At 37.7% G+C, this 72,089-nt stretch overlaps 1 protein-coding gene and 1 pseudogene across 1 annotated transcript; one reads left to right on the forward strand and one right to left on the reverse strand.

Annotated features, from left to right (window-relative positions):
- Positions 1-22,195: 22,195 nt before the first annotated feature.
- On the forward strand, positions 22,196-26,306 carry LOC137759906 (ubiquitin-conjugating enzyme E2 E3 pseudogene; annotated as a pseudogene).
- A 40,191-nt stretch (positions 26,307-66,497) lies between these two features.
- On the reverse strand, positions 66,498-69,142 carry FOXG1 (forkhead box G1). The gene has a single exon (XM_068534605.1). It carries the CDS (start codon positions 68,849-68,851, stop codon positions 67,400-67,402), a length of 1,452 nt encoding a protein of 483 aa, XP_068390706.1. The 5' UTR covers positions 68,852-69,142; the 3' UTR covers positions 66,498-67,399.
- Between the last annotated feature and the right edge of the window lie 2,947 nt (positions 69,143-72,089).

Below are 72,089 nucleotides of genomic sequence, written 5' to 3' on the forward strand. Positions count from 1 at the left end.
ATACTGACATTCTGAGAATCAAAATATAAAATTTCAACTAATGAAATGTTTAATAAAATAGAATGGGCAGTCTCAAAAATGCAGAAGAGTAACAAAAACATGGACAGAGATTTGAAAGGGGGCGAAGTTGAAATTTTAGAGATAGAGAATATAATTTTGAAGTTACAAACCAAAAGGGCATGTTTAAAGGCAGGTTAGACTAAGCCAAAGTGAAGATAGTGAGTGAGAAGATAGATCTTAAGAAATTATCTAGAATGCAGTACAGAGAACAAAAAGATGAAAAATATGAATGATAGGATCCAAATATAGAGACAGAATTAGACTACATCATATATTTCATTGAAATACTAGAAAAAGAGAGAGAATGGATGAGAGGTACTTTTGCAGAGATAGTATCTGAGACTTCTCCAGAACTGATGAAAATTATGAATCCACCAATGTCCATCAACAGGAGAATAGATAAGTAAATAGCGTTAAGTTCACAATAGAAATTACACAGCAGTGAAAACAAATGAACAACTACAAAAATCACCATAAATGATTTCTAGTAACATAATAAATTTTTTTTAAAAAGGAACAGAATATGATGTACTAATTATTTCATTCTTTTCTATTGAGGTATATTTGATGAATAATATCATAAAAGTTAAAGGTGTACGACATAATGATCCACAATTTTTAAAGATTATATTCCATTTATAGTTATTATAAAATATATAATATTTTGGCTATATTCCCTATGTTGTACAATATATCCTTGTAGCTTATTTATTTTATACAGCATAGTTTGTACCTCTTAATCCCCTACACCTATCTTGCTCCTCCACACTTGCCTCTCCCTACTGGTAGCCACTAGGTTGTTCTTATGCCTGTGAGTCTGTTTCTTTTTTGTTATATTCACTAGTTTGTTTTATTTTTTAGATTCCACGTATAAGTGATATCATATAATATTTGTCTTTTGCTGTCTGACTTATGTCACTTAACATAATACCATCCAAGTCTATCCATGTTGTTGCAAATGGCAAAATTTCATTCTTTGCTATGGCTAAGTGGTATTGCATTGTGTATATATATGCTACACCTTCTTAATCCAATCATTTGTTGATGGGCATTTGGGTTGTTCCCACATCTTGGCTATGGTAAATAGTGCTGCTATGACACTAGGGAGAATGTATCTTTTTAAATTTGTGCTTTGATTTTTTCCAGATATATACTCAGGAGTGGAATTGCTGGATCATATGGTAGTTCCATTTTTAGTTTTTTAAGAAAGCTTCATCCTGTTTTTCATAGTGACTACACCAATTTACATTCCAACAAACAGTGTAGGAGAGTTCCCTTTTCTCCACGTCCTTGCCAACATTTGTTATTTGTGTTCTTTTTAATGATAGCCACTCTCACAGGTGTGAGATGCTATCTCATTGTGTGGGGGTTTTTTTAACATCTTTATTGGAGTATAATTGCTTTACAATGTTGTGTTAGTTTCTGCTGTATAACAAAGTGAATCAGCTATATATATATATACATATATCCCCATATCCCCTCCTTCTGTCTCCCTCCCACCCTCCCTATCCCACCCCTCTAGGTGGTCACAAAGCACTGAGCTGATCTCCCTGTGCTATGCAGCTGCTTCCCACTAGCTATCTATTTTACATTTGGTAGTGTATATATGTCTATGTCACTCTCTCACTTCGTGCCAGCTTATCCTTCCCCCTCCCTGTGTCCTCAAGTCCATTCTCTACGTCTGTGTCTTTATTCCTGTCCTGCCCCTAGGTTCTTCAGAACCATTTTTTTTTAAGATCCCATACAGATGTGTTAGCATACGGTATTTGTTTTTCTCTTTCTGACTTACTTCACTCTGTGTGACAGTCTCTAGGTCCATCCACCTCACTATAAATAACTCAATTTTGTTTCTTTTTATGGCTGAGTAATATTCCATTATTACTCATTACAGTAATATGTGCCACATCTTCTTTATCCATTCGTCTGTTGATGGGCATTTAGGTTACTTCCATGACCTGGCTATTGTAAATAGAGCTGCAATGAACATTATGGTACATGGCTCTTTTTGAATTATGGTTTTCTCAGGGTATATGCCCAGTAGTGGGATTGCTGGGTTGTAGGGTAGTTCTAGTTTTAGTTTTTTAAGGAACCTCCATAGTGTTCTCCATAGTGGCTGTATCAATTTACATTCTCACCAACAGTATAGAAGGGTTCCTTTTTCTCCACACCCTCTCCAGCATTTATTGTTTCTAGATTTTTTGATGATGACCATTCTGACTGGTGTGAGGTGATACCTCATTGTAGTTGTGATTTGCATTTCTCTAATGATTAGTGATGTTGAGCATCCTTGCATGTGTTTGCTGGCAATCTGTATATCTTCTTCAGAGAAATGTCTATTCAGGTCTTCTGCCCATTTTAAGTGGTGTTGTTTGTATTTTTGATGTTGAGTTGTGTGAGCTGTTTATATATTTTGGATATTAACCCCTTATAAGTCATATCATTTGCAAATATTTTCTCCCATTCAGTAGGTCATCTTTTCATCTTGTTGATGGTTTCCTTTGCAAAAGCTTTTAAGTTTAATTAGTTTCCATTTGTTTATTTATGCTTTTGTTTATTTTACCTTAGGATACTGATCCAAGAAAAATATTGCTACAATTTATGTGGAAGAGTGTTCTGCCTATGTTCTCTTCTAGGTGTTTTATGGTTTTGGGTGTTACATTTAGGTATTTAACGCTCCAGACCTCACTCAAAGTTGGCGGCGTTTTGTGTCACCCAGTATATACACCAGAGAAGTACACCTATATGTGGAATTTATTGCCTACAGAACCGAAGAAAAATACTAGGTGATGTGCTTCCTACTTTGTGGTAAGGGGGGCAAGATTAAGGAATTTTTCTCCTTGGAGGGGAATTGTGGCTTTCCCCTGGCCACTGTATACCTGAAATCTTCACTGGCACGGTTCCTGAATCTTCATGGGGTTTATATCTCACCCTCTGGAACATAAGTGTCTTACCAAAGTCTCATGTTATTAGCCATCTCCTGTTTGTCTGGACCAATCAGCATGATGTCATTGATGTAATTTATCAGCATGATGTTCTGTGAGATGTCAATATAATCCAGATATTTTGGGACTATATGATGACAGTGAGTGGAAGAATTAATGTAACACTGAGGTAACACTGTAACTCAATACTGTTGTCCATAATGTGTGAATGCAAACTATGTATGATTTTCTTTGCAAATTAGAAGAGCAAAGAATGCATTTGCTAAATTTTTAACCACATACCATATATTGAGGCATTGTTAATCTGTTCTAACAATGAGACCAACTCCAGCACAGTATCTGCAATCATCTTCAGTCATTCTCTAGTACCCATCCAGTTTCTATAAGGGCCAACCTGACTAATTAAATAGACTTATAGGGACAACCACACCTGCATCTTTTAGGTCTTTAAATGTTGCATTAATCTCTACCATATCCCACAGAGTATGATATTGTTTTTAATTTACTATCTTGGTGGGGAGAACTGGAGGGCATGGAATGTTTCAGAGGTTTTCACTTGGCCTTCTCCACTGGGACAGCACTTGCCCCACAGGCCAAAGAACAAATACGTTGATTACTCCAACTGCAAGTATATTAATTCAAATTATACATTCAGAGACTCAGAAAATGAGTACTGGATGGATCCACAAACATAGTGGAAACACTGTGAGTTGACCTCTAAGCCAGGATTCCATTTATTACATACTCCTCTTAAGTCTCCATTCTAAAAGGGGAAACTTGCTGAAAGTTCAAGTTTCCACATATTTATGTCAACACAAACTCTGGGTCTAACATTACTCAAAATTAGGAATAAGAGGTCTGCATATTCCCCTTTCTTCTCTTTACAGTCATTCATGTAAACTGCTAGAGTTCCCTCTTCAGTGGAAGACAACAGAATCCAGTTTCTACAACATATCAGCCACAATGTGGAACATTGTTATTTTAAAAAAATAGTAGATGTTTTGTAAATGACTGAAAGTGAACAACAAAACTAGTCAACAGAACTAGAGTACAAGGTGAATCAAACACTGGAATCAGTAAACAATTTTGAAGCAGCTATTTTTAATTGGTTCAAGAATTTAAAGGAAAATTTGATCATAAGTGAGTGGATGAAGAATCTCAGCTGAAAAATAGAAACTACAAGAAATGGGAATTCTGGGACTTCCCTGGTGGCACAGTGGTTAAGAATCCGCCTGCCAATGCAGGGGACACGGGTTCGATACCTGGTCTGGGAAGATTCCACATGCCACAGAGCAACTAAGCCCATGCACCACAACTACTGAGCCTGTGATCTAGAGCCCACGAGCCACAACTACTGAGCCCTTGTGCTACAACTGCTGAAGCCCGCACACCTAGAGCCCACGCACTGCAATAAAAGAAGCCACCACAATGAGAAGCTCATGCACCGCAATGAACAGTAGCTCCCGCTCACCGCAACTAGAGAGAAAGCCTGTGTGCAGCAACAAAGACCCAACACAGCCAAAAAATAAATTAAAAAAAAAAAAAAGAGAAATGGGAATTCTAAAACTGAACAGTACAGAGTCTGAAATTAAAAATCCCCTGTATGGGGTCAAAGATTGTAGATGTCAAGAGACAGTTTCACTGAACTTCAAGATAGAGCAATAGTAATTACTTCAATCTTAATTGGTGCTAGTGTCCTAAAAGATATTTTCCTCCATCACATAAACTTTGAATCCAATAGAGATGTCCTATTGAAAATAAAAATAGAAGCCGTTGTTATTTTACAAATGCTTACATAAACACACACACGTGCAAACCTACACTAAAAGGGTAAAAATATGTGTTATTATTATTAAAATTAAAACTTACTTAGGTCTATTGACTTCATTCTATTTCTGTTTATTTTATCTAAATAAGAACATCTTATAATGTCAAAAATATTTTTTCGGATTTCCCTGGTGGCGCAGTGGTTAAGAATCCACCTGCCAATGCAGGGGACACGGGTTCGATCCCTGGTCCAGGAAGATCCCACATGACATGGAGCATCTAAGCCCGTGTGCCGCAACTAATGAGCCTGTGCTCTAGAGCCCGCAAGCCACAATTACTGAGCCCGCGTGCCACAACTACTGAAGCCCACGTGCCTAGAGCCCATGCTCCACCAGAGACGCCACCGCAATGAGAAGCCCACACACCTCAATGAAGAGTAGCCCCCACTTACCGCAACTAGAGAAAGCCCATGCACAGCAACAAAGACCCAATGCAGCCAAAAAGAAAAAATAATAATAATAATAATAATAATAAATTTTTCAATGTAGATACACAAAAAATACAGAAAAATAAAGAGAAGAAAATAAATATCACCAAAAGGCAATGTCAATTAGCATATTACATTTTGATAGATTTATTTCTACTCTTTTGTCTAAACAAAAATAAATATATTATTTTTATTAAAGTAGGATCTTTGTGTAAATAATGTTATTGACTGATTTTTCATTTAACATTTTTTCATGATCATTTTCCTATGTCATTAAGCATTCTTTTAAAATGTAATTTTAATTGCTTTATATATCTATATCAGAAATTATAAACCTGTCCCTCTATTGTTGAACAAATGAGTTGATTTCGTTTTTCAGTATTGCAAATATCATTGTAGTAGATTTTGTTGCACACAAATCTGCCTGAATTCCTTCTTTTATTTATTTAGAAAACTTAGAATTGGGATTAGTTATATAATTGTATTAGTTTGCTAGGACTGCTATAACAAAATAATACAGATTGGGTTTCTTAAACAACATAAATGTATTATCTCATAGTTTGGGATGCTGAAAGTCTGATATCAAATTGTAAGCAGGGTTGCTCCTTCTGAGGGCCATGAGAGAAGGATCTGTCCTAGGCCTCTCTCCTTGGATTGTTGATAGAATGCCATCTTCTCCCTGTATCTTCACATTGTCCTCTCCCTGTGTCTGTGTCCAAATTTCTTCTTCTTATAAGGACACCATTCGTATTGGATTGGGGCCCACTTTAATTACTTCATTTTAACTTAAACCCTCTTTAAAAATTCTATCTCCAAATACAGTCACATTCTGAGGTACTGGAAGTTAAAACATCAACTTTTGAATTTTTGAGAGTACACAGTTCACTCTGTAACAAATGACACTGAACATTTTTAAAGGTGTGAATACATTTAACCAAACAGGCCTCTATAAACTGCACGTCTATCCAGACTCAGGACTGGAAGACTCACATCAAGCAAAGTTACGCCTATGGTATTGATATTTCCCTCTAAATGAATACATGGAAAGTAATTCCTTTGGAAAATGGAGAAGAGGTCTATATCAGGCAGCTTCTCAATGTTTGGAGCATATTGAGAGTTTACTTATTATACATGTAATTTAGTAAGAGCTCTTGCAGAAATACCACCTGGATTACTTCTCTGTTCTGAGATACATGGATTATAATCACATTATCCGAATGTTTAATATTAGTTTGTCTTAAAATAATATATAGATACACAATATACTTTACCAGTATGTTATGGCTTTTTACAGAAGAGACATTTTAGATCAACTTCTCAAATGTTTCTTCCATATTTTGAAATGCTACTTGCAATCAGGCAATAAACTGAAAGGCAACTAAAGAAGTCCAACACAGCTGCTGGAATAATCTTCCATAAATGTTGTTTGGATAACATCATTCCCTCTCTTAGAAAGCTACAGTGGCTTTCAACTTCTTTTTGTTCCAAATATGAACTTCTAAATATTTGCTACAAGGTTTGGAAAAATTCAAAACCACCTACCAAGACTAGTGTTTTCTTTGTCTGATGATTCACAATCAGTTCCCATTCTATCAAACAACAGCTACTTAACTTCCAGGGCATGTGTATCTTACTCTCATGGTTGACTTTCATGGGGCTACTCTTCATTGCAGTGCACGGGGTTCTCATTGTGGTGGCTTCTCTTGTTGCCGAGCACTGGCTCTAGGCATGCGGGCTTCAGTAGTTGTGGCACACGGGCTCAGTAGTTGTGGTTTGCGGGCTCTAGAGCACAGGCTCAGTAGTTGTGGCTCACGGGCTTAGATGCTCCATGTCATGCGGGATCTTCCCGGACCAGGGATCGAACCCGTGTCCCCTGCATTGGCAGGCGGATTTTTAACCACTGCGCCTCCAGGGAAGTCCCTATAGAGCATTTTTTGACCAGCTAAACTGCACAGCCCAAGATCAGGAAAACTTTTTCTCTGCTGAAGCAGAAGAAGTAAAAATATTCTCAGGAAATCATCTCACATGGCAGCAATTGAGGCTCCCGGAAGCACCAACAAAACTAAAAGTGAATGTAGTCTTTCTAACATTGATAGAATAAGGTCAAATACAGACAAATAGAACAGAGAACAAAAGACATTCCTGAGCAATAGAAGTTGGCTGGGGCACGCAGGACCTTTAAAGAGGCCCTGAGAATATTAGGCACTGAAAAGAGAGGGAGGGGAGTCAGACCAGTTTCACCAGACCTACAAAGCACCAGGCAGAGACTTCCCCAGCCAGATGCCTCCCGCCGGCGATTCTGAAAGCTTATAGTCATGTGCACTATTACCCCTATGGTATACTGCGTAAGTCTCATGACACCATCATGTTTAAAGCAAAAGAATGACTATGACTGTGACTATGTTTAAAGCAAATTCACATCCTCTTCTTTTTTGTAGAAAACAGTCTCTGTACACGTATGTAAATATTAAAGGGAGAAATCTGTTCAGATATGCTTCCTGAAGAATACAGAGTACCAAAAGCATTAATATGTTTTTGAAATAATATATCCTATAATTTGAGTAACTTGAATTTTTAATCATTTTTTTTCTTTTAACACTTTAAATGTTAAACACTTAAAAGACCAACTTTTGGGGGGACAGTTTAATGGTATATTAAAAAACTTCAAAGAATTTACATATCATATAATTTGATAAAATTTTAATCATCTATATTTTTTCTTTGAACACTTTTAAGGATAAATAATGGATAAAGTCATTTGGGGGCAAATAGTTTAAAAAGAAACTTCAAATGTAGCCACAAAAAATTCATGGTTGAGGGAGGAAGGGGATCTGGTATGGAGCTTTATTTAAGTGGATATTCACAGCAGTTCTGGATAACCTGTGTATGTCAACAAAAGGCATATTATCTCTTAGAAAGATAAACTATCACTCTTCATCTCTAACTCACATACCCATTAGTCTTTGCTTTACAAATTTTAAACTAGCTTTTTCATGCTCCATGTAATTACCTGTTTCTCTATCTCTCCTCTACATCTCCTCTCTCCATTTTCTCTGGCCCCATTCTTTGTATTTCCTTTCCCTGGAGGATTTCTCTGCATATGCTCCAGGAAAAGTAGTGCCTCATCACATAAATGGAAACGCAAAAATTGGCTTCAACCTAACTCAGTTAATCAAAAGGACAAAAGAGTTCATGGTACTTATCCTAGAATTTTGGAAGAAGAAAAAAAACTCATGAGGCGAGAAGGCAGGAAAGAAGGGATATTCTTAGAATATATTTTGTCTATCGACTATCAGTATCCACTAAAATGATTTCTTTCTTTGGAGAAAGATGGAGGGAATAGAAAATTATATGACCATATTTTCCCAGAGTGCTAAATAAAAGCACACCGAAAAAAAAAAAAAAGAGAGAGAGAAAGTAAAAAGAAACAGTACCTCGGTGTTTTCTTTTTCAGCTCAGCACCTTGCTCTTGTGCTTGTTTTAGAGATTTTTGGAAAGCTAATGGTTAGAGCATTTTTAAGTAAAAATGTGTTGGGAAAGTGAGACATCAATAGACAACTGTTCTGAATTGTCTTTAGCTAACAAGAACCTATATAAACTTCTTTTGGAAAAATCTTAAAAATGTTTATCACTTTAAAAAGGCAAGAAAAGAAATATTGAGATGTCAAAGTTTCACATGGTATGTACCATCAATGTTTTTTGTGTTAAAAGATAACATTACACTGATTTATGTGAACATACCATTGTAGCAACAGACTGTGGCATCAGTTGGAAGCAAAAAGAAGACAAAGTGGTTAATGTTCTGAATACCTACAGTGTAATTAAGTGAATGGTTTAATTTTGAATACACTTCAGGTGGGCACATGCCCAGTCAATTGAATATCTTTTTCTTTTTTTCAGATGCTCGTGTTTATCTCATTCACCAGCATGATCAGTGTCCCAACTTCAGATTCTGCTGAGTGAGTGACGTTGAAATTTTCTTGACCTTCCTCATCCTATACATTCATATTCCAAGGGGTAAATATTATCATCCAATGAAAGTTTATATATAAACTGTTTCCACTCGTTTCTGAATCTGATACTGATAAGGCCGTGGGCTTTTGATCCATAAAATAATGTTATGTTAATTTTATCAACACTTTCTAAATTAAACCAAAAAAATTTTATTCCCCTAATTGAGGTTTCAAACTAGAAATCTGAAGCTTTTGAAGCAAAAGGCCCTACCAGAATTATTACTAAATAAATCCCTTAAGTTATTCCATACATTTTCTTCCTCTACATTCCTGATTCTGATGCTAAAAATAAGCCAAATAATTCATTTCCAATTTATTAATTTTATTAAAGTTTATTAATTTCAGCACCCTATTAGAATTCTCCCAATCTTTCAATAAAGACACATAACAAACAGTAACATATTTAACTTTTATTAAAAGTTTTAAAGTGCAATTAGACATACATGTATATAGTCTTATAGATATGTGGATATATTATAAGAATTCAAAACTTTATATATATAATATTATATGCTATGATATTGTAACACACATTGTTCACTCTACCACAGAGTGCAGTTATATTTATGGAAATGTATTTAGATTACTAAAGTTCTGTTGCTCAAAGTAGAATATTCCAAATGCTGGGGTCAATTCTTTTTTCCCTACATTTCCATCCATTGCTCAAAATCATACTATATTTTATTTTGCTACATATTTAGAAAGTTATTTCTTGCAGAATATTTTTCTTTCCTGGAATTTTCTGGAGGCTGCAATTAATTTTCTTTATTTTTTATATGTCAAAAGAAACATGTCTTTATATTCATTACTAAAATCATCCAGAGCTTTGTAGTTATATTATCTGATATTGTGCATTTGGGGAAGATATTCCTTTCACGTCAATCTGACTTCCAGCTTAGTTTGATTGTTTTATAGGCTTAATACATAGTTTTCAAGCTATTATTCCTTTTTGTTTCATTCCTGGGATAACCCAACTATTTTTTATCTTTATCTTTCTTTTTCTTGCATTCTTTTTTGTTTGTGTGTTTGTTTTGCTGCAGTAAATCCTTCAGTAATCTCCCTGACCCAAAGCCTGTATAGCATTGAGATTTCTAAGTTGTCACCTTTTGGAAAATATTTTTATTTTGACATTTGGTTAGTAGTTTGGCTTTATTTCTTTGCCATGTTCCTTAGCAAAGAGGAAAAACATGGAAGTTCTGGAAACCAATAAACAGTTGCAAGATATGCATTGTTTTAGAGGTAAATTGTAAACAACTAAACCCATGTGGCAGGCCAAATCATGGCACCCCAAAGATGTCAATGCCCTAATCCATACAACCTGCAAATATATTAAATTACATGCAAAAGATTTTTCAGGTGTTGTTAAGGTTACATCTTGAAATAAGGATATTATCCTAGATTATGCCAATGGGCCCAATCTAATCACATGAGTCCTTAAAAGCAGAGAACTTTCTCTGGCTGACATCAGAAGAGCTACAGCAAAAGTCAGACTGTAAGGACTAAATGTGCCCTTGTTAGTTTGAAGATGGAGAAGCAATGTGATGAAAAATGTGGGTGGACTTAAGGAGAGGCTCCCAGTTGACAGCCAGCAGGGAAGCAAATCCTCAGCCCTACACCCATGAAAAACTGAATTCTGCCAACAACCTAAATGAGCTTGGACATGGATTCTTTCTCATAGCTTCCTTGATTTTGATCTTGTGAGACCTAAAGCAAAGAAAATGGTTGAGCCCAGACAGACTTCTGACCTATACAACTGTGAGATAATAAATGTATATTGTTTTAACCCACTAATATTAATGTGATAATTTGTTACGGCAGCAGTCTAAAACTGATTCTTTGGAAACTTCAAGAATCTAGAGTACCAACAAAGAGTTTATAACAACTAAAAAAGAAGGTACAACAGCCAGGAAAATGGAAAACCATTCACAGGAAGATATGCTAAATCTCATTAGCACTCCTCTCTAAGGGCTTGTTGCAAGGTGTTTCTCTGGGAATAAATGAAAATGAGTGCTCAGAAGATTTATTAAGATTTATTAATTGCTCTCAGCGTCCACACTGCAGAAGGAAAGAGAAGGAAGAAGGATTGTGCAGTGAGAGAAAGTGAGCTCTCACACAGTCTAAATGAAGGCCTCAGTCAACCCTGCAGGGGGTTCTGAAGCTGGATGGCCCTTATTCCAAGACAGGATGAATGGTTCAGGTCTTTATATCCATACTTCAAATAGTTACTGGGTGTTGCAGCCCCAGTAAAGATTGTGACCTTGAACAAGGATACTCATTGCACCTGAAATAATCCCTCCATTTAGGTAGCTGACAGCTGAGAGCTTGATGCTAGTAGCACTTATAGCAACAGAAGGAGTAAGGCCTTCATTCCAGAAGAGGGATCTTGGCATCACATCACAGCATCCACTACATGGTTGCTATTACCAAGTCACCTGCAGTTTGTGTTGAAACACAATATACTGTGTCTTATGGTTAAGAGGTTATTTTCAAAACCAAGATCCATGATCTGTTTATGCATAAATTAACTCAATCAACAGATTTTTGTTATTAAGTAACAAAATGTCCCAGGTACTATGCTTACTTACATAGTTACTTATTTACATGCTTTGTAAGATTTTGATTCTTTTCAGTTTATTGAGGCTTTTTTTTTATATCCCAGCAATTGCTCTATCTTGGTGAACATATTCTGTGCAGTTGTATGAATATCAATTAGGTCAAGGCAGTTGATAATATTGTTCAGATCTTCTGGACCTTTATTGATTTTTTTTCTAATTGTTCTATCAATTGCTGAGAGAGGGTTGTTAAAATTTCTAACTATGATTATGGAATTATCTCTTTTTAATTCTGTCAACTTTTGCTTGAGTCTGCCATGGGCATGGATCAGGCAAAGACTTAGGTAAATTTTACAAACAAATTTTGGAGATACCCTTTCTCTGGTTGTCTTCTTTCCAGGATATTTTCCTTATTTTCCAGTGCCTGTGGTTGCCCTGAACTCTGCCCTCCAGTTATTCAAACATGTAAGCTTGTGAGTTTTCTAAAAGTGTTTTCTAAAGGAATTTTTCTAAAGGAATGCTGCTGGTCCAGTTGGAAAAGGCTTGAAGGAAGATGTATATGTATCCTTACGGCAATGATGCAAAATCCTTCCTCAGTGGCACCTGGCTTTCCTTTCAGTCAAGGGCCTTGAGTCTGTGAACTGACATATCTTGAAACTGGGTGAGAGACTGTGGTAACTCAAGTTAGGTTGTTGGATACCAGACTTAGAGTTTTTCCCATCGTATGGATCAAGAAATAATCTGTTAGGCTATCTATTTCATTCCTAGAGACTCTGTGATCAATTAGCAACTTTGAAAGATCTCTATGAGAAAGCGCGTTCTTATCTGGAGTCTTTGCTGACCTTTACTAGTTGACAGAATCACCTTATCTTTGAAAATTAAGTGTGGCAACAGGGGAGGTTGTGGTATATCTTTAGGACAATAAGCATCCCCTTCCAAAGCATCTTTTCAAGTGTGATTATCACCAGTTTTTCAGGCAGAAAAGGCTAGCCTTTTTGAACACCAGAAAGCAAGCTACTTTCCCTGATGAGGGAGTCTCAGAATGGCATGTGGGTTCAAGATTGTCATTTCACTTAGGTCCAACCAGAAGTCCCCATTGCAAGTTTCAGAATTCCATTCTTTTCCACTTTCACATGAGAAACCTAGCAAGAGTGTGAATTTACCTGTCATTGTAATCCAGCAACTCACACAATTACATTTTGCATTTGATTTTCACCAATATCACTCCTGTAACTACAAGAATTAAGATAGTTTGAGGAACATCATAGCAACTCTCTGGTTATGAAGTTATGAGTTAAGTTTAGAAGTAATTGAGTTAAGATTATTATTTTCTCTCTATAACTGCTCAGAGGCACACAAAAGTATTTCATCCCACATTCCAGTCATTATAGAATTCATTATTCCCATCTGGTTAAGTGTAACAGCCACTTGAGTTCCCAAGAAATGTGCTTTAGTTGGCACTTCATTACAATTAACCACAGTTGGTAGCTTAATTAACTGTGATGCCACTACAAGCCATGGATTACTAGCATCTATTTCCCATTGACAAGGAGCTCAGCACTGTGCTAAAGCTCAAGGGCATGGCCAAACAATCTCAAAATCCCATCTTCAAGAGTCTACCTCCTGAGATCTATCCCACTTCTTATACCAATTCTGAATCAATCTGGGTCCAATCAGGAGATAGAAACAGCACAGTGATTCAAACAGGAGAAGTTTAATATAAATAATTACTAAGCTATGATAAAAGGGTAAATCTCCCTAGGGTTATGAGAGAGTACCTAAAGGAAAAAAATACTTGGACTGGAGGCTCTTTCTACAAGAGTGAGGTTCAGATTTCACTGGAGAAGGTACAGCTGAAGAGCAGGTGTTGAAGGGTGAATTTGGAGCTGCGATGCAATAAATTGATATCAGGACATCTCCTATGCTTCTCCTATCCACTGTCTCCTCTTTCCAATCAATTTATTCACTCTTTTATTGGACCAATATTATGGAGCACTTATCACGTCTCAGGTGCTCTTTTCAGTGCTGGAGATAACACACTGGGCAAGACAAAGCCTCTGCCCTCATGTCATTCTATTGGGATAATAAAGCAACAAACAAGTCAAATAATATATTCTCAGATTATGATATAAAAAAGTAAGGCAAATAAAATATCATGTTGCTCAACATTTTTTAAAGAAAAAAAAAGCAGACTAAGAAGGTGACTGTAATTTAAAAGATATAACCTTTTTAGATAGAATGGTCAGCAAACTCTTCTGAAGAGGTAACTTTCGAACAGAGACCTACTACTCACCATTAGTACCTACCAACTAGCACTCTTCCAGTCATCAATCGAAAGTCACAGTTGAATCATGTCATTTTCTTCTCAAAAATCTTTCATAACCCCCTACTTATATGTAGATTAAGCAGATCAAAGATGCATTCAATAATAAAAGTGATCAGGACAAATCTCCAGTCCTAGAAGGCTCATGATATGCTAAGCAAGATATAAAGACAGAATTGTTTGGAATGAGTAAGTCCAAGTAGGGTGAAGAAAACCCATGGGAAGGTGAGCCCATGTTTCACTTGGGCTAGAGCCTCCTATGGGCCATTTCCTTTGCCCACAGATAATACAACTCATAAATGGAAAAACTGCGCTTCTTGAAATGGCCCATCAATACCCGTGACTGGGGTTCAGTGTGTGGACTCATTTGTCATTCACACTAAGCTCTGTCCTCCCACTGATATCCATTAGAAACAAAATGTTTTAATTTCCACCTGGTACTTTCTCACTTGCTCCTTTTTCTTCAGAACCTAGAAAACTAAAAATTGACTGCTGGTCTCCCTCAGAGGCACAAACAGTAGATTGTGAGAGATCAAGTATCTTGCCCAAGATCACATAGGTTTATTGGTGGCAGCCAGGATTCAAATCCTATTTTTTGTGCTACCGTAATTCTCAAAGTTTGTGCATAATAAGTTAGTCTGAGGAGATGCTGAATGAAAAAATGTTTATGATCAAATAAATTTGGTAATCACTACATACTATAGTACCCTTTTAGAAATTTAGATTGTACATTTGCATCCTAAAAGCTCTGAGAAGTCTAAGATTTGAAGGAAGAAAATTTTGTTTAACTTTATTCATTCATTCATTTAACAAATACGTATTGAAACTTTACCAAGTTCAGGGCATTCCAGGCAAAAGAAAGAGTACAAAGGCCCCAAGGCAAGAAAAAAACTGGCTTGTGTGGGGAACTTACAAAAGGCTGATATGACTGAAGTGTAGTGCTGACATGAGAACAGTAAGATACGAGGTTGCAGAAGTTGGCAAGGAGTTAGTGGATGACCAAAAGAAATTTGGATTTTTATTCCCAATAGAATCAGAAGCCACTAAAAGATTTAGCTGAACATTAAACTCATCTGGTCACAATCCTCTTTATTCCATAAAATTTTCATAAACATATGCTTCTTTATACTTTGTTGACCCCCTTTCACTGGTAGAAACTGATTATGACCAAGATAAACTCCTCCAGGCTGAAATCATTTCATAGACACTGTAAACCCTAGCATAGACATAGTAACTACTCAGTAAATGATGTGCGGAATGGATTAAAATCATGAAGGGATGGAAAGCTATGACATTTGATAAATGTCTGAAAGAACTCGAAATGTTTCATCCTGCCATCTGGAAGATTTATGATCACAGAACAAGACACAAACCTTCAAATGTTTGCAGTGATACTAGAAGACAAATTAGACTGACTTTGTAAGGCTCAAGAAGGTGTGCTCCTAGTCAGGAGCAATGAATTGTAATTACAGAGAAGCAGACAATAAAATGGACATGTCATTGAGGCAATAAATCTCTCATCACTTGTTTTCAAACAGAGATCAATGAAATTATAGGGAATAGCATTTATTTATCAATAAAAGCCTGGATTACATACTTTGAAAATCTCTTTCAACCCTAAGATTCTGGGATTCCATTTGGAAAGGATTGGAGGAAGGAAAATGAGTAGATGAAGAAGTAGGTGTGGCTAGAGAAAATTTTAGACAACATTTTTTTTTTTTAATTTTGCAAACCTTTTATCTGATTAAGGCAGAGTAAGGAGAATTACTTAAAAGAATGAAATGAAGGAAAGGAACTTCCAATAAAATGTGTCAGTATAAAGATATTCTTATTATACGCCTCACTCTGACACTAACATTAAACAAAAAAAGAAAAAAACTAGAGAAAAAATGTTCGTCATCAATAAAGTCTCTAACACTCCCAGAATTCCAAGTCAAAACCTGTAAAATCTGTCAAATAAAACTAAAGGAGCCACCTAAAAATTTGTAGAATTCTTGAAATATTTCTGTAATACACAAGAAAGCACTAATAGTAGAAAATTTTAGGGAGTAAGAATTGGGTTTGTGGAAAGATGGGGGAGTAGGGACTTTTAGTTTTCACTTTGTATGTTTCCTACTCTTTGAACATTTTTAGATAAAGATGTATATATTTTACATTTTAAAAACAATTTCAGAAGGATAAAAGTGGTAGAAGTAAATTTGTACTGAATATATGGAAGATGCTTTCAAGGAGACATGTATCTTCAGAGTTATAAATCTGAGTACATGACAACTTAAAATAGTCCTCTGAGAGGAAAGCAAAGGGATAGCCAATATAAAATATACTCTACTTCTAGACCCTACAATCCTACAAAAAACAAGCTCCGTGATACCTGAACTTTTAATTTGATTGGAAGAATTAGATTCACACCACTCTGTAGAAACACCTGGAAGCTAATAAAATATAACATGTACTCATTAATAAAAGTCCAGCCCTCCCATCAACAATAAGCATAAGTCCATGAGCATGGTTGTAGGTATAGACTGAGCAATAGCTGAGAATCTAATTATATCTTCTTCTTAGACACTAAAGTTTAGGTATGTAGTCTATGAGTAGCACCTTAACAGTCAGATTTCAATGGAAAAAAAACACAAGTGAGTGGAGAGATATTTTTCCCAAATTCCAAGGTTCAGGTAGATTTCAGTTGAAAAACACATTTTGTCTTATGCTAAATTTATTGCTTTGGAAATATTATACTGAATGAAATGCCAAGCCATATTTTAAAGGGAAATTTTCTTTTAATGTCACTTACAAGAAATGACCTGGAGCTTTACAGAAGTAATGCCATTGGCCTTTCTTTTTTAAGAAATCTACATTCCACCCCAAGCATCTGTAGGCTACAGAGTATTATCAGACAACTAATACATCCCAATCAGACTGAATTTATTTATAGACAACGTTCTTTTTGCAATGTTAGATGCCTCATTAACTTGATTCAGCTTGTGCATAGCAAAAATATTCCCTCCCTCTTCAGATTTTTGATAGAGTGAATTATAATTTCTTGTCTCACTCATTATAAACCTTTAGCTTGGAGGACATTTCAGAAATGTGTAGTGCCACTTATGTAAATCCTGGATTACTTGGCCTGGATTAATTATGTGCTTTATTTATCTTTATTTGGGAGGAATATGGAGTGGTATAGTGACCATTCTTATTTTTCGCTTCACATGGAAAATAAGTTAAAATTTAATTTTGCTATAAACCTCCTCCTAGGAGAAATGAAATGTAAATTGTGTTTGAGTAGATTCCATTATACACATTATTGTCAAGTTATTGGGGTATGGGTGGGATAGTTGGGGTTTTAAAACTCCTAGAGCCTTAATAACTCGATGTACTTTTTAGATACGTTCATCTGAGAAGAAAACCAAGGAGATACTGTGAAAAATCATCACATATAGCTTCCATATTATGTTACACATATTGAAATTGTGAAATTTCCTTTTGAATATCACTATGCAACTTTGGGTTGTATGCTCTTTTAATTTGGCTTGCACTTCTACAGCGTGGGGGAAAAAATGATTTTTCGTTCCAAATATTCCACTACAACTGTTTCAGACTCATCATTTTTTAAAAACCAGATTTAACAGGTTAAATTGAGCTCGGGAAAAAGATGATGATTAAAAAGCTAACCTCCATTTCTCTTAAATTCAACCTATCATGCTTTCAATGAATTTTCACACAAATAAATAAGAATACCTAATGTTTGATGTAAAGTAGCCACAAATTAGACTTGGAAATATTCCACATTTTGTTTTAAATAAATGGAGTTTTGTGAAGAACAAAGAAACATTTTTCTTAAATTACGGCCTGCAGTGTTTTAAATTTCCTCTGTATGATTTATTAACCTGTTCTATATACTGGAATATACCAGATATGAAATATCCAATATATGTGGTTTTCCTTGTTTGCCAGATGATAGGGAACGTATCAATACTTACAATCTTCTAGCTCTGTTACTATCACAATTAATTTAGCCAAAGTTGATCATATAACAACAACAACAACAACAAAAAGGTGGTTTCATTGCTGAGTCTTCACACTTGAAAACGTGTAGCAGAAATATGAACACCTTAAGCAAGTTTCAGGACTTCTGTATTTAGTCAAAGAAAAATGTAGAAATTCTTTCCCTTCTGCAAAGCCGATCTTGTTTTTTGGTTTTTTTTTTTTCCTTATTATATGTATTCTAAGTAAACTTCTATTCAGAAGAAAGAATTAAAAAGAAATCTCTAAATATGAAATACCCCATGTGATTGGAAAAGAAAAAAAATACCGAAAAAAAATTTTTTTAAAGCATCTCTACCCACTGTTTTGTCATGAAAGACCATGACATTAACTAGAAAAAAATTTCCCCTTCTAGACCACAAATAGTCCTGGATCCACACTGTTTGGTAAAAATTCTGATTCTCGAGAGTTCCCTGGTGGCCAAGTGGTTAGGATTCCAGGCTTTCACTGCCCCGGCCAAGGTTCAACCCCTGGTCGGGGAACTGAAATCCCCTACAAGCTGCACAGCGTGGCCAAAAAAAAAAAAAAAAAAAAATCTGATTCTCATAAGAGATTGGGAATTTATGCAGAACAGTATGACTTACGTTCATCAGATGGAGTGGTTTTCTTTGTGATGGGAATGGGAATGGAGAATTGAAAGCATTTAAAATTAAGATGGAGTTCCTAAACTTATAAAATCGGTCTAGTGTGCCAAATGTATGCCGAATGACATGCAGCATGGTTTAAGCATATATAACTGGCCTGTGGTTGAGCTGTCTTTTTCAGAATACATAAATGAAAAGTTATTTATAAGCTAATGTTTCGGTCCTAGAGAAGTTCCAAGTTTACCTGTTAATCAGGTTTTAAGGCTTCAGGGTACGAAGGGTAAGCCCAAACTAGAGGCCGTCTCTTATTCCAATCACAGTTAAAGTCAGCTGTGGGAGGCTGCCACCCTTGAATGCTTTATAATCAGCTTGAGACACGAAACTGACTCATTTCTGGAAGTGTGGGGGGCTGTTCTTTCACTCTCTTCAGTGCATGAATGCCACCATAAAATAAGATTAAAAGCTCTGGGATTTCCCCCGCTGCTTCCCTTCCCTATTTGTTAGCTTTTCATGGTATGTGGGCTTATACTGTATTTACGTTTTCTCTGCTTCAAATTATCTCACTCACAATTTTGCATTGGACAGCCCGCTTTGCTATACTTCTAAAATAAGACATATTTTCCTATTATGCTCTATTTTATCATGTTATTTTTAAAAGATTAACAGCTTAAATATAAATAGATATAATACTTAAACTCATTAGAGTTACATTATCTTTGTTGGTGCCCCACTCCATTCAATGTCATCTCTTGGGAGATTACTTGTGAGCTTCTTCCCCACTGTCTAAAGGTAGCTGTAAACTTGTCCTCTAAAATACTATTATTCGGGAATCACACTGCAATTATAGACTTTCTTCCTGAAGCTTCTAAACTTCAAGGTATAGTGTTTTATTTCCTTCTTTGAAAAGTGTCTTGGTCTCCTCAATTATGGACACGTATCTTCCAGGATCTTATAGACATTCACCTTACTTAAGTTATTGCTCCCTTGTATTTTGAAAAATCTTACTCAAGTTTTAAAGGAGGAAAGTGCTTAATGTACTCAACCAACTCTCAAATGGGTTAGAAAAATAAACTACATATATATGCGTAGATATATATAGTTTTTACATATAAACTATATATAGAGAGAAAGACAGAGAGAGGCTGAGAGAGTGAAACAGAGGGAGAGACAGACAGAGAGAGGTGATATAGAAAATGTGGTAAGTGTTCATTTAAAAATCAGTAGGGGATTCCCTGGTGGTCCAGTAGTTAGGACTCCACACTTCCACTGCAGGACTGTAGGGGACACGGGTTTGATCCCTGGTCGGGGAACTAAGATCCCACATGCTGTGTGGTCAAAAAAATAAATAAATATATAAATAATAAAATAAAATAAAAATCAGTAAATCTTAGAAAAGAATATCTAGGAGTTTTCTGTACTATTCTTGCAACACTTCTTTAAGTTTGAAGTTATTTCAAAATGAAAAAGTAGGGAATTCCCTGGCAGTCCAGTTTTAGGACTCTGCGCTTTAACTGCTGAGGGCCCAGGTTCGATTCCTTGTGGGAACTAGGATCCCACAAGCCATGCGGTGCAGCCAAAAAAAAAGGAAAAAAGAAAAAAATATATTAGTTTAAGTATGACATTTGCAAGTATGTAGCAAATAATTTAATAGTTAATGTAGCAAATAATACTATGATGACAACAATCATCATTTATAATAAAACTAAACATATAACATAAAGTGAGGCAATGATTGGGGTGTAGGGTACTTACACTAAATCCCTTCTCTTTCATATCAAGAATTTAACAAATTATTGTGTTAGTTTATATCAAAACATAGAATGATAAGTCTGTTTGGTGAGGTTGAGATGAGAAAGATCAGAACAAAGTATTCAGAATTGGTAGAAGTGGGTGTTATGCAGAGAGGTAGGAAGGAGATTGATTTTATTTATATACTTACTTATTTTTACTGAGATAGCACTGGTTTATAACATTAAATAAGTTTCATGTAGATAAAAAATTATATTTCTACTTCTGTATACACTACAGCGTGCTTATCACCAAAAATTTAGTTTCCATCCATCACCATCCAGTTGACACCCTTTTACCCATTTTCCCTCCCTGACCCCTTTTCCCTCTGATTAACACTACTCTATTCTCTGTATCTAAGTGTTTGGTTTTGCTTGGTTTGTTTTGTACATTTATTTTGTTTTTTTGATTTTTTTGATTTTTTTTTTATATTCAGCATATGAATAAAATCATAAGGTATTTGTCTTTCTCCATCTGACTTATTTCACTTGGCATAATATCCTCAAGGTCCATCTATGTTGCCACACATGGTAAGCTCTCATCTTTTTATGACTAGTATTCCACTGTATATACTTATATATACATATGTGTATACATATATGGAATATATATATATCACATCTTTAACCTTCCATCTGTTGATGGGTACTTAGGTTGTTTCCTTATCTTGACTATTGTAAATAATGCTGTGATAAATATAGGGGTGCATATATCTTTTCGAACTACTCTTTTTGTATTCTCTGGATAAATATCCAGAAGTGGAATAGTTGAATCATATGGTAGTTCTATTCTTAATTTTTTGAGGAACCTCCATACTATTTTCCACAGTGGCTACACCGACTTACTTTCCCACCAACAGTGTATGAGGGTTCCCTTTTGAAGGAGACTTACTTTAAATAAATAAGGCATTGGCAATACACATACAAACAATCCTACTTAAGTAGAAAGGGTTTAACCATATGGTTCATTCAAGGTCTGCAAGTAGTCACAATCAGAACTGTAGATGCAGATAATTGTACTTGATCAATGACAAGACAGTAACAAGCAATGAGAAGTTATAAAGCAATCAATGGAGAATAACAGAAAAGACAGGACAGATACATAATACCAGAGAATTTTAAAAAAGAAAACCTGAAGCAATTGATTCTGTCCGCTTAAGTTGCTTTCACATTCCTCTTACCCTGGGTGAGAGTTATTCTGACTGAGCCAGACCTGCAGACTTAGAGGGTTCACTGGAAATAAAAATTAGAAAATTCAGTCTGGCTTGGTAGAATGCAGAAAGGGGATCCAGTAGAGTGTTTAGTAAGGGTTTATCTAAATAAAGTTTTTATTTTGTAATAGTTTTAGATTTACTGAGAAGTTTCAGATGTAGTACAGAGAATCCCATACACCATATACAATTTCTCCTATTATAAACATCTTATATTTGTGTGGTACATTTGTCACAATTAATGAACAAATATTGATACATTATTATTAACTAACGTCCACATTTTATTCAGATATCCTTGGTGTTTACCAAATGCTCTTTTCTCTTCCACAGTCCCATCCAAGATATCACATTAATTTGGTTGTCAATTCTCCTTAAGCTCCTCTTGGCTGTGATAGTTACTCAGACTTTCCTTGTTTTTGGTGACCATGACAGACTGTAGGAGTACTGGTGAGGTATTTTGGTCAATGTCCTTCTATTGAGATTTTTCTGATGTTTTTCTCATGATTACACTGGTGTTGTGTGTTTTGGAGAGAAAGCTCACAGAGGTAAAGTGTCATTCTCATCACATCACATCGAGAATACATATTATCAAGGTGACTTGTCACTGTTGATATTAATCTTGGTCACCTGGTTGAGGTAATGTGTCAGGTTTCTCCACTGTAAAGTTACTCTTTTTTCCCCCTTTCCATTCTATACCCTTTGGAAGGAAGTCCCTATGCATAGCCCACACTTAAGAAGTGAGGAGTTAGGCTCCATCTTCTTGAGTGTGGAGTATCCAAATAAATTATTTAAAATTCTACTGCACAGGAAATGTGTCTGTTCTCTCCCATTTGTTTATTTACTTAATTATTTATATCAGTTTGGACTCATGAATATATATCTTGTACTTTGGGTTATAATTCGATACTATTTTATTTTGTTGCTCAAATCATTCCAGCTCTGTCTATTGGGGGGTCTTTCACTTGGCTTCTGTGTCCCTTTGACATACTCCCATCACTGTGTGTCTGTGTGTGTGTGTGTGTATGTGTTGAGCACTTTCTTTCTTTCTAACACTACAATCTTCTCCCAGATTATCTTGTATATTTCTTGCCCCAGCCTTAGAATCAGCCATTTCTCCAAGGAGCCTTAGTTCCTTTAATTAAAGAATGGTTCTAGAAACCAAGATCTGGGTGCTAAGTGTACTTGTTGCTACTGGGTGTCCTTGCTTCTAGGCTCTCTCAGCTAACAGAATAAGAAAATATGTGGAGGTATGTTAACCTTTGTGTGTGTGTATATGTATATATATATATATACATATACACACACACACACATATATATATATATATATAGAGAGAGAGAGAGAGAGAGAGAGAGAGAAAGAGACAGAGACAGACAGACAGTCACATACCTTGGAGATATTGCAAGTTCAGTTCCAGAACACTGCATTAAAGCACATATCACAATACACTAAGTCACATGAATTTGGGGGTTCCCAATGCACATAAAAGTCATGTTTATACTATTCTATAGTCTATTAAATGTACAATAACATTATGTCTAAAAAACAATAAATATATATCTTAATGGAGTAATACTTTATTGCTAAAATACGTTAACCATCATCTGAGCCTTCAGCGAGTTGTGGTAGTGACATCAAAGACCTCTGATCACAGATTACCATAACAAATATGATAATAATGAAAAAGTTTGAAATACTGTGAAAATTACCAAAATGTGACACAGAGACCTGAAGTGAGCAAATGCTGTTAGAAAAATGGCACTGATAGACTTGCTGGACACAGGGTTGCCACAAACCTTCAATTTGTAAAAAAGCAATATCTGTGAAGCACAGTAGAGTGAAGCACAATAAAACAAGGTATGCCTGCATTTATAACTATTTCTCTATGTTTCTGTCTGAATCTATAGTAAGCTAAAAATGAGCTTATGCTGATATCTCCAACTATATTCTATTACCAAACAAACCTTTTTTTTGTTTGTCTGTATCCTCCAGCTCCAACACTGAGAAACTTGCCTCCCACAATCTGCCATTCATCTACCTCACTATTCAATTCTAGTATATATGCATAGTGGCTTCAGAATTGTTAACCCATAGCCCCATGGGAATCAAAATTAAAGTACACTGCTTATGTGCAGTTTCTTCCCTTGCCTTTAGTCTAATGTCTCCACTCATTTCCAAAACTACTTAAACCAGAAATTTTCTCCCCATTCCTTCAGTGAGGTTGTTTTATAGATGTTATATAATTAGATTGTTTTGTCACAGTATACATTACATTCTGGAATCTACCAACCTTCTAAATGATTTTTTATTTGCATACATTAAAGTTCATTCTTGTGCCATGGATTTTGACAAAGGCAGAGTGTCATGAATCTATCACTCCAGTATCATACATAATACTTATCTCCACAAACCCCTGCCTCAACCCAAACCAACCTGCCCCCAAACACAGTCAGTGCCATGCCCTCAAAAAAATAGTAACTCCTCTGGAAGAAAAATCTTAAGGGGCACAATATCCTCCTACTTTCAATGTTCCACACTCCCCAGCACAAGCCTCCTTGGCTTTTTTTCCCCCTGCTCCTTCCCCTACCCTCCCCCAGCTACCTCCATTACCTTAAAGAAGGGGTTTTTTTTCTCTCTCTCACCCTCACATTGTAGGAGTGCATGAGCAGGCCAGGTGCACAATCACATTTTTCAAGAAATAACTTCACAAGATTTCCAATGATAGGCAAAGATTGAATGATAAGAACCCCAGAACCAGGAGAGGTAGTTCAGTTGCAGACCATAAAGACACTGCTGCTCCAGAGCTTTAAGAACAAGAAAAAACACTCTTTGACATAAATTGTAGCAATGTTTTTTTGGATCTGTCTCCTAAGACAAAGGAGATGAAAGCAAAAATAAACAAATGAGACCTAATTAGACCATTGACAAAATGAACAGACAACCTACCAAATGGGATAAAATATTTGCAAATGATATGACTGATAAGGGGTTAATATCCAACATATATAAATAGCTCTTACAACTCAACATCAAAAAAACAAACAACCGATTAAAAAATGGGCAGAAGAACTGAATAGACATTTTTCCAAAGAGGAAATGCAGATGGCCAACAGACACATGAAAAGATGCTCAATATCGCTAATCATCAGGGAAATGCAAGTCAAAACCACAATGAGATATCACCTCACACCTGCCAGAATGGCTATCATCGAGAAGAACACAGATAACAAACGTTGGTGAGCATGTGGAGAAACGGGAAGTTGGTGGGAATGTAAATTGGTACAGCCACTGTAGAAAACGGTTTGGAGGTTTCTCAAAAAACTAAAATTAGTACTACTATATGATCCAGCAATTCCACTCCTGGATATATATCCAGAAAAAACAAAAACACTAATTCAAAAAGATATGTGCATCCCAATGTTGATAGCAACATTATTCATAGTAGCCAAGATATGGAAGCAACCTAAGTGTCCATCAACAGACGAATGGATAAAGAAGATGTGGCATATATATATATATATATATATATATATATATATATACACATATATATATATATATACACACACACACATACATACATATATATGTATGTGTGTGTATATATATATATATATATATATATATATACACACACACACACAATGGAATACTACTCAGGCATAAAAAAAGAATGAAATTTAGCCATTTGCAACAACATGGATGGACTTGGAAGGCAATATGCTAAGTGAAATGAGTCAAACAGAGAAAGACAAATACTGTATGGTATCACTTATCTGTGGAATATAAAAAATAAAACAAGTGAACAAATATAACAAAACAGAAGCAGACTCATAGATACAGAAAACAAACTATATATGGTTACCTGTGGGGAGAGAAAAGGGGGGAGTGGATTAAGAAGTACAAACTATTAGGTATAAAATAATATACAAGGATATATTGTACAATATGGAGACTATAGCAAATATTTTATAATAACTATAAATGGAGTGAAGCCATAGAATATAAATAATTACATGCATACGTACCCCAAAAACGTGAGAGAGAAAAACCTTTTACCACACAGCAAAAGAAAAAGTCTGAACTCCCCAGCAAAACCACGGCAAATTTTCCACTGCAGTAGTGCAAAAAGAATTCGGAAGGAGCTAGCTGAAATCACCTTTGACCCTCCTCCTAACCGAAGTGCTGGACCTAAAAGAGATAGCACCTATGAACAGAGACTGGCTATACTCGGTCCATCAGGTCCTGTGTATGAAAGTGGTGTATTTTTTCTAAATATCACATGTTCATCCAATTATTCATTTAAGCCACCAAACGTTCCTTTTCACACCACAATCTGTCACTGCAACATCAACAGTCAAGGAGTCATCTGTTTGGGTATCCTTAAAGACAGCTAGAGTCCTGCTTTACTATTTCAAGGATTTTGCGGTCAATTTGTTCCCTTTGACATTGACAGGCTGCAACTCTGTAGATCCTCTGGTTGGAAGCATAGCTGCTTAGTATTTGACCAACAAAGAAGAACATGACAAGAGATAGGCAACACAATTCACATAATTTGTATGCAGTGAGAAAGAGCAGAGGCATCTTCTTACTGCGCTGCAAATCTTTATAGCCTTTACAATATGGACTTCTGTGTATGTGTTATGCTGCTGATTCTACTCTGGGCCTTTATCCTCTGGAAAGTGGGAGACTGCCCCAAAGGGCAAATGCTGTCAAGAATAGAACTTTGTAACTGTAGATAATTTATGTTTAAACACCTACTTGAAAGTCTTGCTTCTTTGGGATATTAAAATGCATTTTGTAATATACTAAAGATACTGGTCTTGATGTCTACCAAATATTATAGTGCATTTTGGCTTAACTCATTATCTGTATGAAGTTATAAAAGTAGCCATATAGGAATTAGATCATTTGTAGTAAACCCATATCAATTTCTGAGTATGTGGTTCACAATGTTGTGAAAAAACGTCTTACGTTTTACTTTCATCAATTTGTAATTAGAGGATTTTTTTTTACCCTTTTGTAGCTCAGAGAGCACCTGATGTATCATCTCAAATACAATAAATATGCTTCTGAAGGCAAAAAAAAAAAAAAATTAAGGGTTTTTACAGCAGCTTTACAAAATATAGGATCTGAAAATTACTTCTTTACATGTTTATACCCTCATGAGAGCTTACCTGTCTTATCATGAATACCCATGCCCAGCACATATCTAGCAATAGTAGGAACCCAATGACCATTTCGGAATAAATATATTAATACCAGTTTATCCTAATTAAAATAACCAATACGTAGTTTTCATTCTGAAATTTTTCTGGTTTTTCAAGTTTTTTAATTGAAAAATATAGAAAGATAACTAAAACTTTGAGATTCAATATCTGTTCTATAGGCATATTTATAATGTAACACATTCACTTAGCTCTATAGAGTCCTAATAACTCAGAGGGGATTCTGCATACCCATAATGAATGTTTCATCATATCTTTGCCTGTGTATTCAAAATGTGAACAATTTTTTAATAGCTTAGATTTCCTCTTTTACAATGCTGCAAGAAATTTTGAATAAGGAAGTTATATATTTTTACATCCAAAACAAAAAATGTTCACAAATTTTATTTTCTACAATTTGGAATATGTTACTCCTATAGGCAAACAAGGTCAAGCTTGTAATTTTCATAAATGTAATTTTGCAAATTTTATAAAAGCCAAAACTCGTTTTACTTAATGTAATGAACAGGTGATGGTGACATGCATAATGCAAGTTTCACAAATGAAGGCAAACGTTAAGTTCATATTTCTGTATTGAAGAAAAATATGAAGTAACTCAATAAAGATGAGCAATATTAACCTTAAGGAGTTAATCATCAGAGTGAATGAGGGAAAATAGTATAATTAGCAATATATGAAGGTAGTCATTAAGGGGAACCAAGGCACATAATATAGTTTGCAACATAATGTAAACAAAAGCCAAAGTTCCCATAGCAACACAAACTTTTCTCCAGTGTACACATACTGTATTTTGGATTACCAGTTAGAGTACTAAATTTGTAGTTTCTTATGCAGGTGAGTAATAAGGGTATGTCAACATGGTTCTGAGAACAATTAAGATTTATATATTCAAATTTAGATGTGTTTAAATTTGCAAGCTTCACATTTAGTTTTCTTTACAGTTGACATCCCCTAAACTTATGGTGGCGTTTCAGGTTAATGCCATGAAATTACATTCATCTCATTTGTGGTAATGTTTGTAAGTACCTTTATTATTTAAGCTTGCATGTGTTAGGATGCATATATTTTGTGGTGTGTTTTAGAAACTTAGATGATTAAATGTAGTGGTGTTAAAATATAAGGAAATATAATAGCTAGCCCTAAATTATTTCACACAGCAGTAAAATAGTAGATACCATAAAATGGTATTCTTTGCTCAACATGGACAATTGTATTGTTACTCTTTCTTCAAGGAAAATTTTTTTCTTCTACAATTCTAGCTCAAATAATCCATTCCATTATAGCTATATCTTTACTTTGTTTTTCTTCTTTATAAAATAAAACAGGACTGTTTAAATTTACATTTACAAAGTTTTTACAGTCACTTGTGTACTAATTCTCATAAAATTTTTGTGAATGTGCCAGTTGGGTGGTAACTACAATTACTTGTATTTTATGTATGGAAAAAGAGACAAAAACCCAAGATCACACAACAAGAGCAAATACTATAGTTACTCAGCATAAACAACTTTAAAATTTACATATTATGTATGCATATATGAATGGAAAGTGGAAATAACTAGGAGAAAAATCGTGTATTTTATTTCATATTTACATATTTTACTCATCTAGATATAAATCCTTATTCATTTTTATTAAGACTCAATAATCAAATGCTTAGAATATTCTGGAGAATCCTAGTGGCTCTTTATTTCAAAGAGAAGTCAACTTTTCAAGGTTTAAATTATTGACAGATTTTGCTCATTGTAAAATGGAAAGAGTTTAAAAGAGGTGTTAGTTTTACCAATCTATCCATCCTCAATTTGAGTGTCCTCAAATATTTGTCTTTTGAATTACATTATGATAGAGACAGAAGGATCAATAATTAAGTGAAGATTAGTGTGAAGTCTCAAAATTAAACCATTTTGGAATTCAAACTCTCTGTGGCACTTAACTGAGGCACATAACGAAGTATCTGACATGTGGGAGATAATACGATTTTTTTACAATTTGAATAGGTAGAATAAAACTATAAAAATTTTACCAAGCTTTCTAGAAAACATAGATTTGCATTTCTTTATTAGCTAAAATATATTTAAATATTTTATTTAAAATTCCTCTTCAATTAAAAATAAAACAAAATAAATAGTAGTAAGAAGGAGTAGGGATGACATCAATATTTTAGCATTTTCTAGGACCTGGAGATGTTCTCATTGTGGTGCAAATATAAATGGTTTCGTTCATGTTGCTATTAAAGTGAAAATACGTGTGTCAGAATACAAATCTTAAAACAATGATGTCCAATTTCAGGGGGAAAAAATCATCCCTTTTGAAGATAATGATAAATATTCAAGTTTTCCTCTATGAAGGTAATATTTTTTGTCTAAGTCAACATACTTTACCATTTTTAAACTTTTCTTATCATATTTTTGACAGCAGTTTTTCCAATTTTGACAGCTCTTTAAAAGTAATTTTAACAGCCGAGTGATTTCTCTTCTAAGCAAAGTCAGATTATGTGAAATGTCAATGTAAAAACTATACACTCTGACACATAATCATTTTTAGTTGAATTTACTTATTAATTTTGCTTGCTATTACTAATAAAACATAAGTGCTTAGCTAATTGTATTGCTTTTTGAAATGTTTTAACGGTATTAAAACTGTATCCTTTTTACCACCAAACGTCTCACTTTATCACAATTAGCTACCCTTCCAAAAATGGAAAGGAGGGAGGAGACGCAGTGCTAGGTAGAGAAAAGGTAATTGAGAGACTCAGCAAAGTGGCTAAAGTGAAAATACAAGCCTACATTGGTTAAACCAGGATGGAGATATATCTGAATTCCCTAGGGGGAAACTCTTGCAAAACACGGGCATCTCCCTTCTCCCCTTCCTCACATAGCCCTATATTCCCAACTCCCATTGCTGGGATTCTGATATATGCCCAGGGCAGGTGGATAGAGAACATTTTTTCACATGCCCACCCTCCCACCTGATTGAAAGCCCCTGGAAACAATTTAAATAAAAACTGACAATTTTTTTGACTGAATTAATCCAGTTAATTTCCTCAGTCCTTTATTTCATGATCAAAGTGTTGAAGGAGGTGAAGTGATTATCTGGTAAATATAAATAAATGGGTTGTCAGTTCAAAAATTATCTTCTCTTTGTAGTATTTGCTCTAGTCACCTGTTTCCTGATCACTACTTTGGTGACTGAAAGCTTGTTTCTCCATAGAATGACTTTGTCATAATTTTAAAGTAAAAAAAGTTTTACAGAAGAGGATTTCATTTTAGTTGATGATCCACCATCTAACCACTATTCTAAATGGAATTAAAATGTCATCTAAGGTGAATCAAAAGAAATTCCAGTAAACTTAGCAAAATTTTAAAAAGTTAGATTAGTCTTATTAGATGAATGCATTGAAGATTATACATTGACTAGATTAATAAATTGAATTCTAAACTATCCTATGTTCCTCATCATTGTAGAAATGTTCCACTTCATGTTGAATGAGTAGACTTGCCTTAGACAAATTAGGAGCATTAATTACATTTTGAAGTCTAAACAAGTAAACAAACAAAAAAAAACCAGTCAAAATTACAAGCAAGATTCAACAACTCAGTAGCAGCATTCAATAGAAAGTGGAAAACAATGGAGAAATAACTTTAAAATTCCAAGGAAAATTATTTCCAACCACACTATCAATCAAGTGTGAAAGTAGAGTGTAGACTTTTTAGATAATTTCTAAAATAATTTACCTTCTAGTTAACCTTTCTTAGGAAGCTATTAAAGATGCACTCCACCAACTCAAAGAAGTAAGCAATGAAATGGAGTCCAGCAATTCAGCAAACAGGAAATCAAACTCAGGAAAGAAACAAAGGTAATTTTCAAGGTGATGAAAAATCTTCCCGGAAAACAACTAGGCAGTAGTCCTAAACTGCTGATTGTACAGGCTAGATCAGAAAAATAGACATATCCAAGAAAATAATATAAAAAGAAAAGAAATGAATATGTTGCCTGATGTGTTTGAATATATGGAAACACGTTTTACAGTTTTGGTACAAAATTGGCTCTGAGACAATGGTGTAACAAACAAATGTAAAGCAATGTAATTATGAACCAAACTAAGAAAAAGTTGTACAAGAAAGTTAATGTAATCAAAGGAAAAGAACACCTAAACCATGAACAAAATTTACATTGTCAGAAACATGTAACAACAGAATACTGTTTCTAACAGCTTTATTGAGATATAATTCACATACTGTAAAATTCAGTCTTCCAAAGTATACAATTCAGTGTTTTTAGTATATTCACAGACTTGTGCAACCATCACTACTATCTAAATTTAGATGAAGCCCCATATGCATTCACAGTCACTCCCTATTCCTTCCTTCCCCAACCCTGGCAGCCAATAATCCACTTAGTATCTCTATAGATTTACCTATTCTAGACAGTTTTTATAGATGGAGTTATACAATATGTGGTGGTCTTTTGTGACTGACTTCTTTAATTTAGCATAATGCTTTCAGTATTCATCCATATTTTAGCATGCATCAGGACTTCATTATTTTTTCATTGCCAAATAATATTGTGCTGTTGTATGGATATAGTACATTTTGTTTATCACCCATCTATAGATGGAAATTTGGGTTGTTTCCACCTTTTAGCTATTATAAATAATGTTGCTATGAATATTTATAGACAAATTTTTGAATGACCATATGTTTTTATTTCTTTGGGGTACATACCTAGCAGTAGAATTGCTGGGTTAGCTGGTAACTCTATGTTTAACATTTTGAGGAATTGCCAAACTGTTTTACAAGGTGATTTTGCCATTTTACAATCCCACCAGCAATGCATGAGAGTTCCAATTTCTCCACATTCTTGTCAGCACTTGTTATTGTCTGTCCTTTTTATTTTGGCCACCCTCATGGGAGTGAAGTGGTATCTCATTGTGGTTTTGATTTACATTTCCCTAATGACTAATGAAGTTGGGCATCTTTTCATGTAATAAGTGTCCAATTTAATATCTTCTTTAGAGAAACGTCTACGTAAATCTTTAGTCCATTTTAAGATTGGGTTAGTTTTTTTGTTGTTGAGTTGTAGGAGTTCTTTATATATTCCAAATACATGTCCTTTATTAAATATGTGGTTTACAAATATTTTCTACTGATCTTGGGTCAGAATATTCTTTTAACCTAAAATTAATTGTAATCTTAAGATACAGCTATGAGAAGGTTTTGTGTGTGTGCGTGTTCAGATGGATTTGGGAAGGGATGTTGATTCACCTGACAGTTACCTTGCACTTGAGAATAGAACAAGTTAAATCCAATTCCTGAATTTGAGTGATATGCTTATTTTCATATTATGCAAATAAAACAAAGTTGGTGAAAGGAATTTTGAGCGCCCCTGGGTTTCTCCACATTCTATACTCTGTCTTTTCCACTCTCTTTCCCTTACTCTACAGATGCAAATGGGGAGCAGAGATAGAGTGAAATTTGACATTTCTTAAAATACTGTTATAACGACAAAATAAAGAGTCGCTTATTAACACTGAAGAGTTAAAAGAAACAAACGTGGGACTTCCCTGCTGGTCCAGTGGTTAAGAATCCGTGCTTCCACTGCAGGGGGCACGGGTTCCATCCCTGGTCGGGGAAATAAGATCCCGCATGTGAGTGGTGCAGCCAAAAAATAAAAAAAAAGGAGAGAAAAGAAAAGAAACCAACGTTAACAAATCAGCCTTTTTCAAATTGGCTTTTGGGAAAAGGATCTTCCTCAAAATGTCCTAGAGGAATACAACTTTGTCACAAAAGTTATTCCTAGGCTTTTAGAAGAAAATAAGAATCTAAAAAATAATAATAACAATAAAGATTTTTGTGACGAAAACTACCAAAAATCTAGGTCATCATGATATGCATGTTCTATGTTAACAGAATGCATTTATCAGATGACGGTTCTTGAAAACCTCTTAAGTCTTACCATTACAGGCAGTAGGAAGCAATGATATGTGTATATGTGCCTATATTTATTCTTAATGTTACTATATAGAACTGCATGCATTTAACATCCGTGTGTTAAATACTTGTTATGCACAGACACAAAATGCAACAATGAACAAAGCAGACACAGCCCCTGTTTCATTCTCTCAAGAGTCTACATTTAACTGATTAAGTCCTAGCTCTGGAGGGCAGAAGTGCAGAGTGTAGGAGACCCTTGTTAAATGTTCATATCTTGGCCACTGAATTATATAATATGTATACAAAATAATATAAGACAAAAGCCCTGCCTTCAATAAGTTTAAAGTCTCTTTATTATAAGAGACTGAAAAATAAACAGACATTTTTACCAAAGCATGGTAAGTGTCATGATAGAGGTAAATACAGCACTTGGCCCAATCTGCCAAACTGGAAGTGGTTAAGAGAAGATTTTATCAAGAAACTGACATGAAGCTGAGACTTCAAGGACAGAGGTTGAAAAGTTGAAAAAGGAGTAAAAGTATACTGGACCAAAGAAAAAGTAGATATAAAGGTCCAGAGGGAAGAGAGATCATCACACATTCCTTCTGACTGTAATTTTAAACATTTTAGAATAGGTAAATTTAAATTACTCTCATTCATCTATAATGAAGTTTATAAATAGCCAATAACTAGCATCCTTTTTCAACTGAGAAATCTAGAATATATAAGAAGATTAGATTATTACATGCCTGATATCAGTGTCTTTGAAATTAACTAGTGCATGGCAGAGTTGATAGGACAGACCAGAAGAATCAGAGAGGAAAATACGTTATTTCCTCAATCCATCAGACACCATACAACTAATAAACAATTTAAAAATATTAAAATTTAATAAAATGTTTTCTTTACACAGCCCTCCCTAAATCTTTATTTATTCATTCATTCATCCATCTATTCATTAAACAGATACTTATCAACTTATCTTAGGCCTTGTTATAAGCACTGGAAATTATCACAGGCAAAGTAAGATAAAAAAGACAAAGCCCTGGCATCATGGAGCTTTCTAGTGGGAAAGCCAAACAATGAATAAGCAAAATATATAATGCATTTGTTAAATAGTAAGGAGGAAAATAAAACAGGGAAGAGTCATAGGAAGCATGGGGGAAGGGTTGAAATTTTTGATCCTATAGTCTGTAAGGACTCATTGACATCTATGTAAAGGAAGTGAGGAGTGAGCCATGTGTATATGTGTGTGTGGCTGGGGGGAAGGGACGCTTTCCCAGCAGAGGGAACAGGAAATGCAAAGGTCCTGTGACAGGAGCAGTTTTGGTATAACTGAGAAACAGTTGGGAGACTGGCGTGGATAGAGAGAATGATGGAGGAAGAGAGTAAACGGCTGGAAGTCACAGGGTAAGGAAGAGCACAGGTAATGTGGGGCCCTGTATATCGTTGTGAAAATTTTGGCTTTTAGCCTGACTAAAATAAGAACACAGTAGGAGGCTGTGCAGAAAAATGGGATTATATGAGTTAGATTTGAACATTTCCTTCCTTGCTACTGGTTGAATGAAAACTAAAGAGAGACAAAGGCAGAAGCAGAGGCTGTTGTGATAAACCAAAGGAGATATGGAGAGTGGCTTAGACCTGAGCTGTGGCAATGAGGGTGGCAAGAAGTGGGTGAATTTTGGATACATTTTGAAAATAGCACCAACATAAATTACTCACAAATTGGATATTGTATGTGAAGTAAAAGTAACAGCCAAAGACAATTCTAAGAAATTTTGGTTTGTGCAATTGGAAGAATGGAGTTGCTTTTCCCTGAAAAGGAAAAGACTGGGTAAAAAGCAAGTTGTAGGGGAATAGCAGAAGGTTACTTTTAGACACATTGAACTTAAGGTGTATATTTGCTATCCAAGTGGAGATATTTTATGGGTAACTGTAAATAATGGGATTCACAAAAGAAATCGGAACTGATCATTTATATTTATATATGTTCATTGGTTATGTATTACATTTTACATATAAATATATTTATATAATTAATATTTGTATATTATTATATTAAACAAATGCTTATATATTATATCAGTGGCAATTAAAGCCTTAAGAGTGGATGTGTTCAACAAAGCAATAATTCAGGATAGAAAAGAGAATTGACATGAGTACTGAGCCTAGGGACACAGCAACATTTAGAAGTCAGGGAAATTGGGAGGAAATTAAAAATGTGAGATGGAACATCCAGAGATAGGAAAACAACACAAACATAAAACACAACCACACTGTAAGTTTGTTATTCTGGACGCCAAATAAAGAAAACGCTTTAAGAAGGCAATAGTGGTCAATTTGGTCAAATGTTAATGAGAGTCCAAGTAAGATGAGGCCTGAGAATTGACTACTGGATTTAGCAACATGGAGTTCATGGCTGACCTTGATAAAAGCAATTTCACTAGAGTTCTGCGGCTAAAAATCTGTTTGGAATGGATTAAAGAAAGAAGAGGAGGGAGAAATCGGAAAACGCATGTAGAAACTTCTTTTTCAAGTTTTGTTTTAAAAGGAATGAGAGAAAAGGAAAGGTTGTAAAGGGAATGAGCCAGAAGGGGAAGTAGAGTCAAAAGTGAGGTTTTTGGGCTTCCCTGGTGGCGCAGTGGTTGAGAATCTGCCTGCTAATGCAGGGGACACGGGTTCGTGCCCTGGTCTAGGAAGATCCCACATGCCGCGGAGCAACTAGGCCCGTGAGCCACAATTACTGAGCCTGCGCGTCTGGAGCCTGTGCTCCGCAACAAGAGAGGCCGCGATGGTGAGAGGCCCGCGCACCGCGATGAAGAGTGGCCCCCACTTGCCACAACTAGAGAAAGCCCTCGCACAGAAACGAAGACCCAACACAGCCAAAAATAAGTAAATAAAAATAAATTGAAAAAGTGAGGTTTTTTTTTTTAGGAAAGCAAGAAATAGCAGCATGTGTATGTGCTGATGTGAACCATCCAGTATGGAAGGAAATATATATGGCGCAGAAAAAGAGAAGAGAGAATGGTTAGTCCCACATCACAGAGTCAGTGTGAAAGGGATAGAATCTAGTACAGCAGGTGAGGGCTAGCCTTTAGGAGTATGGTAATTAAAGGTCAAGTAAATTTGCACACAGAGTTAGGTCAAGAGATGTAAAGGTAGGGGAAAGTCCCTTCCACTTGCTTCAGTTTTCTTAGTGGAGTAGAAATCACAGTCAACAGCTTAAGATGAGTATGAGGAAAGAAGTGTTGGAGATTTGAGGCAAGAAGATGTAGAATTATCATTTTAGTCTTATTAGTGAACTAGGAAAATGTAGTATGATTTCTAGACAGTATGAAGGACCTGCTAGTGAAAAGTGATCCTAAATTTAAGGTGAAATTAGTCAACATTGATTTGGATTTTTTTTCTCTAGCTGCGTTCAGTTGCAAGTGGGCAACCGTTGAGCAGGTTAGAGTTTGATTTAACATAGGTGGTGCTTTATCCAACTGATCATAATGAATCAAGACTGGGGCAAAGGAGTAGATGGTATCTGCTAGTGAGAGATTATCACTGATCGTTAGAAGGGCTTTAGAATGTCATACCAGCTTAAAGACAAGACATATTTTTAGCATTTTTAGATTTCATCAATTCTAAGTTTTATGGTATTCCTTAGCAGGACAGAAAAAACACAAAGTTTTATGTGAACCTTTTCCTTTTGTGGTTCTAGAAAAGGTGCTTTTATTCTCTGCTAGTCTTTAAACTGCAACATTTGAAAACCACAGTCCTTCATTATCAATATATGTATTAGGATGTGGGCTTCTCTAGAACAGCAAAAAGTTAAAAAAAAAAAAAAAATTAAAAGAACCAGTAATGTTAAATTATCCCTGAACGCACATTATTTAGTTCCTCGTTAACTTAATTGTTTTCCAGTAAAAGTGAAATGTGCAATATGCAAATTAAATAATATTACATGTCAGAGTTTGAAAGAAATATTCATTTAACATTGGAAGAGTTTTTTTTTTCCCCAGGAAATCTTGTTCATTTATTTTGCAAGAATTTTTGTTTGTCGCTATTTGTTCAAAACATAATACAATTGTAAGACCCAGTGCCTGCTGGCAAAGTTGGAATAGCTGTCAGCAGGAAATGGCAAACTAATAATAAGTGCTGGTAAAATATTTATATTATAGTTTACTAGGAAGCTGAATGTAGTTTTGTATTTCATTAGTGCTCGAGGCAATACATAGTAACATAGTTGTGCTCCAAAATAAGTGGATAGAATTCTAAATACTGTAGTAACTTATCTATCAACTATCTGCTGGGAGGAGAAAGAATTAATAATAATAAAGCCTTTTACAAATTGAAATTTAAGAAATTTTAAAAGAGGTCCATAGGGCAGTAATTAGCAGCATCTCACATTCAGTGTTATTGGACACTAGGCTGCTGGATCAACCACTTCTCTACGAAGCCTAGTAATTTAGCTCTGGTTCATAATTTTCAATAACAGAGCTATTCAAGAGGGAGGGGTGGTCCTAAACCACCCGAGGACTCAGAAGTATGGTGATGTTCAAGTACAACACTGTGTTTATGTACTCCCCAAAGTGTATCAAAGCTCAGATCCAGAGAAATAAAAGAAAAGTCAAACAAAACAAGCATTAGACTACGTAAAATAAGGTATGGACAAGGCAAACAGGTGAGGCATTGTTTAGGTGGCTAAGGTAGATCAATATCTATTCTTGCAAGCCAGGAATCCTGCCTGCTTTCCTCTGGCGCTCTGCAGATCATCTTACGGCTTGCAGACAGACTGTCGCCTAAACCCAACTGACAGACAACTTATTTCACCCCTGTAAAAATCATACCCATCTTCTTTCTTTGTGGTTCACTGAGGGGAGAAAAAAAATATAACTGCCAAAATAAAATAATTACCAGATTAGTTTTACCACACTTTAACATCCCTTTTCATTAACCTACTTATAAAAGAGTGGTTCCTAATTTCTCTTTCATATATAATTTTAATCTACTCAATAAAAGGTAAGTATATTGTGAGGATAACAGTGTGTGCATGTGTGTGTATGTGTATGTTGAGGCGGCCAAATTTATCCAAGTAGTAAACACATGTAAAGTGTCTTGCACAGAATAATCACTCAATAATTATTACCTATTATCAATATTCCTATCATAATTTTTAAAACGTTAACAGAGGGATGCACAAAGAATCAATTAGAAACTGAGGAAATAGATGTTTATAATTGTAATTCATAGGCTAAAGAGGTAATATTTCAGTAATTTTGAAAACATTTAACAAGCTCATGATAGCTGAATTTTGAGTAAATAACAGAAAATCAGATTATGTTCTGTGACATAGTACCATCAGTTTTCATTCTTCTGACAAACTACAAGTTGAGGCATAACTATTAGTCATCTTAGCTTTCCCATATGTTTTAGTTCTGATGGGAAAATCAAAACCAGATATGTTTTCTCAAAAATAAGTATTATACTTTAGTTATGGCAAAAATAACCAAAATATAAAACCTGTCTTCTAGCTCTATAGGACTTTAAAAAATTATTCAAACTTCCTTGCAAATTGAGCATTATATAAAATGTTTAATTTACATATATAATTTTTATTGTGTTATTGTTTTTCACTTCATAAGTTTAACCAAAAAGTTAGGAGAATACCTTCACTGTAGTAAAAGCAATAGTAATTGCTATAATAACAAAAGCTTTGTGTAAAGGAGAAATTACAACAAAGACTACTTAACAAAATAACAAAATATAAAAATATAAAAAGTCTGCACAATCCTCCTAATTCTGCTTTGGCAAATGGAAGACATTTTGTATGTTTTACTCCTGAGTATAGCATTTACTGAGGCTTGTAATTTTTCATATGTGTACAATAACTTACAGATTTAATTTTATCCAGATTTTTATATCAAAAGCCATCCTGCTTTTTTTCACCCTCTGGGTTGACTAATGAAAGGAGTGACAATTTTAATAAAATATTTAAAATACCAAAGTCAAGACAAATCCTTATTTTAGTGGTTGTAGAGATTCTGTCTTAATCTTGAAAGTGGAAAAGGTCATATTTTGTAGGCTGGTCCATATCATATCTCTGAGTAATAAGAATATGTCTTTTCATCACTGCTACAGTTTTCTGCTTACCTCTTTATGGTGGAAGAAATGTAATTTACTTGTCAGATTGAAATGTTTGATATAAATTCTTATCCTACCTTTTGAACTAGCATTTCTGAAACACTGCATTGTAAACAAATGGCATGTTTAATTAAACAACTACTTTACTACTAACTGAACAAGAGAGTATGATTATATTAATTTAATAGAAAGCCATGTGACTAGAATTTAAAGGAACCATTTTTAATTCAGCAAGAATGTATGATTATACTAATTTAAAATCAAGACATGTAATTGGAATGTAAACAAAATATTCTAAGTTCCTGTCTTCAGGATATCAAGAGAGTTTTCTTTTAAAAGTTAAAACTAACATGGTTTAGAAGATGTTAGTTTACATTAAAATTTCTTCTGTAACTTACTAATCTACATACAAAGCTAAATTTAAAAGTTAATTGATAGTTTTCTATGATGCTAAAAACTCGTTTTAAGTATAAACAATTGTGATTTTTCCAAGGGATTCATTTTATTGATACTTTTCTATAGGATTGATTTTTCACAGCTACAGGTTAGCAATTCTGAAATATACTATCTCTGTTCTAATAAGAATGAAAATATGGTGAGGTAAATTTAGCTGAATAACTAGGCATACTGTAATGTACACGATTACATATGTGCATATGCATGTGTGTTTATGTGTGTGTATATAAATATATTTAATATATATCTATAATTTTTGAAAGCCAAGGATTAATTTTACCTTCAAATTTCAAAATATTAAATAATAGATTTGCTGTAATCATTCACAGGCATTTGATGCTGAAGGTCAATCCATTTTTACTCATTTGTGCAAACAAAGAAAAATAAAAAATCATTGGGTTCTGACCTAATCAAAACCATAAATTGTTCTTTAAAACATGAATTGTTAGAATCCTAATTATCTTATTTGTGTTTGTTTAGATAGATAAACAGATGAAACATTTCTGATCCAGATGTGACAATCTCAGCGCTGTCATTTACCTTTCAAGGATCATAGAATTTTTGCTTTTAACACATTCCCTCGAGTACCTACATGTTTTCATTATAAACCAGTAGTTGAGAAAACATGTCAGATGCTAAATTCAAAATCCACCATGCAGGAAACATGGGGAAATGTAACAAATGTTTTGGAAGAAAATGTCTTGAAGTCAACTTACATAAAATCTTTAATGGTTTGACAATGAATTATAATTAGCATTTACGTTACAACTGCAAATGCTAAACAATTTCTGCTTAACTACTATAGGGTTGAAAACATTTTTGTCAAATATGCATAAAACCTTAAAATATCTACATTCTATAATATAAAAGTTTAGTGATACAAATGCAGAATTTGTAATATCAATTTAAGTTATGAAAAAGGAACAAAATAGTTTGAAGTCTAGAGCACTTAAACCCTTTTAATACTTAATACATTATATGAAGTCTCATAAAGAATATGTAGCACTCAAGGTAATAATTTCTGTATGAATATTCAATAACTTGTATGTCCAAGTAGACTGAAAACTTAGAAATTCTTCAAGAGGCTCACATTCAATAGAGTAAATTGAATGAAAGCTTTAGGATGCTTGTGTAAAGGTTAAAATAACTCAAGTTACTTTCTCAGCAAATGCTTCCTCATCTTCATCAATCATTATTCTAAAGTTTGAAGAAAATGATTTATATAACACAAACAATATAATCAATGAAATGTTATATGCAAAGATAGATAATGCAAGACAACTGAGTTTTTAATGCATAATACTTAAAATATTTAATCATGGCTTTACATGACTACACACAATAATTTATTTCTATTTAATAAAATAATAAAGCTGCTTTTTTTACTTTTTTAATGTGTAGTTGCAAACGTTTTCTCTCACAGAATTGTTCAATTAAATAATATGCATTTCCAATTAAAGAACTAATGTATTTATGGATATTCATTTTTCAATATTTATTTAATAAAGGCTAAAGTTGGTCAGGCTAGCATGGAAACAAAAATTATGATGTTATTTTGAACTCTATAACCTTATACAATTTGCAAACAGGTAATTATATGAAAAATTGTAGGATACACTAAAAAAGCAGTTGGAAAACAACAAATATTTCATGGAAGAATTATTAATTAGTGTTATAACCACTAAAAACAGAAGTGTGTGCATGAATATATAATCACCTAAAGAATGTCAGTCTTTAACTTCATTTAATTAGTAAAATGGTCATTTAAGAATGTGTCACAAACATATCCTTTGATTAAACATGAATAATAAGGGATAGTTTGATTTCTAATAAAAATAGCAAAATATAAGACCGATTTCATATATGCATATTAGTTATGAGAAAATGTGTAAAATATTTATGCCTTCTAAAATGGTATCAGTATAATCAAAAGTACTCTTATTGGAAATGAACCCATTAATATACACAGCCAATCTCTAACAGATTATTGGTATTACTAAAATGTGAGTGTTGAGTGCTAGTTGCTATCATTTGTGACTTGTTGGATAAAGTGTAAAGTAAGCAGGAAGTTTGAATCTATTGCTTTAACCAGGATGAAAAACACCATCATGAAAACATTAAAAGTCCTTCTTTCGGAGAGTGCCTAGGAATCCATGTGCTAAATGCGTTTTAATATAAGGAACTCTCTCATCAGTAAAGTGGAACTTCAGAAAAAGTCATATTTTGGAGTATCATAGCAAAGTTTGCCCTGTGCGTAGTTTACTGTCACAGCAATTCTTCATAGGGAAAATTCTTAAATCTAAGGTGGTCAATCTGCTGTTTTTTGAGTACCGTAGTCACTTAGAAATAGCAGTTAACAAAATAACCTCTTAAAAGCATTGACTTTTATACTTCATTCTAACAAAACAATTCACTATTTACTTATTTTACGGTTATCTCCATGCTAAATCTGAAAGTATGCTCTCAATAACAACTATAATAAAAGAATGTTGGGATAATGACACAAGATGATAAAAGCAAGGAAAACGCTCATTTGAGGATATAATCTCTTTCACGTATACAAGCTTTAAGTAAAAATAAAGTAGGATAAATGCTCCACAAAAATTTAACCCAGGGAATTCCTATAGAACAAAATTTATCAAAAAGTGGTAGAGGGCTTCCCTGGTGGCGCAGTGGTTGAGAATCTGCCTGCCAATGCAGGGGACACGGGTTCGAGCCCTGGTCTGGGAAGATCCCACATGCCGCGGAGCAACTAGGCCCGTGAGCCACAATTACTGAGCCTGCGCGTCTGGAGCCTGTGCTCCGCAACAAGAGAGGCCGCGATAGTGAGAGGCCCTTGCACCGCGATGAAAAGTGGCCCCCACTTGCCGCAACTAGAGAAAGCCCTCGCACAGAAACAAAGACCCAACACAGCCATAAATTAATTAATTAATTAAAAAAAAAAAAAGTGGTAGAAAGCCTTCCTAGACACGAATCCCTGTTGATAAAGGCTTTCTAATAGGAGATACATAGCTCTATAAAATTATGTGCAAATAAATTTTGTAGGCAAGAGTTCCTCTCCATTTTTAACTAATTGATGAAAAATTAGAGAAGAATCCTAAGACTCAGTTTTGTTGGTGGAAATGTTTGGTTGGTTGGTAAGGCAGAGATAATGCTATGTGTTCAGCAAACCCATTTCTTATTCCTCCTAAACACATAACTAACTTATATTCTCAAACCTTCCCTGCAATTAGGTTGGGCCTAATGTGACTGACTTCAGGCCAATGGAATAGGTATTATCTTTCAGAATCCTCAACAAGCTTTCCTCCCTCCCTACCCAATGCAGAGTACCAGTGGAGGACTCCAGGGCTCTAGAAGATGGCAGAGCCATTCCTGGGTCCCTGAATGACTGAATGGAACTGGATGGAACAAAGACCCACTCCTGCTCTCTACCCGACCCACAAGGAATATGACATAAAGGAGTAATAAATCTTCATGGTATTAAGCCACTGAGACCTGAGAAAGGCTAGAAGATTATTCATTCATTTTTTCATCTGTTTCTCAAATATTATGAATAATAAAGAATTAAAGGGGATCAAAATAGAATTTGGTACTTCAGAGGAAAGCAAAAGTGGTAACTGTACTGGATCTAAATATTAGAGTAAGCATAGTTCTTAGAAACTATATGATTTCAAGTATTCTGCAATTGGTCCCTGTCACAGCCTTGCTTCCCCAATCGTGTGCTGAACTTATGTCATCTTATTATGATATTATTATTACTCTTAGTGATAACTGCTTAAAGCATTAGCTACCATTCATTTCGTACCATACTCCGGGCTGAGTGCTAAGCACTTTATATGAATTATCTCATTTAATTTCAAAGTGACTATATGAGGGAGTTTTGACAACATACTCATTTTACAGAGGAAACTGATGTCCATAAAAGTAAAGATGATCTCACAGCTAGTAAGTGAGAACTCAAAGAGTCTTTTTGACTCCTATTAATATATAATATTACTTTGAAGGTAATATTTGGTCCAAACCAATTATTGTTTGATCAACTGTAATTTACTTCAACTACTATCCTTTACACAAACAGAATCATATAGTTGTATTGAATATGTTCATTTTGTAGGTCACAGGAAAGACTGACAGGAAGGGTTGACCTTAGCAAGTATAGTTCTGGATCTGCCCCTCATAGTAGAAACCTTACACTCTGATTTTATCAACATGCCAAAAATGTATTCATCTATCAAAGGTAGATATACAGTAATCATCAAATCAAAACAGTAATGTTTTGACCCAGAAATCAAATTATTCACTTATGATGAATAACTTAAATGAATAGATCTTCATTGAAGGCCTGGGATATAATTACTCACCTAAAGGTAACTGCTGTTATAAGTGAAGTATTTGAAATTCATGTGATTAGTGTATAGTCAAATGAAATATTTGAAATCCATGTGATTAGTGTATATTCTAAGAACAAAGATACTTTGGAAGCCAAATAATAATCCAAATATTGCTTGGAAGACATGGATTCAGAAAGAAGATATTTTTGTGGATAGAATGTTTAACAGCATCAGGTTTAAAGAGCCTGATATACATTCACAACAGGAATGGCCTTTCATTGGGATTGAAGTCCAATGGAATTAATCCACTCCCTCATCTCTGAACCATACTTGCATAGGCTTTGCCTACTTTGCTTCTGGCTTTCCTTTATCTGCTTTCATGGCGAAAATTCTTTCTGCAGATATGTCAATACCTTCAATTAGTTTATGTCAAACACTGCTGCACAGGAATTTGTCTGTTCTTTTAAGATAACTTTGCACACCCTCGTGCTGATTTGTTTTGTGTTGCTCTTGAAATTTAACAATCGAAAGGCAATCTCATCTTGTGTCCTTTATTTCAAATTTCTTGCTAATACCTCTCTATTATAATCTATAAGAACAAAACACCATGACAAGAGTTGAAAGAATTAATTCCAGGATAAGATAATGCTCACTGAAGAATCATGGCTATTTGTGAGAAATGAGTGAGAATAAATAATAGCAGCTGTTCTCTTTTTCTTTCACTTAGGGTAGAAGCAGTATATCCACAGGATTCAGTTAATCATCTTAACCACCTTGATTACTGGGGTAAAGCTCTCCAAACTCTTCCTACAAGAGGCACCATTTTTCTCTTTATGATGGTACCAAACCCCATACTAAGAACTTTAGCTCTGGAAGGAAGTGTGGCCCAGAATAAATCATAACTGGCATACAATGTCCGGGAAAGATGATGCTATGCCACTAGTACCCTGTCAATGAAAAACTAAGCTCGTTCAAGCTTTATGCTGCTACGGTGCCATGCATTTCAAGAGCAAAGTCCAGTGCCGCATTCCTAATGTTCCCTTATCCACCTAGGCAAATGCCAAGAGGACCAGTTTCCCACAAATAAGTGTGTGGGAGATAGTAAATACAGTAATAGGGCTAATTAACCTACCAGGGTGCTTCAGGACTGGAATGATTCAGTCAGACAGAAACAAACGATTTTTATTCCTTTATTATTATTTCTTCTTTATCTGTGGAGTCAGAGGGTGGGAAGAGGACCAAGAATTCAGACATGGGACAGATTTGGATGAACTTAGGAACCTATCTAGTAGTTGGAGTATACTGTAGAAAGAAGTGTTCCAAAAACAAAAACAAAAAAGAATGCTGAAGCAACTTTCTCCGGAGATGCATCATGTGCAGGGAGTCCCAGATGCATTTTTGCCTGGATCCAGCTACTTTTCTTTGAATTGGAGAACACGTATTTGGAAACTTCTGATTGATAACAGCACACCAATAAATAGATATCCTTTGATTCAAAGTGAACAATTGTGCCATCAACCTTCATTGTACTGACCTATGAGAAACCTCTGAAAATAACAACATGGAAAGGACAAGAAAATAGATGATCAGTACAAAAAAGGCAAAACTTCTTAATAATAAGAGAGAAATAGACAAAGATAAAAATTAATTTACAAAAGCAAAAACAATTTTAAACTATATTAATACTGTATTTGCAATTTTAAAAATTGTGTTATAGTATACTGTATACTAAATTTTATTTTTATTAGTGGAACTAATTTCATTCATAATGAAAGGAGGGAAATTCCATTAAAGTAAGCATTGTCTATGGTGTCATTGTAAAAATTTGATAAGATCTGAATATTCAAGCTATTTCAGTAAAGCAAAAAAGAACACGTGAAAACTTGCTGTGTTTAATTGAGCATATGCAAAGTTACCCTCCCCAAAAATCATGAGTAAGGAAATTAAAAGAAAAAATGTCAAAAGAGTGATTTTAAAAACATTATCTTACAGATCCTAAAAATCTTAACTCAGTTAAAGTACTCAGTTCAGTGCTTAGCCACTGCAAAAGATAAGACACAGCAAACTCACTAGCTGTCACTTGATTCTGCTTAATAACAGTTTCCTATAGGTAACAACAACCTGAACCACATAAATGGAGAGAAATCAGAAATCACAAAGTTCTATAAGGAAAAAAATATATTCCAAAGGAAAAAACTAAAGAAACGTCTAATTAAACACCTGAAATAAGAGATAATTACTGTACTGTCTGGCAGAACTAATGAATGGGAAAAAAGAGCAGATTTAAAGTTTTATTACATCTTCACTACCACTGAATCATAACTTGAGGTACTTGTCCAAAAATTGTTCTTTTGGACAATGACTTTTGTGGTTTTTTAAAAACACTATAGCTAAATGGTGTGTGCATAAATAAATAACAGACCATTAAACTTTTCCTAAGACACTTAAAGATTACTTTCAAGAAACAATCTCAATCATAATAGTGGAGGAATCTTCCATTGAGAATAACATGTTAGTCCCATGCAGTTATACTCTGAGAGGCAGGATTTGACTTTCAAGTCCTAAAAAGTCATCATCGTGAGGCTCTACTTGAGTCATGTAACAGCACATTTGATCCATTTTCTTTTCTAAAAATGGAAAATCAAAAGGAATAAAGTACTAGCCATACTCACAATCTTTTCTTTAAATTCATGGGAAACATGGTGCCTACTGTTCATCATTTGAGTGGGACATTTGGTTTGTCTTGTCTACAACAATTTAATGGGGTTATACACAAAGATGAAGGCTTTACGATTTTATTTTTTTCAATCAGGAAAAAAACCCGTCAGATACTATGAATTACCTGTCCTGTTTCATAGGTAGCACCTGTATTATTGCCACACATCTGTGGAAGCACAGTATCAGCCAACTGTTAATCAAGGATCACTTCCCTTCAAAGTGACTGATGATCCACTGTTAAAACGGCTTATAAAAATAACTTCTCCTTCGAAAAGGTGCTTCAGGGTTTTCAGACACATCTCACTGTTCCTGATAGTTTAATGCATGTATGAAAGTTAATTTCTCATTAATATTTAAAGAAGAAATGGCTTCAGAACAAATTTTAAATGATCCATTACATTTTAGAGATAAAATATTATTGGCATTATTTTCATCTCGATTACAAGGAATAATAATGTCCAAGATTAAGATTAGCTTTTAAAACTGTTAATGAGCCCTGGAAATGTGAAAAAGATATGGATTAGGTAGATGTAATGAGATATGATTAAAGGGTGCAGGCACTGAAGGGTGTTGGAGAAATTCTTTTCAGAAAGAGTATAATTAGTGTCTGATAAAAGTACTTAGTAGATAAGATTTTTGAAGAAGAAAGGGTAAGATAAACACATACTTTATAACAAACCTGCTGAATTTTCCCCCTTTGGTTCTCTTACAGACTCAATATTAGTTTGAAGTTTCATACATAAATAATTTTTGTCGAATACTTGATGCAATTTTACGAGACAATTAGAGTGTTTTAATTGCCAGACATGAGAGCAGAAAATGTGTTGAAACATCTTATTCCATTTTCAGTGTACATTTCTTTGTTGATTTATGTAATGTAGCTAATAATACGCAACCTACCCTAGTTTTAAACAAACAAATGAACTTCTAAAAAGCAAGCTTTCTGTAAGTTGCTAAGCAACTTCAGAGGCACATTTTATTAATTTAATAAATAACATTTAGATGACAAATCCTTAAGGAAGATTTCTAACTCCATTTTATAAAAAGTAGAAAATCCAAGCAGGTACCCTCCTGATTTTCCTATTTCTAAGGCCTCAAGGCTAAGAAGAGACACTGCCATTTTCAGAGGTACATTTGACTCACTAAACAAAACATTTCTTCAATCGAAATTGTTACTATAATAGAAGTTAGGTTCTGGGACTCCTTGTGTAGTTCTCCAGAGTTAGAGCTCAGGCTTCATTCCCACAACTGAAGGTTTCTCAACCTCAGTACAATTGATATTTGGGACCGGATAATTCACTGTCATGGGGGGGGGGTCCCCTCTGAATTGTAAGTTATTTAGTAACATCTATCCCTGGTCTCTACTTACTAGATGACAGCAGTAGCCCCACAGTTATTACAACTAAAAATGTCTCCAGACATTGCCAAATGTGCCTGCTGGGGGTGGGGGAGGTGTGTCAAAATCACACCCAGTTGAGAACCACTGAAACTGAATAGTGGGTAAATATGTTAAATGAGAAAGATATCTTGAGCTTTAACTGCTGATGAAGATATCCTGAAATTAGTCATCATCAGTCAACACCTAACATCCCCTAGCACTACCAACAATGAAGATTAAAGTGGTAATGCTTATTCCAGTGGCCTGGGGCTCTTACTTTATTCAAGACTCATTACTGATTTTATCATTTAAATGTAATTTCCTTGTATAAAAACTGGGGAGAAAGGGCTTAATGATGACTGTCTACAGTCACTCTGTAGTAATATCCCATTCCAGAACTGCACCAAAATCTTTTCTCATACTCTGTCTCCCTCAATTTTCACTATACTCAGTTGCTGGCTAGAGTCATTTTAAATATAAATCTCAATTTTAATCATGCCATCCTCTGCTCACAGGGCCACCACAGGTCTCCATCACCTCTACTATCAAATACAAACTCCTCTGCATGATCTTTAAGGTTTCCTACAAATTACCACCAAACTCCATCTCATCAAATATCTTTCTCATTCTCCATTTATGCCACCTTTACCCCCCTTGAACACAAACAGCTTGCATTTCCAATCTTTCTATGTGGCACATTAAGGACAAATTCATTTTCTCCATGAAAGTTTTCCTAATTAATCCTTCCTGTATTTCTTATCAGTATCATATTTCTGTTAAAAGAATGACACGACTGCAAATTAATTTGTGAGGCAATTGTTTACTGAATGTTTTCAATATGCCAGACACTGAATACTGCTTAGTAGCTGTTTCTATCAATTTACATTCACATTATTTATGCCCAGCTAGATTGTAAGTTCCCAGATGATAAGAACAGGTCTTATTTGTATCCCTCAGATGCCTATTAATAATGATGCTAAATACACTTTAACTTTGATTAGCAATTATAACCTTTCAAATTACTTTCATGGTTATTAGCTTATTGGTTATATATTTTCACTATTTTACAGTCAATGAGAGTGGGACATTAAATGCCCTAGGGACTAGTCTATAGATTACACAACTGGTGCTCAGCAGAATATGCATTTAATATATGTTGACTGACTGAATCCAGTCTCACAAGTTCACAACTATGAAATTTCTCTCCTGGTTACATAAAGTTCTTATAGCATTTTTTAGAAAAATGTTATCGTAAAGAACAAGAACAGTTGAACGATGCAGAAGACACAACATAGGATTGAATTCTTTGGCAAGGATTAAACTATAACATAGCAGGAAAGCAAAAGAGAAATCTCTTAGTTTCTGCCTCAAATTAGCTACAAGAGATTAACTTCATAAGGCCTTGACCTCTTCACACAGAAAGTAAAACTTAAAAAAAAAAAAAAAAAAGCGAAATGGAAAGGAAAAGCCACAGAAGGGCTGATAAACCCCACATTCTAAAAATCACAGCATTGTATCTCATACGTATGAAGAAGTTCAAGAAAACACTTTCAATGACTCTAAGAGATTTCCACCCACTGTTTGGGGGAGTCCCTAAAAAACATCAAAATGCCCGTAAAAACCATTTATTTATCAACCTCTCAACTGAATTTAACAAAACACCGGAAGGCAAAAGCCAGCTGCTTTCTGAGGATACCTACTATCCCTAAGCACCATGTGCCTAGCGCAGCAGCATCATTTATTCAGTAATTCTTTCAACATTTATTGCATGCCTACTAAGTGCAGACACTGCCCTAGGCCCTACGGGAAAACAGGCCTAAATCTCAGTTGCTGATGTGAACGGGTGCAGGGAATTCAGAAGGGGGGGGGGGGGGCGAGGGGGGGGCGGGGGGGGGGGTGGTGATCTGAAAAGACAAAAAAAAAAAATTATCTTCAATGGGCTTTTTCTCTCAACCTCTGGCCCTCCTCCACTGCGCCCCCCACCCTCACCCTCAAGTTTAAGGAAGCAAAGAAATTAAAGTCAAAATAAAAAGAAATGAATGGAACAGGTAAAGTTCCCACCAGCTACGGGAAAGTTATAGAAAACAACTCTCAGGGGTGTCCCTCAGCCCTGTGACTGGGCGGGAGCGCAGACGCCCACGGGACGGAAGTGCTGGGGAGAGGAGGGTCATGGCCCCCGGGGGAACCGGAAGTGCAGGACCTGGAGGGCGCGGGAGAAATGGGCCTGGGCAGGGCTTGACTCAAGCACCGAGACCTTACGAGGCCCCTCAGGGGGTTCTCTGACCACCAGGCCCCATCGCGGCACAGCAGGCTTTCTGCAAAATAGACATTTTGGAGCTTTTCCGAAGAGGTTCCTAGAGGTGGCGGTAACCTTGACGTGAGGTCTGCAGCGAGGGTCCGCGCTCCTCTCCCAGCTTTTTCCTGGGCAAATCTGCTACCCCGACACCGGTATGCGGAGGGGAGCGGACGCCCCGGGCCCCCAGTCGCGCGGGCGGGGTTGGGGTGCGGCCCTGCCCGGCGTCGGCCGCGCGGCGCCCGCTTCCCGAGGGAGGAAGACTGGAGTGGGCGGCGGGGTGGGTGTTAATACGCTGGCGCTCTGGGGGGTCCGGGGTTCCAACGGGGCCACTGAAAATGTATCTGAGGCAGGGCTCGTAGCGGGGGCTTTGTTCTGGCCGCCCTCTTTTCTGAGGCCCCCCGGCCGGGGCGGCGGAGCGGCTGATGGACCCGGCAGAGGACCGTCTCCGGCCTCGGCGAACGCCCCGGGCTCGCGCGGCGCTTTGCGAGCGGCGGTGGGGGCGGAGGGGGCACCGTGGGGCCCTTTTCAAACTAAATTGTTAAGAAGAAAGTTGGCTCCAGGGTTTTTATCCGGGGTGTGGAAAAGAAGATATAGAAACTTGGAGCCTGTCTCTGTTTGTCTTTCTCGACCCCGAATTAATTCTGAAGCTCTCGGCCTGGCCTGCAAAGGCGGAGGGAGAGGACAGGGAGCACCTCTCTTTTCTTCCCTCTCCATCCCCACCCCCAGCCCCCGGGCCGTAATCCCTCTCTCCAGGGACCGGCTCACCCCCGCCCCTGCCTTCATCCCACACACTTCATTGGACCGTCTCAGGAGTCCCTGACATATTCCACAGAACACAGAACGACTAGAGCGCTCCACTTCACTCGTTCCCAGCCCTGGGCGACTTACATCAGAACAGGAGAGCTAGAGAGTTTCTTGCTGGTCTTCATATAATTAAAACGCACCAGCCCTGTGTATTCCCAAAGGCGCGAGAGGGAAAGTGTTTGAACTCGGCGCTGATAAGTTAATGGATCTGCACAACATGGCTTATAAGATCAATTTTGAGATCTCCCCAACCAAGTCGTCACTGGGAATTCGGTTGTGAGAAGAAATAGCTTTCGAGATGATTTTTCATCGCATTAAATGTATGACTCCTCCTCACTCTCTACTCTCTTTGAATGGCCAAAGATGGAATGGAAACTCTAGGGTAATTTCCAAAGGTTAGTGACCCAGAGGAGCCCTGACTCCCCTCCCTGCCCTGCCTGCTCCCGGTCATCCTGGGAATGGGGAGAAACCCTAGGATCTGTAGGACCCTAACAACTCCTGATTGCTGAAAGGGGGAGGAGGGACGGAGGAGAGAAATGGAAAGGGAAAGACACACATACACACATTTGTGTTCATTTACACATTTCCTGTGCAGAACAAAAAAGTCCCACCATCAGCAAAAGAAGTCTTTTCCTCCAAAATAGCAGCCAAAGAGGGAAAATTAGAATATGCATAAATTTCTTCATTTTCATTTGCACAGAGCACGATTTCCGGCAGATTTGTATTTAAACTGCTCGATTAATCCCAATTTCTGAACAGTATTTTACGTAGCATCTTCCCAAAACTCACCTAAAGAGTACTGCTCTCCTCCCACTACCCTGTTTTGAAGCTTCCTTCTTCCCTAATTTCCAACTGCCAATGAGACTTTCATTGATAAGACTGTCACTTCATTTTTCCTGTCCATCGTCTTCTTTTCAAAACTGGACTGATGCACTGGATTGCACTTTAATACAAGCTGGCTACTGTCTGTGAAGCCATAACTGCAAATGAGAGCCTAATGTAAAGGCTATGTTTTTGAAATGTGTACCCAAAAGAAAATAAACATGATAGGACCAATAGACTTTTGCAGCTCCCCTCTTGGCGCGGAATCCTTTCCTTTTCTACACAGGTCACATCCTTCCACCATTTAGCAATAGTTAGGAGGCTTGGACACGTCCACCCCCCCCCCCCAAACTTCTCCCCCCTCCCCCATTTTTAAGGAGTGTGATAGTCACACAACACTCTTCAAAGGAGTATTACTCATCATAAACATTCAAAGAGTATCAGTCCATTAAATCCCCCCACAGACCATTTTTAAAATATTGTTTTGCCACTTGTGCAACAGATCTGGCTGTATCTGCCTTGAAAAATTCTTTGCTGGAAAAAAATGTTAGCATCATTTGAAACCATTCCTTTTGTGAGATATAATAGCTTGACTTGGACTTACCTCTCCTGTCTTTGAAAGTGTGTATATTTCTTTTATTTAATTATAGAATGTGAATGTTTAAAGAATGAAATTACTACATCTTGGCTTACTGAAAACATATATAGATCTTAGTGCCACTCAGTCCTAAATTCCTCACTCTTGCACACCCCAAAACAGAAAGAAACTTATATTTGCTTCATAATACAGCCTAAGCAGAATGTCGTGGTTCTGGCTTTCCTTCGGTGTTTACAGATCACAAATAAACACCAATTATGGGTGGTTAAAAAGTTAGGAATGCTAATATTTGTTTAGTTCTTAGTTCCTACTTAAAAATAAATGTACATATTTGAGCTATATGTAGCATGGTATATATAATACATATGCATAAGCATTAATATAGGTTGGCTAAAGATGTTTTTACGATACTGGGATATAGAAGCCTACTAATTTTGTTAAATGGGTGCATAAACGGAATTGCAGGTGAATGTCTGCATGACTTTTACTACTTTGTGAAATATCTGCTTTTATTGTTTCTTTACTTTCTGTCAAATATTCCCATTACAAAAGTATTGACTTAGTTTCTTCTAGTTAGGCATGTCTCCAGTGACTCAGAGGTTCTCAGTTACATACAATTAAATCCAAATTGTTTGAAACTTCTTAAAAGCCATACTTTGGGGGTGTACCTAACAGGATTGAGGGCTACTTTTACTGGTGATGTTGATTTCTTTTAATTTTCTTACTGAAACAAATGATAATTGCCTTTTAATCAAAGGAACAATTCAAATGAATAAAAAACAATCACAATAACTTAAGAACATTTTCCATTAAATATTATTTTAATTAGAGTTGGATTTTATATGGAAAGCACCAGTTGGATTTCAAGTCGCAGAGTTGTACTTCCAGAAGAATTGAAGTGAACTTAGTAGTTACTAGTTATTCTTAGTGCACAGAGAAAGCCTGGGGGTACCACTGAAGGGCAGAGCCATACACAGTTCCAGCCAAGGCTGCCTTTCTCCACTGCAGACTGAGCATCACCTCAGTGAATTTACCCCTAGAAATGAAAGCTCCTCATTCTCTGCTGATCTTTAGTGAAAAACAATCTCACGGACTGGAATATTTTCATACATTTTTTAAGTGAAAAGACTAGATGGAAATGAACAAAGATTGTTCAACCTCCCTGCTGTGAAAGGTGAAGAGATAGATGCACAGTACGACCAGCAGGGAAGTTGCGTCCTTCTCTTCTTCCCCCTCCCTTTCTTCCTTCAACTACCGTTCGGTTTAGTTATGGATTGTGTGTATACGGTAATATCTAAAGAAAAAAGTTTTTTTGAGGACAAAAGTGGCTATTGATAGTTATGCCTTTCTTTTTGTAATTGTTTTTTAACAAGGTATGAAGATCTCATTTTCTTATAAATGTTCAGGGCTACATTAATTTGCAGGAACAGAACAATGCAAAAACGTTTTATGATCACCCTCCCTTGCTTTCAAACTGTCCTTCTGTTGCTAAGGTTGTTTTCCATTTGGCCCTAGCTGCTGGGCTGCCAAGGAATTTCTATCTCATTCTCTGCTCTTCTCTCCCACAACCACCCTTTCTCTCCTAACCAGCTTTCTTTCCCCTCCAAAATGAAAGCAGTTACCAAACAACCTGCTTTAACCCCAACATCTGCCTGAAAAAAAAATGAGTCTAATTCCCTCCCCATCTACTTTTTATTTTCTTTCATTTCCTTTTTCTTGGGGGTGGGGTGCACAGGGGGCTCAGGAGATAGGGAGAACATTGGGCTGAGAGGAGAGTTAGATGCCTGCAGGTACAGACTCACTGGCATATTCTTTCCAGCCTAGTCTCAGTAACTGGTGGCTGTTCTCGAACCCAGAACAATAAACCTTGGCAAGTTTACAATTGACAAAAACACCTCTCCCTCCTCCTAAGGAGATGGGTCAGCTTTACCAGCTAGCGTCCCACTGGCTGCTAACATCTTCAGCCTGGTCTCCTCCCTCCACTTCTACCCCCTACACTTTATTGTCCCCTTTCCATCCCTCCATCCCTAAAGGAATCAAGAGTTCATCCAGGGGGCCCTAATTGCTAATTTTTGTTTCTTGCCCAATGACCTGAGTTCCTCAGGGCCAGTGTTCTCTTTGGATTCATGAAACCGAAGTTACTTTGCCCTTCTCAAACTCCTTAGCTTTGTGAACGTGATTCCCAAATACGACAACTTGCCTATTCACCAGCAGAACTCCAGCCAGAAGGCACCAGGTCCTTCTACTCAAGAATGCCTTCACATGTCTGCCTCTGCTCCCAGCCTCCTTCCCGGGTTGATTTACTTGGGAACAGTGTCCAAGGGGAACATGCCCATAGCAATGAAGAGGAGTGGGCACAAAAGTACTCAATGACATTAAAAAAACCTACCATATTAGACCAAGGGAGTCTCTATTAGAACACGAGTTGGGCAGGAACAGATCATCCATCTAACAGTGAAACAAGAAATCAGAGGAATGTCCAACTGCAGCTGTGAAACACAAATTTCAGACTGAAATGGATTCCATCTTCATCCTGTTGGCCAGAGAAATTATTTTTAAATTGTTTCTGCTATTATTGTGTGCATTATTGTTAACATTTTATTTTTGTCATTATTGCTGCAGTTTTTGTTTTTATTTTTGTTGTTGTTGCTGCTATTATACTACTCAACAGAAGTTTAGAAAGATTAGTCAGATTAATTAGTTTATTGGTAATTTAAAGTAGAAAACTAGTAATTAAGCCAAAAACTAAAAATGATCAGGGATGATTCATACCAATGTAGGATTTGGGAGGAAGAGAATCTAAATTTTGGATATAAAATTTGGCAGCTGTGAAATAAACAGGACTTGGGGATCAGAACTATGATAATTGGAATATTCTTAGTCACTCCATCTCTCCCCCTGCCCTGCTCCAAATTCAGCTAAGATCATTCTGTGATTTGTTTGATAGAAGGAAAAAATTATATTTGTTTTTGCTGACAGAGAACAAAGACCCCAGGCTTGTTCTTCATGTGATTTGCATTTGCACATGAATTTCCTCTGCTCAGGACCATCCAAATGTCTAAGACCCCTCCCCTCCAAGTTTGCCTCCTTCGTCTCTTTGCTCTTGTTACGCACCTCACTGAAGAGGGTGCATCATATAAGACAGGTATACAATTTCAGCCCTCTCCACAGACACATTCCATGGAATATAAATTCAATAATGCAATTCTCTCCACAACAAGCTCTCTGCTCTCTTTCAAATATAATTAATGTTTTGATAGTGTAGTTCTTTAACTACATATATACACACAAAAACAGACATACCCTCTAGCTTTGCTGTTTTTGAATCTAAGACAGAAATGGATGTGGCTCTTTCAGTCACTACTAAAATTCCTCAACTCAGTCAGCCCACAGAGAAGAAATCTGTTTAGGTAATAACTGCACAGTCTGTTGTGTGTCCAAAAATATTTAAAACAATTTAAAAAATGCAAGCCCCTAGTTTTTGATAGTCATTTTTGTCAAATTTCCTAGTAATTAAAGGATATTCTGAATTGATATTCTGATACAGACATTCACCAGATAACAGTCAAAATCAACAAAAACACTGTCCTAAACTACTGGTTGTCTTTTCCAAGTTTTGGTGATGGAAACTGAATTTCAATACCTTCCATTTACCCAACTGGGGCTAAATTGACAGAGATGTATAAAAACTAGCAACCATAATAACAAAACGGCAACGACTTCCATAAGAAATTGCTTACTCTGTCAAATACCTCAGTTATATGTTTTAGGTGGGTAAATTCATTTAATTGCAGTCGGTTGTATATTGACATATTCGTATGTGAAATAGATGGTCAGAAAGACAGATAGGTAGATGACAACATATCCAATAGCAGTTAAGTTAGCAAATGCTGCTGAGCTCCCATATTCAAATGTACAATATCCCTAACATTTTATTTCTACCAGCTGACTAAAATTATAAGAGGACAAATAACCTTTCAGAGTGTAGGACATGATATGTTTTCAGTCTTTGAAGAAAAATATGTAACCTATAATGTTTAATCCAATGAAAATATAAACCTTAATCTCTCTATATTGTTACTGAGTTGAAGGAGCTAGTTATTTGGAACTGATTCACTGATTTCCAAGCATCTGGGCTATTTTGTTTGATTTGTGAATGTATATGAGGTGCTAGCAGGGGAAAATTTTACACATTTCTCTTCACAAAATTTTCAGAGAGGATATGTAAAAGGAATTTTTAAAAAATCTTTTGAGGTTTTATTATCTAACTCTTCATGTGGTATTTGATGTTTGGAATTGTGAAAGAAGGTGAAAGAATGATCAAGGAAAGGAGCACATGTGGCTGATTTCAAGTAAGTAGATCTTTTTACTAGATGCGAAAGAAACAAAACTATTTCCCCAATACAGTTGTGCAAAAAAAGGGGAGAGTGTGATTTGTGAAGAGCTCACTGTGCTTTGTGTTATTGTTTTAGAGGGTGGTGGCCCATCGAGGTTCCTTTAATATTGCTTTTGTCCAAACCGTTTTCCTTGAAAGCATAAATGTGGGAACTACTTATCCCTTCATTCCCTCTCAGGCTAACATATAAACAGCAAATATTTCAGTTAAATTTTCAATAGAAAAAAGTCTTTACAGGTTGGGAGCTTCCATCTTAATACAGGACTAAATTATCAATCCCAATTGTTTAGATGCAGTTAACTTGATATTTGCCTCTAGTGAGCTACTGTGTGTGTGTGTGTGTGTGTGTAAGATTTATACAACATTGATCAGCAATGATGTGTGAGCTATCAAAAAGAAATCTTCCGTCAGACTTTTTAGATTTGTTCTGATTTCTTCCTTGTTTTCTCTTTCTTTCGATTTGTTTTTGAGGCAGTGACACGACTACTTCTCTGATTCGCAAATGAGGTTTTGTTTGGCTCAGATTAATATTAAAGAAGATCACATACACGGTTGGAAAATATTGTTATTTTTCTTTAATGGAGAAAATTGGACTCCCGCGTGTCAGATCTGTGGTTTTCTGAAGGGCAATGGAAATGGTACTGACATCACTTTGCACTTTAACAATCGGATTTGGTCAGGGTACAAGTTGTTTGTTTAACCCGACAGCTCGGTGCACCCCGTCACACGCTTTGCACACTCATTAAAACGATTATTCACGACCTGTCGAGTGTTTTCGGGTTCATTCACAGGAAAGGCTTGGAGTGAGCGAGAGCAATTCAAGTCAACACTGTCCACTACCCTGATGCACGTGAAGACGAGCTGGTGCGTGCGTAAAAAGATGGAGGGAGGGGTGGGTGAGCATGCTTAGCTCTAAGTCCCAGTCCCGTTCATCTGATGCTCTGGAATCTCAGTCTCGAAAGAATGCCGAGAGTGCTTGGTTCTAAAGGGCCATATCGCTGTGTTAACTTAAAGGGCTTGGCACGGGACGGGAAAATAAAATAGACCAAATAAACTCAAAGCTCTCCCTCTGCTCCTCCTTTCAACCTTCTGCAAAGCTTAAGGAGCCGGAGCTCGCCCACCTTCTGCCTGCAGCCGCCTGACTGCCAGGCTCCACCTCTCATAGTGTGGATGCTGAGGATAGTTTCAGGAAAACTCGCCAGGGTGAGGAGAGTAATTCCATCTCTCAAGGCCCTTTCGTTCCCAAGAAAGAATTCGGTTGATTTTCCTCTCTATAATTCTATGCAGATACAGGGGAGGGGGGAAACGTGGGAGATGAAGAATAGAACTGTTAACCGTATTTGGTAGATGAATTGCAAATTATTAGTGAGGAAGGATTCATCCTCCAAATTGCAATAAAAGACCTATAAAGCCAGAAGTAAATAGCCCTCGATGAATTCGGCCACTTTTGTTTTTCTATTTCCAAATCATCTTTCAACATTTTGTAATGACAGTAAGAGAAGCACAAACACACATGCATCTCAATCTCCCACTATTGCCTTGTACATATAAAAGGCACACCCGTGGTCTTTACTTGTCGTATTTGTTCAAAAGGACCCTGATGCATAACATTCACATGTGAGCTGTTAGTTCAAGAGAAATGCCAATCTTCATAAGGTATAATCGTATATATACACTTAATAATAGAATATATGAGTGTATATATGCATTTAATATGTAGTGAAGAACCCTAGAATATCCTGTTAAGTATAAGTATCCCTGGCATAATTTAGAGGTAATAGATGTTTGAAAACATTGCCATTTCTATATTCAAAACCCGTTGCTCCTTGATTTTTCATAAGATAGCATTAGTAAACCCAATGGCCACCTTATTGTCATGAGGGTAACCTAGTCATGTTAACGGAAAAAGATGCATTCATCAGTTTCATTCTATCATATCTAACATCATAAAGTCATCTGTTTTCCTATTTTATTAAAACACATAAGTACAATGTTTGAACAGAAGAATGGAAGCTTTCGAGTAGCGTGAGATTTTAATCAGAGACAGGTTCCTAATTGCTAAAAAGCAAGTACAAATAAGTAATTTCATAAGCTCTTTGGATTGCCACAATTCACTACCAAGTTTACATAAAATTGATCTGTCAAATGTGTTTCCTATATAAGCTCTTTCATTAAAACCAACCTGCGATAATAATCAAGAGGCAGATGCTGAAATATGTAAGTAAATAACTGAAAGTCTCTGCATAAATAAACACAAATCAATGCAGTAATAGACAACACTACCGATGCAGGAATGATCGATTTTAGTCTTCCAACCTGCAATCAGAGCTCCCAATGTATAATTAAAAGTATATTTTTCAACTCCACTACTACTACTACTACTACTACTACTACTACTACTACTACTACTACTACTGGAAATAAATAAATAGATAGATAAATAAATAAATAAGCCCAGCTGCCACTTCTACCTGATTCTACTTTATTTCTTCTAGAGTATTTTTGATGGGGTGGGAGGCGTACTCTACTTTTTCTAAGAAAGCTTTGCCAAACTTAAAACTACATCATTAATTATAAAAATTATAAAAGTATTAAATAATAAAATTACCACCTTATTCATGTTCTGAATTTTCAACCTTCATCATAGCCTCTAATTATTCATTCAGCACATTTTAATGGGGGAAAAACACACAAAGTACTCATTATTTTTAAAGATTTTTTTCAACTACTATAGTACCTTTGGCTTTAAAGGTTCTTTGGGCCTTTTGTTAAAATAAATGAGAAAAAAATGTTATTTCCTCAGTATACCCTGGAAGTTCTCATGCCTATGCCTGCATATGCAAGCAATCTGAAACAAGGAAGGGGGGAAAAGCATCTGCGTTATTCCAAAATTGTTTCATAAAGTGATTGCAAAACAAACAAGTGTCTGACTCAAAGAAATAAATATACTTTGGATTTCTAGAAATTCACATCTGAAACGTTTCAGATTTTGCTTAAAGTTAAATTTCCTTTTTGAGAATATTTATGGAGGGCAGAATTAATTTAGATTAGCAAGCACCGGTGTATGATGAGTTTAAGTATTTAGGTTCTGTAGAGTAATGAAAATATGGTGTTCATATTTTTTTCTTAATCAACAAAGATGCTTATTTACATTCATCCTTGAATTGGTGTGGTCCTTCTGAAGCACAGGCCTCTAATTTTTTTTTTTAATGAAATTCAGCTTCTTTGAAAGTGATTTTTTTTCTTACATATCACCAGTACATAAATATCAATTTTGATTATCTTTATATTATTATGTGACCAAGCATTCTCTGTGACTCCTCTCCTCTCCATCCAGAGAAAAGGATTCAGGGGCAACCGGACCCAAAAGGAAAATATCATCAGTTACTGTTTAGGGCTAATTTAACAGATAATTTAACTTCAAATAACAATGATCAGGTCATTAAATTTCAGAGCAGTGAGAAAATGAAAGAACTGAGAGATAGCTCTCCCTAACCCCACTACAGTTTTTAGTCTTCCTGCTCAATCAACGGAATCAACAATGTCTTGCCATCAAGGTGGGGAGCAAGATAGGTTTACACCTTAAATGCATTCTGATTCAAAGGATGAAATAATAAAAGGAGAAGAAAAGGGGGAATAAAACTGAGGAAGAAGGCCCTAATTCAGGGAGTGCTGGCTGTGTAGGAAAATTCAACCTAAACGGAAAATGAATGTCCCAAACATTCAGTCTGGCGAACACTCTCTTTCATTCGGACACTGATCTCCAAATCTTTGCAATGTGCAATGTGCCTTCCTCCCGTGCAGCTTTTCCGAAAGGCCAAAGACAAGGGCACAGGGTTAGGCAACACGCCACAAAAAGGACATGGGACATCTTATCTCCCCTCCCACTCTCACAAACATAATTTTGAGAGTTACTTGCTATTTTAAATGCCTTTTTCTGATGACAAAAATTCTGGAATTTCTGCCTACCTCAAGTTTTGATAGAGGGCCAGGTGAGGATGGTGTTGAAGCATGGAAATTGTCCTATGGAGGATGCGGAAAGGGGCAGTCGGAAAAGGATGAGCTCTATTCTGCATGGTCCTTTCCTTCCTGTTGTCTTTCCAAGGCGGAAGAAACCCGCACACAGGCAGATTGCTCTGCCCACCTAACCCCCTGCCTCCCTTTCCCCAGCCCAGGAAAGGGTGGCCCTTTATAAAGGGCCAGCTTTATAAAGTGTTGAGGGAATTCCTACCCCAAGGCTATCTCTTTTCCTGTAAGAATCCTTCACCTTGGACCACAGGTTTGGGCAGAAAAGGAACATGGGGTAGAAAGCGAAATAGAAGAAGAGTAGAGAGTGGAAAGGGAAAAAGATGTCTACTACAGAGAAACCAGTTCTATCAACTAGCAGATAAGTGCTGAGATCTGAAACCGCACCAGGTAAACAAAAAGAAACAACTTTCAGGGGGAAGAGGGCGGCTGGAGATGAGTAAAGAAGAAAGGAAAAGGGTGGGGAAGCGCGCCGGCCAAGCTTCTGGAGTCAATTTTCCTGGCATCAGCCAGTGTGAGCTACCAAACTCTTAAGCTCTGCTTGTCCTGGGCAAGAGCGCCCTCACCTTGCTGCTCCCTGCTCAGCGCCCGGCTCCCCGTCTGCGGGCATCTCGGCCGCAACGTCCCGGGAGCGCCTCTCCACCGCGGCCACCTCGCCGCCAGCGCCGCCGCGACTCAGCAGCCTAAGTCCCCTTCCTACACGATTCCAAAGTCCGAGAAACCCACGCCGCCGGGTCCCTGCCACGACGACTTCAAGTCCCGCCATCGTGCCCCTCTCCAACTTCAGCCTGAAGTCCCTGAGGTGTCGGAAAGGCTAATAGGAAACCGCAGCGAGGGCCCCAAACGCGCATCGGGCCGAGCCAACCTATCTGTCTGGCGCTCTCGCAGCCACTCTCGGGACAGCCGGGCTCTCGAGCTTACACCGCCGTCTCCTAAGTGTGCATTAAGAATCAATTATTTGCCTGAGATCCCAAGGCCGGGAACTGGGATATTCCCAGCAGGGACGAAGTCAAGCCCAGAACGGAGCTCATTTCCCTACCCCTTCGAATAAGGGAAGAAGAGCCTCCAACCTCCGACCCGTGCCGCTCTCTACTTGGAGCAGCTCCGCTAAATCCCGCAGGGACCCTCGCCCGACCCAGGCCAAGGAGCTGGGGGCGGACAGCCAGCTCTGGGGAGGTTGGCAATGTTCGTGCGAAAATAGGGGAAGGAGGGGCAGTCCACCAAAAAAGAAAAAAAGAAAAGAGAAGAAAGAAAAGAAAACTCTAGAATGAGGCAAGTCCTTGGCTCTGTAGCAAAGACCTTTGTCTCAAATAGGGAGAGCAAATACCTACGGGTTTGAACCCTAAGCCTCGTTAGTGTATTCTCGCAGTTTCTGTAAGACTAGGAAATCCTACTTCCACGAAATAAATTACTTTGCACTTTGGAACCTATTTCAGTCTCCCGCTACCCCTGCTCCGTATAGATTCACCTCCTTTCTTCTCCATCCCGTTTTGCCATGTCTACATTCTCTTTACTTAGGGATCCACCTTGACTCACTGCCGCCTTGGGAAAAAATCATGCATTCTTTCAGCTACTTCTGCTGATAGCGCGCCCTCTAAGAAAATGTTTCAAAAAAAAAAAAAAAAGAGGCGTCTTTAGCCCTGGACCTGAAAGTCGCGGTTTAAGCCTTAGTCAAAAGGAGACTGTCGGGCACAGACCCCACCGCACCCCAGCCCCCGTAAAGCACTTTCACTTACCGATCTTGGGGTAAGAGCGCTCTCAGTCCTTAAGTCTTTTTCCTCGGCATCCTTCGGGCAACCTCAGGCACAGTCTTGGATGGAGGGGGGGAAAAAAAAGCAGAAATCGGAAGGCAGAAAAGAGACTCAAAACATAACACTACCTCATCTATTCCCCTGAGCTACCTTGGCCTGTATCCTTAAGGAACCGGTCCCGGTGAACTGACCGCTGGAGTAGGGAAAAGGTCGGTTTGGGGGCCGAAAACTAAGAGGTGGATTATTTTAACTGCTCGTAGTTGGGGGGAGGGGAGACCCTGGAAGGAGGGTAGGGAAGGGGGAATGATTGAGATGAGAAAAGAAAGCCTTAAAAAAAAATTTAAAAAAAAAAGCGCGCGAAAGAAAATCAAGCATGAAGTACTGTGAAAGATAGCGCCTTTGAACTCTTACAGGTTGGTAGCTCTTAGGAAGAACGCAGACGTGTGTATGCGCGAAAGGAGAATCTAGACGACCCCAATTCTTTCCATATCTCCAGGATCTGGCCTCGAGTAGGGGGGAAAATAAAAAAAAAAAGAGGGGAGAATTTTAATTCCAGTTTCACCTACCCTGCTTGTTGGAATGGCTGCGCAGATTTTCATGTTGGAGAGTTCCATCTGTCTGGCAGAAGCTGGAGTGGTGTTGGGGGCAGGTTATCTGGTGAAGTGGGAATGTACAGGAACCCCGCCCTCTAGGCACGGTTACACAAGCCCAGCAACCCGTCCCAGCCAGTTCTAAAACCTCTAATGGTCTTCACCTTCACCCTTTGTTAGCCTGTTTCTCAAACAGGCGTTTAGTCCCAAACACAACCAGCCACTTTAGCTATCCATAAAATTAATTTCTCAAAAGCAAAGTTATTTCAATGCATGCAGAGTCTTCAACGATGTTGTAGAAAACACGCTTTTAAAAGACCACATTTATATATTTAGAGTTCTAAATATTTTGGGTTTATCCACCTACTTGGGTGAAATAACCACCAATTTACATATACATAATTAAATCACAACACTACAAGTCTCATTTTTTATCTCTCTACCCTCGATTTTATGCGAGTCATAGAAACCACATGAAATCTTCCATGACCATAAAGATATCTGTATTAAATCTTGTTAGTTCTGGACTTCATGTACACTTGATTTCCAATTTTGAAAAAAGTGGAAGAAACATATTTGAAAGAATCCTTTCACTGCTCTAAGCTTAAGTAAGTCGTTTTCTCAATGTTTTATAGATTAATAATTTGTATTAACTTGTATCAGACAAACTTAAATACTTTAAACCTGGAAATAAATTGTAATTTGGGATTTCAAGTTTTAAGTTGTGATCACTGAGCACTTTCAGTTCCAAATCTCAAAAAGAGCAAACTTCATCTCATTAAAAACAATTATAAGTATGAAAGAAGAAAAGCTTCAAAAAGTTTCAAAGTGTTTTTCTGGCATAAGCTAATTTTAACTGGCAAAGGTTGGGTAAAACAAATATCAACACAACATTACAACCAATTTGTTGCAAAAAAAAAAAAGAAAAACCCAATTAAATGCCAAGCTAGATTTCTGTGTTTTTGAAGAGGATAACTTGAGGGATGATAGGACAGATTGAGATTAATGAAACAGTCACATTGGGCTTCAGGAGGCCTTCACACAGTTCCTTCTCTCTGTATATCCCCCTTCGTATCTAGTATACGTATTAAACAAACTATTCTTACTTCTAATCACATCGTTATATATGTAACTCGGACACGTATCCAAGTAGAACTTTTCCACTCCAGTCCTTAGTTCCTAATGAATTCAAAGAAGTCAATTTTACTCCCGACCTCAAAACATTTTGCCACTGAAATTGTATTTCTCAATCATGCAACAAACAATCACAAATAAGTATGGTTATTTAATATGGACAGAAAAAAATACTCAAGGGGGAAATCTTTCTTCTATATCCATGTCCCCTTACCTCAATATGAGTCCAACTCTCTTTTTAACTTTTGATAGTCAAAAGACTACATTTCTTTCATCCCAATACATTCTTATTCCACTAATAAAATCCATGGTAAAAGGGAACAATACATCATCACCTTTTTCAGTCTAAACACATGCTTGTGAGCTGTTTTGGATCACAAATGGGGATTTCCTTTGCCTAACCTTATTCACTTGGACTCTATTACTATTTTAAATATCAGCCATACATTTGGCTTCTAAAACAATTTATTCGTGGAATTTTCTTTCATGCTTCACTCTAAAGAATTGTTAAATTTCAAGAAACTTGGACCTCTGGTGAAACTGCTCTCATACGAAGCAAATAAAATTATGTCCAGTCTGCTTAAAGGAGATAATTAAACTAGCTGTCTTGGTCTATTTTGGTCCATTTCCCATTTGTGTATATTTGGTTCCAGCTCTTTTAATTTTTCCTGGCTCTTATCTGTCTTTCTCAGACCTCTCTCTCACTCTCTCTCATTCATTCTTTCCTTTTGGTAGCAGGGGATTTTTTTTTTTTTTTTGGCTTTAAGATCCTCTTTCCCTTTCCTCCCTCTAGCTCTCTCTTCCTCTATCTCTCCATTCCACAGCCCACCCATCCCCATGTTCCAATACTAACTATTCTGTATTTCTATTTCAAATCTGTTTGAGTCAGCCTCCTTCTCTCCTAGGCTTTTTTTTTTTTTTTTTTCTCTTTTTCCTGACCAACTCTCTAAGTGTTTGCCGATAACATCTTGGGGACAGATTATTTTTCATTGGGCCCTTTGTAAGAAGTAGCCAGCTTATTGCATTACTGCAGAACACATTTCAGACTATACAATTGTAACAAACGAACAACTTGTCCTCCACGGACTCACCACAGGATCCAATTAGTTACTAAACCTTTTAGTTAGGTTTTCTAATTATTTTCTGGAGTCATAGCAATTGAACTGCTGAAACAATTCAAAAAAATGTTTTCATTTTGCTTCAGGTTTATATATATGCATATATATGCATGCATAAGTATATTGCAAGTTAAAACAAAATTATGACTGTAAGCAAAAGGACAGATTTCTAGATAAAACTACACAGACATACTTAAAAGTGAATCAAATAAATACCTCTATGATGTAAAAATGAAAGAAAAGGAGAGAGAGGCATTTTACTTCTTCTGAACATCTAGAATTTTAAATTGTTATAATTTAAAAATAAAATATAAACATTGATCTGCAAGTCATTACAACAGGTGATCACTTCAGCAAAATCTATATTGCAACTTCAGCACATCTTTATTAGAACTCTTTCATTGTGGGTAAACAGCCACAAAAATAAATGCTGACTTAGAAAGTATAAATACAAATATTTAAACAAAAATATTTGCAGCATTCATAGCGCAAATTGTACCTGAACTGAAGGGCTCTGTGTGTCTATATATATATATATATATATATATTACATATGTGTGAATTATATTCACTTCTATCTAACCATATACATATACTTATTTATAATTTGCCAAGTGCTATAAACAAGATACCTGAAACAAAATATATAAAAAGCATTCTATCAACTGATTTGAAAATAAACACAAGGTAAATAGCTATGCACATAAAATTAAATAATCTCTTTTTGCTGTATATCTACAGAAACTTAAAGATATCAGCTGAAAAGCCTATATTTTGTTTAAAGCTAGCGTTTATTAAATAGCCTGCTCCTTGTAAAATTTGACTCCACAATGGAAAAAATATTATTTTCATTTTAAAAGTCTTAGTTCAAATGAAAGGAGCAGTCTAAATTTTAGTTGGCTGAAAAAGCCTTTGAATTCCCTAGAACTTTTAATGGTCTTTCAAAAATTAGCTCTACTTAATAAAAGAGACAAAAGTATCAAGATATATATGAATTTAGCCTATTTTTTTATTTCTGTGTGTTCATAGTAAACATTTTTGTAAGTGACAAACACGGGCATATGACCACAGTATCACAATCAAGAAATTTTAAGACAACATTAACAATCACTCAAATTTATGCGGCATCTGCGCAACACAGGTTACATATTTGCAAGGTTTACCTATAAGTACAATAGGTATTAACATTTCACTACATTTAGAAAAAATAAAAGTGACCTGTTAGTGACCACATACATCAAAATATACACAACACAAACTGAAGGCAATCATTAATTTTGTCCCCTTCCGATTCTCCGATTCATTTGAATAGGCAGTGCTGCCAACTGAAACAACTTTCTTTTTTTTCCTTTTTTTTTTTTTAATAGTATACCAAGTGCATTTTCTAGAACCCAATCTTTGGTCTAAAAGTAAACAAAAGAAAAAAAAACAGGTTTTTTTAAAAGAAAAAACAAAACAATAAATGGCCAAAATAATTTCTTGGGTACCTTTACTACGAATGCTTCTTAAATACAAATTACAGTTTAACATTTTTAAACTCTCCCCATAATTTAGGCTGTTCTCAATGTCTGCATCCACCATAAAGATCCATGATAATTTATAATACTGCACACATGGAAATCTGGCGGCTCTTAAGGACAGACTTGTCAGGTTTGAATGAAATGGCAAAGCAGTCACTATTTAGATACACATTCTACTATAATTTTGACTTCCAAACCTTATATTCTACAATGTATTCTCCCCACATTGCACCTCGCTGACACTCCACACCTTGTTAGAATAATAAACAACCCTAAGACTGAACAAACGTACAGAAATGCGGGGGGGGGGCTTAATAAAAAATACCTGGACTTATTTTTTAATTATCATTTACAATGCAAATGTGTGTAAAACGTTCACTTACAGTCTGGTCCCAGGGATGTTAATGTATTAAAGGGTTGGAAGAAGACCCCTGATTTTGATGTGTGAAATAATCAGACAGTCCCCCGGACAGTCCCGTCGTGAAACTTGGCAAAGAGGGTCTTAAAGACTCACAGGGCAGGGTCGAGGGGGCCTGCGGAGACGTGGACGAGGACGCGGCCCGGGCGCTCATGGACGTGCTGCTCTGCGAAGTCATTGACGGGTGCGGGACGTGGGGGAAAAAGTAACTGGTCTGGCCCGCGAGCAGGTTGACCGAGCAGGGGTTGAGGGAGTAGGTCCCGGAGCAGGGCACCGACAGGCCGCAGGGCACCGAGGCGGCGAGCGCGGCGGCCGTGAGGTGGTGCGTGGCGTACGGGATCTCCCCGTTGACCAGACGGTCCACGCTCAGGCCGTTGGCTGTGGAGAAGGAGTGGTTGTTGCCCAGCGAGTTCTGAGTCAACACGGAGCTGTAGGGCATGGGGTGGCTGGGGTAGGCCGACGTGGTGCCGTTGTAACTCAAAGTGCTGCTGGCGCGGGGGTGGTGCAGGGACAGGAAGGGCGACATGGGCCAGTAGAGGGAGCCGGCGCGGTCCATGAAGGTGAGGCCGGTGGAGGTGAGGCGCGCCCCGCGCTTGAAGGCCAGCTTGGCCCGCGACGTGGTGGAGCGACGCCGCAGCTTGCCCGTGGTGCCGCCGATGAACACGTCGTCGCTCGAGGGATCCAGCATCCAGTAGTTGCCCTTGCCCGGGTCGTCATAGTGGCGCGGCACCTTCACGAAGCACTTGTTGAGGGACAGGTTGTGGCGAATGGAGTTCTGCCAGCCCTGCTTGTTCTCGCGGTAGTAGGGGAAGTTCTTCATGATGAACTCGTAGATGCCATTGAGCGTGAGCCGCTTCTCGGGGCTCTGCCGGATGGCCATCATGATGAGCGCGTTGTAGCTGAACGGCGGCTTCTCGTACTTGCCGTTCTTCTTCTCGCCCTCCTTGCCCCCCTCCCCGTCCTTGCCGCCCTCGCCCGCCCCCTTCTTCTCCTCCCCCCCGGCGCCGGCGCCCTTCTCTTTCTCGTCCGGCCCGACGGGCGCCAGCTCCCCGGGCCCGCCGCCCGGCTCGCCCTTGCCGCCCAGCCCGTCCGCTTTGGCCCCGTCCAGGGCGGCGGCCGGGGGCGGCGGCGGCGGTGGCGGGAGCAGCAGCTGCTGGGGGCCCTTGTCGTCGTCGGCGGCCGGGGCGCCCCGTGCCGGGGGCGGCGGCGGCGGCGGTTGCTGCTGTGGTGGCGGCGGCGGCGGTTGCGGGGCGGGCGGCGGCGGGTGGTGGTGGTGGTGGTGGTGGTGGTGGTGGTGCTGGGGGTGGTGGCTGTTGTGGTGGCCGTGACTCGCGTGGTGGTTGTCGTTCTGGACCGCCTCTGGCACCAGGCTGTTGATGCTGAACGAGGACTTGGGGATCATTTTCACCTCTTTCCTATCTCCCATGTCCAGCATCACCCAGTCGTCGGGGGGAAACGGCGGCGGCGGCGGCGCGGGAGCGGGGCAGCGGAGCAGCGGGCGGCGGCGACCGGTGGGTGCCGAACGGGGCGCGGGCTGCGCGGGCGGCGGCGGCGGCGGCACTGAGCGCTTCGGCAGCAGCGCAGTTGGACCGCAGGCTCCGGCGCTGGCAAGTCATGTAGCAAGAGCAGCAACCACCCCTCAGGAATTAGAAGAAAAAAAAAAAGGGGGGAAAGAAAAAAAGAAAGAGAGAGAAAAAAAGAAACAACCACCGCCCCGGGGGTGAAGCTCCCTCGCTCCCAACTCTACTTCTTGGTCTCCCCCCCACCCCCCGCTCCCCCCCCCTGCTGCTTCCTCCTCCTCCTCCTCCTCCTCCTCCTCCTCTCGCAGCAGCAGTCACAGCAGCAGCAGCAGCAGCAGCAGCCCAAAGGGGGGGAGAGCCGGGCGGCGGGCGGGCGCGTCCCGGAGCGGCCGCGGCGAGGATGGGGAGACAGCGATCGAGGCGGCTATAGCCACAATTAATTTTCCGAGCTACAGGCGCACACTAGGGCTGTAAAAAAATTTTTGGTTTAACCTTTCCTGCCGCTGGGCCAATCAGAGCCGGCGGCGTGCGGGAGCGTCTCTCCTGCCGTCGACCAATCGGCGGGTCCGGGCCCACCCTCCCCCCCCCCGTCCCACCCCGCCCCGCCCTCCGGCTCCCGCCCCCTCGGGCGCTCACCTCCCCCTCTTCGCGGGCCTCGGCCTCGCGGCCGCGCGGAGCCGCGTAGGGATACGCCGGTGGGAGCACGCTGCGCCGCGGCCCTTCTCTGCGCCCCCTCCACCCGTTCTACCCCGCGGGTCTGCTCAACCGAAATCCCCCTCTTAGGGCAAATATCTCACATTTCCGGCTTCCTTCTCATGTATTGGGTCATTTTCGTTTGAGCGTCAATATTTGTCCTTATTGATTAAAGTTTGTATCCAATTTTATGTTTCAAAGCGGGGGCGGTGGCGGCGGCAGCGGTGGTGGAGAGAAGAGTGGGAGTGCAGGGAGAGGGCAGGAAATGGAGGAGGGAGAAGCGAGGCACTACTTTCCCGAGTCGGCCTTGCAGGCCCGGGTCCGGCATTTCGGAGCCCGTAGGAAAACTGTGCCCCTCGTAGGTAACACTCCTCCGAGGTTTCGGAGGGTTGGGGAGGGAAGGCCCACCTCTGGCGTGGGAGGGAGGGTCTCCTATACCTTGGGGGAGGAGGGTCCGGCAGAGGTTTGGAAATGAAGGGATGAGGAGGAGGAAGTGGGCTGACGAGCGCGGGGCCAAACAGGGGTTACTTACTCGGTTCCTGCGGCTCGGGCGGCGGCGAGCTCGGGCGCCGCCGGGAAGCCAGGCCTGGGGCTCCCGGTGCTGCGGCGGCGGGCGAGGGCGGCTCAGTGGTGGGCGCGTTTGATGGCCTTCCGAAATGAGGGGTGCTCAGAGAGAAAACAATACCAAACAATCTCGAAATAAACCAGGTAACACATGCTCTCTATGTGCGTCTCTTCCTTCCCCTTCTCTCCCGCTCCAGACCTTCGCTCATGCTCTGGGTGACTCGGTGCCGTTTTCTCCTCGCCGCTCCAGCTTCTCCTCAGCTTCTAATCCTAATTGGAAGCGAGTAGCCGCGAGCTATCACCCTGGAAATGTTTTCATTTTGCTTGTTGACATTGGAGGGAAAATAAGGGTGGGCGTCTATTTCTTTCCGGGTTTTTTTTAAGCCTTCCTATTTTCACTCCCTCTTTTCTTTTTCTTTCCGTTTCTCAAATGCGTTTAATTTGTGCGGGCCTTAATCCTGAAATAACCGCATGCTTCAGCTGGCCCTTTCCCATCCTGAATGCTGCTTGTAGGCGCCTAGGAGCCTTGGGAACGTGGGTCCCACAATTCCAGCTTCTTGGGCGTTAGGACTGGGAAGGTTCGGTTGAGGGTGGAAGTGAGTGGGGAGATTGTGATTCGGGGGCTTTAAAGGGATCCCGTGGCCAGGGGCAGGGCTAGGGCCCAGCATTTCCCAGGGATTGGAATTTGGTGCAGGGCATACTGATCAAAGGCTGTTTTATCCCACATGGGCACGAAACATACCACAGTTTACGGAGGATGTAGCCTGAGAGAAGAGGGAGGTGGAGGAGAAGCATAAATGAAAAGCACCTTTTCACTCTGTAAGGTAAATAATCATAAAATGTAAACCTTTCTTCGTCTTGATAAACTCTCAAATTATCTGACAGATTTGGTATTTACGAAAACGAAAAAGCGGTACTTATGTATGATGTTAAATTTCAATTCTAATGTAAAGAATGCAATTGATGAATACTCAGGTTAATAGGGAGTTATTCCACTCTCCCCATCCCACCCCCACCTTGAAATTATGAGAGAGAATAAACTCTGAAGAGAATAATAGACAATTATAAATAGATAATGATTTTTAAATATGGATCTAATAGGAATGCCATAAGGGAGCTTTGCACATTGGACTGACCTCAACTATCCATTCACTGTATGTGTGTGTCTCCTCCCTATTTCTACATAAGTCCTTACTTTAAAACAAACTATATTTACATGTGGGAAAATTCAAGGGTTCCAGCGATCGCCGTTGGTGGTGACATGGCCCCAGACTTTGACTTCTAAGCTCCGGATTTCTTACAGAGCCGGGTGAGCTCATGGGTTTCGCGGACCCGGCTGGAGAGATCTGTGGGCCTTCCTCTTTCTGCTCACTTTTCCTCCTCCCACTCTTCTCCCCTCCCCAGGCCTTATTCCTACTTTTCCTCAACTCGCATTCCTGCCTCCTCCCCTCTTCCCGCCTCCTCCCCCTCACTCCCCCCCACCCCTCTTCTCCTTCTATTCCACTCCCTCACTCCATTCCTCCACCTACTCCTCCCCATTTCTCCCCCCACAGCCCCCCTTCTCATCACCACTTATAATGGCACACAAGGGCTCCCTCTGAGGTGGACGGCCCGGTACGTTTTCGTAGTCGGTCTAGCGTGAAATGATTCGGTGTAACCGGATTCTTGGGAAAGGACAGGTTACGTAAACATTTACTGATGTGGAGTAACTATACTATTTGTACTCTGATATGCAGGAAGGAAAGTGTTGATTAACACAGAAGAAAAAAAAGCGAAATTAGCTGATTGCATGCTCATAAGTGCAAGCTGTCATTGAACTGCTTTTAAAATAGACACAGCTGGGTGTTTGTGTTGAAAAATTTCTTGTGTTTTTGCTAATACTGAAATAAGCATGAT

This window comes from Eschrichtius robustus, chromosome 1 (assembly GCF_028021215.1).
Source record: "Eschrichtius robustus isolate mEscRob2 chromosome 1, mEscRob2.pri, whole genome shotgun sequence".
NCBI classification, from domain to species: Eukaryota; Metazoa; Chordata; class Mammalia; order Artiodactyla; family Eschrichtiidae; genus Eschrichtius; species Eschrichtius robustus.

Excerpts from the sequence above, each read along its gene's own strand:
- FOXG1 (XM_068534605.1), bottom strand. The coding sequence starts at position 68,851 with ATGCTGGACATGGGAGATAGGAAAGAGGTGAAAATGATCCCCAAGTCC.